Source organism: Apium graveolens, chromosome 4, assembly GCF_009905375.1.
Source record: "Apium graveolens cultivar Ventura chromosome 4, ASM990537v1, whole genome shotgun sequence".
Taxonomy (NCBI): domain Eukaryota; kingdom Viridiplantae; phylum Streptophyta; class Magnoliopsida; order Apiales; family Apiaceae; genus Apium; species Apium graveolens.
In genome coordinates, this window is record NC_133650.1 from 95,303,831 (window position 1) to 95,375,919 (window position 72,089).

At 35.9% G+C, this 72,089-nt stretch overlaps 2 protein-coding genes and 2 non-coding genes across 4 annotated transcripts; 1 reads left to right on the plus strand and 3 right to left on the minus strand.

Annotated features, from left to right (window-relative positions):
* The first annotated feature begins 24,833 nt into the window (after positions 1-24,833).
* On the plus strand, positions 24,834-30,266 carry LOC141716819 (cyclin-dependent kinase C-2 C-like). The gene is made up of 9 exons (XM_074518998.1): positions 24,834-25,340; positions 26,019-26,303; positions 26,387-26,704; positions 27,053-27,280; positions 27,534-27,628; positions 28,128-28,224; positions 28,407-28,763; positions 29,143-29,263; positions 29,921-30,266. Exons 1-9 carry the CDS (start codon positions 24,957-24,959, stop codon positions 29,926-29,928), a joined length of 1,893 nt encoding a protein of 630 aa, XP_074375099.1. The 5' UTR covers positions 24,834-24,956; the 3' UTR covers positions 29,929-30,266.
* Positions 30,267-30,868: 602 nt separating this feature from the next.
* LOC141718421 (uncharacterized) lies at positions 30,869-38,015 on the minus strand. Its single transcript, XM_074520800.1, has 11 exons — positions 37,882-38,015; positions 37,705-37,795; positions 35,142-35,468; positions 34,283-34,366; positions 33,555-33,761; positions 33,114-33,249; positions 32,863-33,025; positions 32,608-32,736; positions 31,987-32,181; positions 31,612-31,734; positions 30,869-31,335 (listed from the first exon to the last, which is right to left on the minus strand). The coding sequence occupies exons 3-11, from the start codon at positions 35,428-35,430 to the stop codon at positions 31,231-31,233; spliced, it is 1,431 nt and encodes a 476-aa protein (XP_074376901.1). The 5' UTR covers positions 35,431-35,468; positions 37,705-37,795; positions 37,882-38,015; the 3' UTR covers positions 30,869-31,230.
* A 26,652-nt stretch (positions 38,016-64,667) lies between these two features.
* On the minus strand, positions 64,668-64,774 carry LOC141721980 (small nucleolar RNA R71). The gene has a single exon (XR_012575019.1). It is a non-coding gene; the product is annotated as a small nucleolar RNA R71 (small nucleolar RNA).
* A 6,255-nt stretch (positions 64,775-71,029) lies between these two features.
* LOC141723055 (small nucleolar RNA R71) lies at positions 71,030-71,136 on the minus strand. The gene has a single exon (XR_012576048.1). It is a non-coding gene; the product is annotated as a small nucleolar RNA R71 (small nucleolar RNA).
* Positions 71,137-72,089: the final 953 nt, after the last annotated feature.

Sequence of the window (72,089 nt, forward strand, 5' to 3'; positions counted from 1 at the left end):
CATTTTTAAGAATGTTTGGAGTAATGCTAATTTAATAAAATAAATCAGTCCCAATATATTTAGAAAATATCTGAATATTATTATTTAAATAATATTCCCATAAAGAATAATCTTTAAAAAAAATAATTGAAATAGAAGTTTTAAAACTCATACTTGGAACGGATATTAATAACCAAAGATATACTTATACGAAAGTAATATCTTTATTTGAATAATCGAAAATAAATTTGATTATCGAAACATTATTCTTTAATAAAATAAAGAATATTAATTAGTAAATAATCGGAGTAATAAGTCCTCAAATGAATATTCAAATAATATTCAATAAGTAGAATAAACAGAGTCATAAGTCCTCGAATGAATATTCAAATAATATTCATTAAATAGAATGAACAGAGTCATAAGTCCTCGAATGAATATTCAAATAATATTCATTATTTAAAATAAAGTTATCGAATAAACCTTATTCGATTTATAGTTTTGAAAACTATATCAATCTATATATATAAATATATATATATATAATATACTCGGGAACATCGACTCCCAATTTTAAAAAATGTTCACCTTTGGGTCCCCTATACTAAGGGTATACGCAACTACTGCTTATCTCTGGCATAGGTATTATGCAACTAATAAGCATTTGAATCAACAGATATATATCAAGATTACGAAACAGACATGCATATATATACCATATCAGCATGCTTCAATATATCACAAAATTTTCTAATTAACCAACATGCATCTATCACAAGATAATGCATATACATATATTTACATCACAACAACAGTGTAACGGATAGAAAACTTGCCTGAGTGCTCCGGGGGTAGACTTAAGCTTAGAGTGGGTCCGGTAACCTATGAACAACAACATAAGCTGGAATTAAACCACGGTCGCTTAAGAAACTAGACTTTAACTAATTGAACCCTAATGTTTGATTATGGTCATTTCTACGCTTAACAAATCACATAAGTCGTTCGAGTACCCTCGGCTCCACCATTTTTAATAAATTAACCGTTATGAATTTTAAGGCGACGCTTTCGCGAATACCCTACCAACTTCTTAGTCCACTTTACATAATTGTTTCATACTCCAATTAGTCATTTAAGGGCCTTAACCAAGGTTTCAAAGTAAGGCGAGGGGTAATGGTTCGTTCGCGAAACGCCGTTACTTAAAACGGTCGTTTCTCCTAAACCGTACATCGGATTCAAGCGAACCACATATCAAAACGAAGCTTGAATCATAAACTATCTAATAATGGTAATGGTCAGTTCATGCTAGTTAGTGTTAGGGTGCAAAAGTCATGCACAAAACAGTCTAAGGAAAATTCGGCATTACGACGGCTATACCTTAGCCATTCCCAAATTTTACGAAATCAATTCAATATCAAATCACCACCAATCAACACCAAACCAAACATCAACCACAAACAAACAAACATACTACTCCACCATTTTCTAAGTCAAAACATCCATGGATCATAATTTTAATACCAAGTATAATAACGGCTCAATAATTAACTATAATAACTTACATACATAACTAAACATGCTTAATCTCTCATTCACTAATTCAACCATTAAAACCTCCATTTACAATCCAACCTCATACAAACTTATAACTTAAATCAAAGGGGAAAGCTTGGTTATACCTTCTTGGAGCTTCTTAATACCATCAAAGAGCCTTGAAATTCCTAAGAGAGCCCTGATCTAAGCTTAAACAACCTTGAACTTCCAAAAGAAATCAAGAAATCAAAGTTAGTTCTTGAAAGTTACTATTCATTACTATTCATCATCATCTTTGATGAATTAATTAGCTAAGAAAGACATGATTTTTCAAGCTCAAACTTCTAGGATAACTAAGTTATAATATCAAGAAGCCATGGGAATCACCTTGAGAATTATGAATGAGCCAAGCTTGGACTTTGAATTTCTAAACCTCCATTTTTCATGAAAAAGTCGAAGCTACAAGGTGGGGAGAGAAGAAAGGAGTTGCTTGGTTGATTACTTGGTTAAAAATGTGATTAGAATACTTGGTGGAGGTTTAATCCTGGATAAATATCTTGATTAATGCTTGCATCACCATGCTTACCTCACCATCTAGCCACTTGTCTAATTCTTATGGGGTGATGATGTCATCTATTTTCTACTCCACTTGATTAATCTCCCTTGCTTCTTTTACAAGCTTGTTTCTTGACCGTTTATTTGTTTTACGGTTCGCTTAACTTTCGTTCTCGTTTATCGTTTGAGGGATCATACCCGGGATCTTATTACTTGGGTTCCCTTAACCTTTCTCAATACATTATATTCCTTTTATGATCCTCTCTTATAATCCTTGAATTTAAATCCTTTTAATCATGTTACCTTATACTCAATTCTTTCGGTATCTAGTGGATTTTCGGGAAAAATCAAAGTGTTCGGATTTGGATTCTGACGAACTTTACATACACTTATATACCACAAAGAGTACTAATAATATCTCAGAAGATCAATAAAAGAACCCCTACATAGTGTGGTATGAAAAGTTTTTTTATTCAGCATAATCAGCAAAAGCACTATTCATAAGGGTTTCAAAAATTCCAAAAATTGGGGTTATTACAGTTTTAAGATATCTTCTCAACTCATTAATATCATCAGTATGAAAGGCATAAGTAGTTTGAGGTACCTTTAACTCAGCAGCATCAGAACTGCTATCAGCATTTGCCATATCAGCATTTGCCATCAAGGCATAGTTCTCCTCACTTTCAGAATCTGAAGTTTCTGTCCAGCTTTTCTTCTGTGTGACAAGTGTAATATCCGGGATATATCGTGTAATTATTTTTGCTAATAAATAATTAGTATGTATGTTCAGTATCTATTTTGTGAATTATTTGTTAAGTGTTAAATATGTTTGGATGTTTAAAAATATTATTAATTGAGTATTTCAATTTTTTATGTCCAAAATAAAATATAGATAATTGTCATATCTTCCTAATTATTTTTATGTTAATTTATGAATTTATAGGAATCATATGGATTTTTTTTTAAACTCTTGTTCCGGGTATTTAAAACCTATTTTATGAAAACGGAAACCAACCACCGTTAACCGTTTTTACGTTTTTATAACCTGAAACTCTTCCGAGAACTCCTTCCTAACCTAATTGCAATATTCCGAGCATTTTCCGTGTTTCGACTTTTTCGATCCGGCGTACGGTTTGTCCTGCGCGGGTCCCGGCGCAACATTTTCGATACAATATTCGTTTCGGTAAATCAATAAAACCCGTATTTTCCATAAACGGGAGCTTTTTATTAAACTATCCCAATTATCACCTCGTAGTACGTGTAACCAGGCGCTGAGACCAAGACCGCAGTACAAATTGTACTGATTTGGATAATTATCCCGAAAACCGATACCGTTTGGATCAGTTTTTATAAATAAATGTACCGTTTTATATCCGGAATGATCCAACGGGATACTAATTCTCCGTAATTATAAATAGCCTTTTACCGTATTTTATTTCGTATCAAAATCATTTGCAGACAGATAATTATATAATTTTTACAGAGAAAAATCATATATTCATAAACCTTTCTGAGAATCAAACCACAAATTCAAGGTGTTAGTGAAATCCGTTTGGAAAGTTGGAGTAACCAATTTGAAGGTCTCAAGGAGTACTATCAGATTCCAGGACCTGTTTTACTGCAGAATCAAAGGTTGATTTTTTATAAATTTAATTATTTTCGAATTATTTTCATGAAAAATATGAATTTTTGTTCGGATGATTGTTTGTATGATTTGATGATTTCATGTTGTAGAGCTTGTTTTCCTGATGATTTTGGTATATTATACGTCTGATTTGGAGTCCAATAACATGTTCAAATTTGAGTTTGATTTTCGAATTTCAAAATTAGGGTTTATAACCCGTATGAATGTTCTTAATTGAAATTTGGGGGTTTCTTATTCTGGAATAGATTGATGTTGTGATATAGTGGATTGTGTTCTCTGTAAAATTTGCAATCCAGTCGTATAAGTTTCATGAATCAACGAGGTCTGTAGAGAAGGGAGTTGTGTTTTGAATATTTCCGAAGTTCGCCGGAAACTGGCAAACTTCACGGCCAAATTCCGGCCAACTCAAGGATTGTTAGATCGATTTGATTGCATGATTATGTTCCTGGTAATCCGTAGATGTGATCTGGAGCTTGTGGCAAGGTGAGGAGGCCGGAATCGTGTTCTCCGGCCACCCCTGTGTTTTCCGGCGACTGGACTGCAAAATTGCAGTTTAGTCCCTGTAGTTTTGTAGATGATGAAGTTTAGTCCCTGAAGTTTCCAGACTTTGCAAAAATTGGATTCCTGTTTTAAAAATATTTAAAAATCATATTTCCTATTTATTTTTATTATAAAAATCCGTTTTTAATTTCTGAAAATTCTAAAAATTATTATTTTAATTCCGAAAATTATTTTTAATTCACAAATAAATCTGAATTAATTAGTTAATTAATTTCAGTTAATTTTTAATTGATTAATTAGTCAATTAATTCGAAAATTAATTGATTATTTGATTTAATTAATTATTAATTGATTTTTAATTAATTATTTAATTAGATTTAATTATTTATAAATGATTTAAAAATTTCAAAAAATAGTTTCGAGCTTTAAAATATTATTCTAAATTATTTTCAAGGCTCGATAATTATTCTAAAATTGTTTCGGAGCCAGAATTGGCCAACCGAACCCTGTTTATTATTCCGAAATTGATCCAACGACCCGTTTTAATTCCGAAAAATGTTTTAAAAATCATTTTAAATACCAGAAAGCCTATTTATGACCCGAAATGTCTTTATAAATGATATGTCATTGATTACGTGATGTATTATGTGTGACTTGTTGATTGACTGTCGGTTTATATATTCGATGATTACTGTTTATGGCATAACTTTCAATCCGTTAATCGGATTTGGGTGAAACGAAGGGTAGATAGAAGTATGTATTGAACAGAATCGTATGAGTGGAATATTGATAGATACTTATGATGCCTAGTAGAGTAAGCAAGGCGTAAAAAAGAGAAGCAGGTGATCAGAAAATAGAATTGACATGTAGAAAATACAGCAAGTAATCAGAAGATAGAAGCGAGGTATAGAAGAAGCAAATGAGTAATTGTTGAATGGAGTCATTAGACAAGTGGAAGTGAAGTTGAAATCAATTATGATAAGGCAAGTACTTCTCAACCTTTCCCGAGATATAATGCAAATATTTCTAAATTCTCATGTGACATACTGTTAATACCCAAAATAGCTCTGTTTTATACTGTAAATACTTTGAATCCTTCAGCCTTGAACCTGAGCCACGTCATTTGATCTTTGAGCCGCAAGCCTTATTCTTTGTGAACTATTTCTTGTTGATTTACCAGATATAAACCACACAAATACGATACCACCCCACAAATATATAACCATCATATACCAAACACTGGAACAAAATTATATAAACATACAGAAACTTTTATACTCAACCATACCTTGTGATATCAAAGTACTAAAACCTTGTAAAAACACCATTCATCTAATACCCGATTATCCTACCGGCTGGAGGCCACTTCTTTTATGTATTTTGACATACCCTTTTTGGTAACTATGAACTTTTACCATGCTCTTTTACAAATGTTTTATGGTTATTGATTATGATCTGGTTTTATTGAACTCTATTGTTTATCATATTGAAATGCTTTAGAATTGGATAGTTTTCTTTGTATAGACCAGATTCGTGGTCAGACCATATCGATGGTCAAGTTAGGCCAATGTGTGCCTTGGATCCAGTAGTTAGAGCAGTGTTGTGTGCTTTTCTCGGGGTTAGTGCGTGACTGATCAGCAGCCGAACCTTGGTTTTAAAAAACTTAGAATGAATATCCAATTCTATTGGTTGTTTAACAAGAAACTTGATTCCTTCGAATCATCTCGTTTGATCATTGTTTAACCTCAGTTATTGATAATATGACTTGCTGAGCTAGTTAGCTCACTCTTGCGAATCTTTTTATATATTCTACAGTTAAGAAGGATACGGTTGATATCAAGGTTTCTCAGTTCAATGTTCGAGCTAGGATTCCAGATTATGATTGATCGAGCTAGCAGGAGCTTATGGCAGTAGTGAGATAGCAAGGTTGTAAGAATGATTTTATTATCAATTGTAAGTTAAATTAGTTGGGATTTGGTATGATGTAATAATTAAGGTTGTGGCTTGTGTTCATACTTTAACCTGTTGCGATCCGTGGTTTTGTGAAGCAGGGTCATTATAAATAAAATTTCTTATTCAGGTTGATATATTGTGTTTGTGTTGTGGACCCCAAACTTCTGATCCGGGTTTGGAGGGCGCCACAGGTTGGTATCAGAGCCACAGGTTATAAGTCACTGAAACAAGCCTAGATTGTCGGGATCGGGTAGAGGGTTAGGATTAGGAATAGGAAATAGAAAGATAAGCCATCGTGAGGTTGAGTACGACTGTATAGTAGGTCTCCGGCACGGTTCGTGTTGCGATTCGGGATTCTTAACTCGCGACGTGATATCCAGGCAACGGCAATGGCAGATCCTTATTTCCCTGTATCAACTGATCATTTGGAGCCTTCCGTTTAAGGATCGTCATCTTCTCCCAGATTCGATTTGCGCCTTGTTCTCCATCAGTATTAATGGTATTACTTTCTGTTATGACAGTTGCGCCTCTCCAAGTTATTCAACGCTATTCTATCATCTCTCGATATGAGATTACCTATTCAAGAACCTTCATTTGCTTATTCTTGTTCTTTTGAACATTCAACTATGAATGTATCTTTTCTGTCTATTATACACCATATTCTACATCCTTAGTTTAAAAACCTTTCTACCGAAACAACAGCGTTTGCGAGAAGGGACGCGATAGCGGCAGTAAACGGTGAGTATTGAGATATAAATTAAGGTGAGAAGGAGTTTAGAAAGAAGATTCAAGTGTTCTGGAGGATGGCTGTATCCGGCTAAAAGAAGCTATTAGTAATTAGGCCACTCATGACTAGCTTGTGGAATGGAGTAGATAAGTGTTGAAGAAAGAGGGTTAGAGGAGATTAGGGATCTGAAGATTTCTTGAAATTAATAATGTTGTAATGATATGATATTAGCTGACTTGTTGACTATGGGATAGTCTGTTCCACTTAATGATTGTAAAGTGGTTAACGGGGGTACTACCAGTATGGGAGCCTTAATGTGAAGCTACAAATAAGATAACGTGCAACGACAGCGAAAGTTTTAATTAATTACGGAAAGTAATAGACCCCAATGAAGGAGAGGAGATAAATGGAAGTGAATGGACCTTTGAGTGATCGTTCTTTAACTTGGTATTTGGTCATAAGAAGGACAACAACCAACTCATATAGTGAGGACAACCAGAGGTGTGATTTTCAAAATTTTCAAAATTTTTAACAAGTTTTCAAAAAAGATTTTTCCTCACAACATTTCTAAAAGCCTTTTCGAATAAAATAAGTTTTAAACATTGATTGTCAAGTTACTACTTGAGTTTCTTGTTTGTCAAAAGGCTCGGATTAGCTGGAAGGATATTATTTTAGATTTAGTATTGTTAATTCAGAGGATGAAGTAATCTGCGATTATGAGGAAGTTGGTTATTCCTAACAAGAAGGTACAAATATTGTTTGATAAGATTAACAACAAAACCTGCGTATGGAATAACTATTCATCCAATTACTGGGATTATCAGAGTTCGAAGAATTCATTGATTAAACGAAAGCCTGAGCATGACCGAAGAAGATTGGGAAAATTTCCAGACTCTTCTGAAGGAAGAATATTATTAATAAAATGATCGTTATGTTGAATGATTTACGGTTATTCCAAATTAGAAAGAGGAAACTCAAGGTTATCTGATAAGAACGCCATTATGGTCAAATTGTTAAAGTATTATATGTGTAGGTACGACGTTACAGACGCGAGACTTAACAAGTAAGAATCTACCATAATGCTTAGTTGCGAAGGCATTTTAGCATACTTCTAAAGTTGTTATATGATACAATTGGGATATGATCGATCAAACTCGAAAGATAAATACAAGTGAAATATGGATGGTGACCAATGGTATCATTCATGTCCTCAACATTACAGTGTATATTCCTTTTTAATACCTAAAAATGTATGAACTCCTTTTCTTAATAAATTCTTTCTGGTGATATCAAAACGAAGGATTTTGCATTCCTTTCAAATTTAATTGTTCCCCTCGGATTTTGCTTTCTGATTGGGACAAACAGTGTTATGATGAGTCGCTTTGTCAGAATGACGAAGAGTCAGGTGGGACACCACCTAATCATGTGTTGTATGCCATACGGTATGAAAGACTGGCCATCTTAAGTACCAATGTGGTTGTCTCATTCATATTCAAATCATTACTTTTTCTTTCTTTTCAACTCTAAGTTTATTAAAATTATGAATCCTTCTAGTTCTTTCATTGTACCGTTGTTCCTTGCGAGAGCTTTTCAAACAAAAGTTAATGTATTATACACTCAGCGGGCAAAGTCGCATCTACCTCGCATGCATGGGAAGGAAACAAGGGCATATGGTAAAAATTACAAATCACTGTCCCTAGCCCGGGATGCATTAACAGTTAAGGGAATCTACTTCAATAAGGGATACGTCTCCGAGAACGAGAATTTGCGATATGTTATTTAGAATATGGATGTGATGACGTGGAAGATTATTGCGGATACCTTATGCGTTAAAGTATTAAAAGATATGGGAGCAACTTGATCATATATTTCTCAAGGTTTTATTGATAAGATGAATTATCATGTCGAATCAATAAGTTTAGGACTAAAGGACTAGCAAATTAAGAACGTGCAGTCATTAAATATGTAAGTACCAATGACGGAATCGATATTTCTGGCATTAAGATGTGAAGAATTGATATCATTTGAGATAAGAAGATTTGATATTATTATAAGGAGTGGATTAACTATTCAAGTGTGATGCCCAGGTAAACCGTCGTGACGGAAGATAGTTCTGGAGACGCCAAAGGAGAACATGAAGAAGTTTAAAGGACAAAGGAAAGTAAATAATTTGTTAAAAATAATTTAAGATTACAGTGACCAAAATATAAGTGCTATGGCGATTATAAATAAGAGTTAGGAGCAGACCGAACTTGAAGATTTTACAGTATCAAGACATATTTCCAGACGAGTTACCAATATTTCCTTTAGATAAAAAAAATGCGTATATGATTGATTTAGCACCTGAAATGAAGCCAGTGTCCAAAGCCCCGCACAGAATGGCACCAGATAAAATAAAGAAATTACCAGAGCAAACGCAGAAGATAATTAGAAGAAAAAGCAACTGGACCTAGCGTACCCCCTTAAAGTGCACTGGCATGATGTGTTAATAAGAAAGATGGAAGGGTGAGATTATGTGTTAGCGAAAGCTCAACAAGTTTACTCTCAAGAGCATATATCTGTTACCTCGAAACCAATGATTTGTTTAACTAAATGAACGAAGCAAGGTATTTTTATAAGATTGATTTAAGACTGGGTATATTACCAAGTGAAAATTGAACTTATGGACATATCAAAGATAATTTTCAGAACTCAGTACTGTTGTTATAAAATTCTAGAAATGTTAGTGGGATGAACTGATATACCAGTGATATTTAAATTTGATGAGTAGAATTTTGAAGGAAGAATTTGGATAAGATATACTTGCGTTAATTAAGAAGAACCATGCAACCTATACAATGATAGCTGAGGAGTCAAAGAAGAAAGAAGCAGTATAAAAAGAGTTTACCAGGTGAAAACTTTAATGGCAGGAGGTATAATTCTTAGTATAGACAGTCAGTAAGGAGGAGACAAAAGGGGATTCAGCAGAAAAGTTTAAAGATAGTATGAATGAAGAAAGACCAGAAGCACCAACAAAAGTAAGAAGTTTTATCATGGGCCAGTTATTATTGGAAATTTGTGCAAGATTTCTTGAAAGTTGTAATATTAGAGATGAAGTTAACCAGGAAAAGAAAGAAGGTTATATGAAATGGAGAAGGGTGAAGAAAGCTTTGCGGAGTTAAATGAAAGAATGGTTACAACACCTATTTTATCATTTTGAAAGTATCAGGGAGATTTGGTAGTTTATAGTGATACTTCTTGTAACGGAATAAGATGTGTGTTGACGCAAAGCAATAAAGTTATTGCATATGCATCTAGATAACCGAAACCTTATGAGCAGAAGTACCCTACTCATAACTGGGAATTAAAAGCAACAATAATATCCGTTTTGAAAGATTGGGAAATATTATAAGTATAGAAAAAGATGTGCGATATATACGGACCATAAGAGTTTGAAGTATGAACTCCCGAGGAAAAGCAAATGTAGTGGCAAGAAATAAGTAAGATAGAGAGAGGATGAACATAGAGACTGTACCAGAAGAATTATCTATGGACTTCTAGAAGTTGGAATTTGAAGTCAGGATTCATGATCCCAAAAAGGAGTAAGAATGTATAAGTATGACTTTTCAGTCAGAATTGTTACAGAAGATAAAGAAGCGTCAGGAAGAGGTAATGGATCAGGATATAAATCGTTTGGTAGGTGAAAAATTGTGCACGCAAAAAAAAAAAGGACAATCAAGGTATTCTTACATTTTCTTCTAGAATTTGGATTCCACCAGTGACGGAATTGAAGAATGAAATTTTACAGAAAGCTCATAATTCAAGGTATTCAATCCATTCAGGGAGTACCAAGATGTATAGAGATTTAAAGGAAAATTATTGGTGGCCGGATATGAAGAGGGAAATTGCGGAATGGATTAGCAGATGTTACGTCAAAGAGTTAAAGTAGAACATTAGAGATCAAGTGGATTGCTACAGCCATTGGAGATTCCAGAGTAGAAGTGGGAGCATATCGCCATGGATTTCATAGTTAGGTTACCAAGCACAAAAGCTAATCATGATACCATTTGGATTATAATGGATAGATTTACCAAGTCAGCTCATTTTCTGTCTATAAATGGAAGATTTTCACTGGACAAGTCAGTTCATATGTACTTAAAAGAAATTGTAGTTCGTCATGGAATTCCTGTGTCCATCGTATCCGATCGAGATCCAAGATTTAATTCAAGATTTTGGAAGAGTTTTCAAGAATGTTTGGGAACGAGACTGAATATGAGTACGGCTTACCACCCGCAGACGGACGACCAGAGTGAAGGAACGACCCAGACAATCGAGGACATGTTACACGTGTGTATATTGATTTTAAAGAAAATTGGGACGAGCATTTACCTCTGATAGAATTTGCTTACAGCAACAGTTATCACGCCAGTATTGGGATGCCACCCTATGAAGCCCTTTAGGGACGCAAATGCAGATCTCCAATGTATTGGGACGAAGTAGGAGAACGCAAATTACTTGGACCTAAATTAGGGCAGCAGACAAAGGAAGTTATTAAAGTTACCCAGAAAAGACTAATAGCAGCACAAGATCGTCAAAGGAAATATGCAGATTAGTCAAGAAAAGACATGGAATTTGAAGAAGGAAGCTTGGTATTATTGAAAGTATCACCGTGGAAAGGACTAACGAGGTTTGGGAAGAAAGGGAAGCTAAGCTCAAGATATGTCAGACCTTTTGAAATCCTAAAGCGCATGGTAAAGTAGCTGATGAGTTGGCGTTACCCCCGCACATGGAGCACATTCACAATGTTTTTCACGTATCGATGCTCAAGAAATATAATCCAGACTCCAGGCATGTAATAGAATATGAGCCAATAGAGCTTCAGGCAGATTTATCATATGTAGAGAGTCCGATAGAGATTCTAGAGGAAAGAGAGAAAGTATTGAGAAATAAAGTGGTAAAGTTAGTAAGAGTATTGTAGAGAAACCCAAAGGTTAAAGAGTCAACCTGGGAGTTAGAAAGTGATATGAGAGAAAAGTACCCTTATTTGTTTTCTTAGGAGATTCTAAGGACAGAATCCTTTTAAGGGGGAAGGATGTAATATCCGGGATATATCGTGTAATTATTTTTGCTAATAAATAATTAGTATGTATGTTCAGTATCTATTTTGTGAATTATTTGTTAAGTGTTAAATATATTTGGATGTTTAAAAATATTATTAATTGAGTATTTCAATTTTTTTTATGTCCAAAATAAAATATAGATAATTGTCATATCTTCCTAATTATTTTTGTGTTAATTTATGAATTTATAGGAATCATATAGATTTTTTTTTAAACTCTTGTTCCGGGTATTTAAAACCTATTTTATGAAAACGGGAACCAACCACCATTAACCGTTTTTACGTTTTTAGAACCCGAAACTCTTCCGAGAACTCCTTCCTAACCTAATTGCAATATTCCGAGCATTTTCCGTGTTTCGACTTTTTCGATCCGGCGTACGGTTTGTCCTGCGCGGGTCCCGGCGCAACATTTTCGACACAATATTCGTTTCGGTAAATCAATAAAACCTGTATTTTCGATAAACGGGAGCTTTTTATTAAACTATCCCAATTATCACATCGTAGTACGTGTAACCAGGCGCTGAGACCAAGACCGCAGTACAAATTGTACTGATTTGGATAATTATCCCGAAAACCGATACCGTTTGGATCAGTTTTTATAAATAAACGTACCGTTTTATATCTGGAATGATCCAACGGGATACTAATTCTCCGTAATTATAAATAGCCTTTTACCGTATTTTATTTCATATTAAAAACATTTGCAGACAGATAATTATATAATTTTTACAGAGAAAAATCATATATTCATAAACCTTTCTGAGAATCAAACTACAAATTCAAGGTGTTAGTGAAATCCGTTTGGAAAGTTGGAGTAACCAATTTGAAGGTATCAAGGAGTACTATCAGATTCCAGGACCTGTTTTACTGCAGAATCAAAGGTTGATTTTTTATAAATTTAATTATTTTCGAATTATTTTCATGAAAAATATAAATTTTTGTTCAGATGATTGTTTGTATGATTTGATGATTTCATGTTGTAGAGCTTGTTTTCCTGATGATTTTGGTATATTATACGTCTGATTTGGAGTCCAATAACATGTTCAAATTTGAGTTTGATTTTCGAATTTCAAAATTAGGGTTTATAACCCGTATGAATGTTCTTAATTGAAATTTGGGGGTTTCTTATTCTGGAATAGATTGATGTTGTGATATAGTGGATTGTGTTCTCTGTAAAATTTGCAATCCAGTCGTATAAGTTTCATGAATCAACGAGGTCTGTAGAGAAGGGAGTTGTGTTTTGAATATTTCTGAAGTTCGCCGGAAACTGGCAAACTTCACCGCCAAATTCCGGCCAACTCAGGGAATGTTAGATCGATTTGATTGCATGGTTATGTTCCTGGTAATCCGTAGATGTGATCTGGAGCTTGTGGTAAGGTGAGGAGGCCGGAATCGTGTTCTCCGGCCACCCCTGTGTTTTCCGGCGACTGGACTGCAAAATTGCAGTTTAGTCCCTGTAGTTTTGTAGATGATGAAGTTTAGTCCCTCAAGTTTCCAGACTTTGCAAAAATTGGATTCTTGTTTTAAAAATGTTTAAAAATCATATTTCCTATTTATTTTTATTATAAAAATCCGTTTTTAATTCCTGAAAATTCTAAAAATTATTATTTTAATTCCGAAAATTATTTTTAATTCACAAATAAATCTGAATTAATTAGTTAATTAATTTCAGTTAATTTTTAATTGATTAATTAGTCAATTAATTCAAAAATTAATTGATTAATTGATTTAATTAATTATTAATTGATTTTTAATTAATTATTTAATTAGATTTAATTATTTAAAAATGATTTAAAAATTTTGAAAAATAGTTTCGAACTTTAAAATATTATTCTAAATTATTTTCAAGGCTCGATAATTATTCTAAAATTGTTTCGGAGCCAGAATTGGCCAACCGAACCCTGTTTATTATTCCGAAATTGATCCAACGACCCGTTTTAATTCCGAAAAATGTTTTAAAAATCATTTTAAATACCAGAAAGCCTATTTACGACCCGAAATGTCTTTATAAATGATATGTCATTGATTACGTGATGTATTATGTGTGACTTGTTGATTGACTGTCGGTTTATATATTCGATGATTACTGTTTATGGCATAACTTTCAATCCGTTAATCGGATTTGGGTGAAATGAAGGGTAGATAGAAGTATGTGTTGAACAAAATCGTATGAGTGGAATATTGATAGATACTTATGATGCCTAGTAGAGTAAGCAAGGCGTAAGAAAGAGAAGCAGGTGATCAGAAAATAGAATTGACATATAGAAAATACAGCAAGTAATCAGAAGATAGAAGCGAGGCATAGAAGAAGCAAATGAGTAATTGTTGAATGGAGTCATTAGACAAGTGCAAGTGAAGTTGAAATCAATTATGATAAGGCAAGTACTTCTCAACCTTTCCCGAGATATAATGCAAATATTTCTAAATTCTCATGTGACATACTGTTAATACCTAAAATAGCTCTGTTTTATACTGTAAATACTTTGAATCCTTCAGCCTTGAACCTGAGCCACGTCATTTGATCTTTGAGCCGCAAGCCTTATTCTTTGTGAACTATTTCTTGTTGATTTACCAGATATAAACCACACAAATACGATACCACCCCACAAATATATAACCATCATATACCAAACACTGGAACAAAATTATATAAACATACAGAAACTTTTATACTCAACCATACCTTATGATATCAAAGTACTAAAACCTTGTAAAAACACCATTCATCTAATACCCGATTATCCTACCGGCTGGAGGCCACTTCTTTTATGTATTTTGACATACCCTTTTTGGTAACTATGAACTTTTACCATGCTCTTTTACAAATGTTTTATGGTTATTGATTATGATCTGGTTTTATTGAACTCTATTGTTTATCATATTGAAATGCTTTAGAATTGGATAGTTTTCTTTGTATAGACCAGATTCGTGGTCAGACCATATCGATGGTCAAGTTAGGCCAATGTGTGCCTTGGATCCAGTAGTTAGAGCAGTGCTGTGTGCTTTTCTCGGGGTTAGTGCGTGACTGATCAGCAGCCTAACCTTGGTTTTAAAAAACTTAGAATGAATATCCAATTCTATTGGTTGTTTAACAAGAAACTTGATTCCTTCGAATCATCTCGTTTGATCATTGTTTAACCTCAGTTATTGATAATATGACTTGCTGAGCTAGTTAGCTCACTCTTGCGAATCTTTTTATATATTCTACAGTTAAGAAGGATACGGTTGATAGCAAAGTTTCCCAGTTCAATGTTCGAGCTAGGATTCCAGATTATGATTGATCGAGCTAGCAGGAGCTTATGGTAGTAATGAGATAGCAAGGTTGTAAGAATGATTTTATTATCAATTGTAAGTTAAATTAGTTGGGATTTGGTACGATGTAATAATTAAGGTTGTGGCTTGTTTTCATACTTTAACCTGTTGCGATCCGTGGTTTTGTGAAGCAGGGTCATTATAAATAATATTTCTTATACAGGTTGATATATTGTGTTTGTGTTGTGGACCCCAAACTTCTGACCCGGGTTTGGAGGGCGCCACAACAAGAGCCTTGCCTTTGTCACTCTTCACTTTCTTGCAATCAGGAGATATGTGGCCTTTCTCACCACAGTTGTAGCATTTGACATTTGTGTAATCTCCTCTGTCAGACTTTCCTCCTTTGCCTTCAGACTTTCTGAAATTCCTCTTATCAGAACTTGTACCTTTCCTGGAAAGCTTCTTTCCCTTCCTGAACTTCCTGTATGCAATCCTTGTGATTCCTTTCACCATAAGAGCGCACAGCTTCATCATCTCTTCATCAGCATCCATCTCAGGTTGGCTTTCAGTTTCTGAGTCATCATTACTATCAGAACTTGATGACTCAGTATCATATTTTGTGATGAGCGCTTTTCCCTTGCCTTCCCTTGAGGTAGCTTCCTTGGGGGATTCTTCTTCAGCCTTAAGAGCAACTGTCCTTGACTTTCCTCCTTTCCTCTTGCTTCTTTGTTCCATCTCAAGTTCATGAGTCTTGAGCATCCCATAAATTTCATCAAGAGTTGTTTCATCAAGATTATAGTTGTCTCTTATAATTGTTGCCTTCAAATCCCAACTTTCAGGAAGAGCTAACAAAAATTTAAGGTTTGAATCTTCAAGATCATACTCCTTATCAACCAGTGACAAATCATTCAAGAGTTTGACAAATCTTTCATATAGATCAGTCAATGACTCATTAGACTTTGAGTCAAAGTGTTCATACTCTTAAGTGAGTATTATCTTCCTGTTCTTCTTAATCGAATCAGTTCCCTGGCACCTTGTCTCTAACGCATCCCATATCTCTTTTGCAGTCTTGCAGTTAATTACTCTATTTGACATTACATTATCAATGGCACTATGCAACAAGTGTCGTACCTTAACATCCTTAGCAATTGATGCGATATCTTCAGCAGTGTAATCACTCTTCTCCTTTGGTACAGACTTTGCTGCTTCACCTGCAACTGCAACAGCTAGTTTGGTTGGCTTGTGAGGTCCTTCATTGATTCTATCAAGATATTCTGGATCAGTAGCTTCCAGAAACATATTCATCCTCACCTTCCATATGGGATATTCAGATGGCCTCAGTATGGGAACTCTAATGGTCTCATATCGACTGTGGATTTGAGTCTTTGGAGGTTCTTCAGTTTTGGTGGGCTTGGTTGGAGTTTCTGCTTTAGACATGATTGTTTTTGTATCTTAAACTGTGTGTGTTAACAGATAAGTTCTGATACTACTTGTTAGGTCACACACACCGTAGAAGGGGGTTGAATACAGTGTATAGCACAATCAAATCGAATTCAAATAACACAAGTAACAGAAAACAGACTTTATTCAATGCAATAAACTCTGTTACAATATGGAACTGTCCTCTCTCAGTGATGAACAAATATCACGAGAGCTGCTAGGGTTACAATGAATAATATTCTCGATAATGATAACACTTATAGTATAAACCCTATGTCTGTGTTTATATACTATATAGTTACAAGATAATCGCTAATTGATATGGAATATAATTCTGCTTCCTAAAATATATCAATCAGATATCTTTTCTTCCAAGTATTCCATTCTTCATAGAATTCCTTCTTCATGCATATCTCTTCTTACATTTGTCTCGATCTTCTTTGCTTTCAATCAGCCGCCTTCCTTATCTGAAAGTTTCCTTTACGTCCTGATATTATCTCCTGATAAATATCTCCTGAACCTTAGGTACTGATAACTTAAGTTCTGACTTCAGTATAAGTGCTGATTTCAGTTAAGTACTGATTTATCCTGTTTAAGTAAGATCTGAAAACTAAACATAAATCATATTAGTCATGATATTATCAAATATATCTAACAGATCTTCATCAAGCTAATGACAAAGATCTAGGTCAATCTAAGGTGAAAAATAAATACAAGCCTACTATGACATGTCTTTTTTCTTGTATTGCTTCCTTGGATGGCCTCCGTGTGGGATTACCCTTGATCTTCAAATCTTCATGTATTCATGTACATTACAAGAATGAAATACAAAAACTAATCTAATGAACTTATAAGAACAACTCGAGTTACATTCGAGATTTAAAAATTACAAGATTAAACGACATGCAAGCCGTATTTAAAAATACAAAATCATTAACCTAAGGTCATAAGCCATAACCATTCACCATGCTCAATTAACACATAAGAACATGTTAAAATACATAATATGATCTTAACATATCATACCCATCATTATTTAATAAGAAAAACCAAATATGGAAAAAATCAGAAAATTCGAAATTAAATATGATAACAGTAAATCGCAGATTACATGGAGTAAACCACGTCAAACGCCTTACAAATCAGTCGCTGATAGCTTTATCTATCAGTTTCGTTCAGAAGCTCGATTCCATATGAAATAGCGTATTCATTTGCCAAAATCGGACATCAGACCCAGATTTCAGCAAATCCGCTGCATCCGATTAAGAATCGTATCAAATACGATTCTTATAATAAGAACAAACATATAACATTTATATATCAGTATATATACAAATTATATAATCATCATATGATTATACAACTCTCATGAATATCATATATTCAAAACATATATATACATACGCATATATAAATATAACAACATGTAAAACATACAAAATCGCATACATAACAGTCATTGTATATTGTATACATGTTATCATCATAAAACCAGTAAACACATAAACGAATTAAACACTTTTCGCAAGTAGCTGTGATGCCATTGTTGGGTTTCAATCACATAAATGTAACGGAAACAATAATTAAAAATGTGAAAAATCAGAATTTTCGAAACTCACCGCAGGATCCATGTGAAAAATAGATATTTAATTCATAAATCAGATTGTTTACCTTAAGAAGCTTTACAAATTGGTTGACTAATGGAGATCCAAAGCTTGTTCAATCACCACACATCCCGCTCTCGCGATCTACGCTCTATCGGTATCCACACTAATGCTTGAACTCAAGAATTGGATGTGTACTAACACAAACTTGTTTCTTCTTGATCTCTCCATCTTCTCTCTTGGTGGCTAGGGTTTTTTGTAAAAGTCTTGCTCATAAAATCAGCCAGACAAGAGATATTATATAGAGAGTAGAAAAATAATTATAACTCTTAACTAATTAGGAGTTATTATTAATTCAAAATTCCTATTTGTATAATAATTAAGTCATGCTTAATTATTTAACAAATTAATTTCATAATTAATATTAGTAAATTCGAATATCAATATTTATCTAATTAATTAAGTCATACTTAATTAATATTATAAATAATTCGAATTACTTTAATATAATTTAAATCCAATTTAAATTAAATCCTCCAAGCATTCTTTGTGTGTGACCCTATAAGTTATTATTACGTTGATAACGAATATTAAATCTAATTTAAAATTGTAAACAATGAGCGGCATCTAGTAATACATCATTGCTACCCAAGTAATAATAATTGAATCGGTGATCGATTAAACCTTTCGTGAATAATGTACAATGTAATATAATCCCTTTAACCAAATATTATAGATTAAACTAGAGGCATGTAATGTGTCATCCTCATCAATGTTTAATCCAGTTTTCCTTTAACAATGAGTAGACTATCATATCAAATCAACATTTGAGCGTGGCCACGCATTTCATAGTCTAGCTCATACAAGAAGCCAATAATATCACTCCTAAAATAGGAGGGTTAAATCCCATCAAGATCATTCATATTTCTCATACGATTCATAATATACCCAATGTCCACTTTTATCATTACCCGGTCAAGGATAACTTTTAAAGGAATCAATGTATATTAATTCTCGTATAGAATTATAATGACTTTAGGTTTAAGGACCATTACATCATTATCACTGTGAGAATTACTTATGACACAACTGACATGTAGATGCTCACATTGGGTCTGTCCAGCACCATATACATATACATCTACCTGTGTTTTTTACTTTAGTATTTATACCTATGATCAATGAGATGTGATCATCAGTCAACAAACACACCAATCTTAATGCATTATTATTGTCCCTTAATAATAATACTCGACTAGGGACCTTTAGGAATATTGATACTATTCTCATAATCTCATTTCTTAGTCATGTACTTAGAGATATAGAATTGCATATCATATTCCAAGGACATTTATTAATATAACATTTATATTGCAGTAAATTAAGAATTAATAAATTATAAAGGGAATAATCGATAGAATATAAACATTAATGATCCTAATGTCTTAAACTAAAACATCTTAGTGTTGTCTATAGGGTACAAACACTAACAACAACAAGGTTCAAAAGCACCATGCAGCTTTGCTTGCTTAGGATTTTGTATTTCAATTCAATAGGATCTCTATTTTTGGTTTAGCTCACAAAAAATTATGTAAGGGATGGATCCCAAGGATTTATGAAATTTATGAAATTTTCAATATCTGATATTGAGTTTCTACGAAACATAGAGTGAAAATATGCAAACCAAATACGGATAAATATAAGGATAATAAAATTTGAAAATAGGGAGACTACATGACCTGAGCATAAGTAAACATAAATAACTAAGCCACACAGGGCCAACAAAAACTCTAAGGAGCGGAAGTGTCCTCTGTGTCGATATCATCATCTCCTCCGCTCTCACTCGATGTCTCTGCGGTACCGGTCTCGCTGGAAAAAGAGTTGAGATCCTCTGTGGAAGGCCTAGAAGATGACTCTGGAGGGGGAAGAAGTTGGGTATGAGGGACATCCTCAGAGGCAACTACACAGGTAGGAAACCTTTGTAGTAAAGCCTCATCATCTGGACAAGGTTATTTCGCCAGGTTAATCTCCCTACATGCATCGTTCACGGTCCCAAGAGCCGTGTCCCAACCAGTCCCGAAAAACCCGGGAAATACTGTGTCATCCCTAACCTGCATGGTCTAAGCAAACTCGTCTGTGTCCAAGTAAGCGTCGATGGTTCTGTCTCGTTCAGCCTTGAGCTTCACCAACTCCGCATTGGCTTCAGAAAGTTCCTCCTCCTTTTGTTTCATCTTCATCTCCAAGGCTGTATGCTTGACCTTCTACTTCCTTAAAGCCCTGTCGGACTTTTCCGAGGCCTTCTTCCAAGACTCAGCATGACGCACGGCCGCTTGGAAATGAGTGTTGGTCTGAAATAAGAAAAAGTGTGAGGTAAGGCAAGGCAATGTTCATGCTTTAAAAAGGAAAAGGGAGATGGTTAACATTAGAAAATGAAAAAGCATACCGAAGCAATGGACTGAGCTCCCATAAGCTTCACACGCTCCAGGTCCTGGCCAGTCACGATGTATGTGAAGTCCTTAGGAGTAATGGAATGATGAGACCAATCCCAAGCATGATTCGTGGAACCAACCACGGTATCTCCTCGGCGAAAACCCCAGAAAGGCTGAAATGAGCTCCTGGGAGGAGGGGCAGGAGTGGTTGTAGCTTCAGTACCCGTTGAGGAGGCCTCCACCATCGGCTCTTTATGCTTCTTCAGGAAGCTAGGCTCAGTAGCCTTACCACGAGGATCCAACCCTGCAAGCCGGGCCTTCTTCATTCTAGTTGTTTCCTCAACGACCGGCACAATGGTGTTGTTTATCTCCTAGGTCGCTGAAAAGGAAACAGAAATAAATAATATATTATGTTAATAGCGTATAAAAAAAGAAAATAAGTAGAGAATGAGAAATACCCTGCTGAGTGACTGTAGAAAGTCCCACATGGATCAGGGAAAACTCCTCCAACAAAGTCCACTGGGGAGTCTGGCCCTTATCTTTAATAAGCTCCCTATATATAAGATTTTCCTCATCTGATAGGCAAAGGGTCTTAGGGCTGCCATCACTAACTTTACCAAAGGAAGATCTAAAAAGGGTGCCCCAATCACCGTTCTCCCATCTTAAACCAACAAAACTATCCCTCCAATGTTGGTTGTTATTAGGAATTGAGGCACTGTTGAAAATTTGAGGGCATTTGGGCCTCTGCCTAATGTAAACCCAACCACAAGAGATCTGAGTACTGTTATAACATTGAAAGATTTTCCTAAAGATATCTACAGAAAGGGGAAAACCCTGCCTAAGGCATAGGACCATAATACATATGACATTTCATCAAGCATTGGATGGAAGTTAACAAGGGTTAACTTGTAAGTCAGCTAATAACCTAGGAATAAACTCATGAAAGGGAAACCTAAACCCCGCAGAAAGGGCATCTGCATAAATGAAAAGAGTGTCGGGTTTTCAGTGGCATGTATGATCACTACCGTCAATGGAAATTATCATAAGGGGGGACGGACATTATAAGTTGTGTTAAGCTTATTAATATGAGCTACGTTATACCATTTGTTACAATAATCAAAAGAATCTAAGTGGGCAGTGGATGAGTATTCGTCTCCCCCGAAGTTGATCATTTCTATAAAAGACATATAAGAAGAACGAATATGAATTTCGTTACCTCTCTTTAAAGCTGAGGCGATCTTAGTAGCTCTCTCAACGCTTTTGTCATCCATTGATGGAGGAAGAAGAATGCTTGAGTCTAGAATCTGGAGGAAGAAGATGAAGATTCAATTAATCTTCAAACACACCCAGAAAAGAGGCCGAAAAGTAGCTGATCATCGTAAAAATGTGAAGGTATTTGGGGAGTTGAAAGGGGGAGATGAGAGGTAAGGAGATGAGGAAATGAGGAACTGAGAAGTGAAGTGTGAAATAATCACACTCCCCCCCCCACACACACACATATATAGTGCCCCTAGCCGGTCATTGGGCCGGTGCAAGAGAATTTCAACCGGTTATAAACGGTCAAAAAGCCCAGCACAATAGCTTGGGCCCAATTCTGAAAACTTCCAGGATCTTCTAAAAGAATAATATATATATATAATCAGAATATAAATAAATATATATACATATATATATATATTGACTCTATAACATTCTATAGAGATTGAGAAGTGAGAAAGGCTAGAAATATGGGCCCAAGCTCCAAGGCCCATGTTCTAGGAGATTGCAGAAAAATCTCAACTTAACGGGCCCACTCGAGAAAATCTGGGTCATACGAGGCCCACAGGGTTGAGTTAATTTTGAATAAATCCTGACCTAATTTCGGTCAAGATTCCTGATCGGAAGACTTTCTGGTCAAAAAACTCACGACCTAACAAACGGGAACGTAATTCGGTCAAAACCTCCAATCAAACTAAAATCCTGACGGAATTTCATCAAAATTCTGGCCGGAAGTACTTTTTCTCAAAAACAGCACGACCAGAATTAAAGGAAGCATAATTCGGTCAAAACCCTAAAAGTCCTGACTGAATTTCGGTCAAGATTCTGGTCGAATATCCTGCCCAAAAGGCACCACGACCCGGATAAATAGAGGCTTAATTCGGTCAGAAAGTGATAGGAAAAATCCTGACCGAAATTCGGTCAGGATCCTGGCCGAAAATTCCTGACCTACAGCTCCATGACCAGAACTTATGGGGGCATAATTCGACCAGGATCCTGGTCGAATAAGGAGTCCTGGTCAAAATTGATATATATATATATATCAAGGAAAAATCCATAAAATCAAGAAAAATTCTTGAAAATTAAGGGAAATTCCTGAAAATAAAAGAGAAAATCCTGAAAAATATCAGAAAATTCCTAAAAATAAGAATAAGGTAAGAAAATAAATATGGAAATTCCAGACGATATCTCGAAGCCTCGGATAAGGCTAATCGTTGTAAATGTGTAGGTCGCTCCACGCTTTACGTTAAAAACGATAACCTGTCAAGGAGTTAAATGAACTTAACTTCTGCGAAATCTTGTACGATTTCCCATAAGTTGGGGGCAAATAATAGGAAATTAAATAAACCATGATTGCGTAATTAATATCGCATTAATTATACCCGGTTTGGGCTACTAATAAAACTCATTTTAAAAGGAGTCCAAAACTCTAAATAGTAATTAATTTCAATATTAATTAATATAGGTAAAATCAGCTGATAAGTAAAGTCCAAATAATGATACAATTCCTTAGAGATTGACCTCCAAGACACCTCATGGGATAATGAGTCAATTTCCTACATTCTAGGATTCCAAAGTCCACTCTAAATCTGAGACTTGTCCACCAAGTCTCCTAACCCTAATCCAATTCAAAGGCATCCCATGCCTATATAATGAGTCTCACCCACAAATCAGAACTGCATTTTTGACTTGATCCTTAGCACACAAGTTACGTAGCCATCTTGTGAAGGCAGATTGAGTCACGAAACACGAGAGTAGTTAAATAGAGTTTTGAAACCCACGAACCCAAGTATTAAATACACCCTAATTTTTTACCCATAACAGAAAGTCATTTCAATTAGTTTTTGAAATCTCTCAAATCCTATTCACCAGCCCCGTTAGATATTTGGATTCTTTTTTCTTTCTTTTGTTTTCTCATTTCAATTATTATTCAAATCTTAGATCACAAAAAATATATTAATATGTAAATTATTTTTAAAAATTATAAAAAAATTATTTTTTTTATATTTTTTCATAAGTTACAAATAATTTTAATATCATTGATTTGTTAATTTTTTTTAAAAAAATTAATGATATTAATAAAAAAATTAAAAAAAAATAAATTTATTTTATTTGTTATTTTGACAATCAACCACCGATTTCAACAGTACTTGTAACTAGTGTTTAGTCTCATATTAATGTTTCAATTTTTTAAAAATATTTATGAATGATCTAACCGTAAAGATGTTAAGATCTATATATTTTAGTGATATGACAAAAAAAAATTAAAAATAAATTTATTTGGTTTGTTATTTTAACAGTCAACCGCTGTTTTGACCAGAATTTTTGCTTCGGCTAGGCTCGGCTTGTTTTAATGGAGAAAGCTCGTGTTCGGCTCGTGTTCGGCTCGTGTTCGGCTCGGCTCGACTCGGCTCGATTTTGTTCGATAAAAACTCGTGTTCGGCTCATTCGTTAACGAGTTCGAACACAGTTTTCTGTTCGTAAGAAAGCTCGGCTCGGTTCGTCAGAAAAAAATTAAAACTCGGTTCGATTCCATCAAAACACGGCTTGGAGCCGTTCGATTCGTGAACAGATCTAATTCGGGTACTTAATCGAGGCCCACGACCAACCATCTTGCACCTTTTTTTCCCTTGCAATTCGAACAAACAACACAAAATCAAAACTAAGACAAGGTAATAATATTATTTTTCTAGTACTATGAAGATTAACAACGACCCTGGATGGTTGTGCCCTGTTTCATCTTCACTAAAACAAACAAAGAATCCTCATCCATTGGCACCCGATCTTGTCGCGTATCAAAATTCCCTGCCTGGACTGCATGAAAATGGAACTTTTTCTTCCCAGTCTCAAGAAAATCTTTCTTTCTTTCTTACTCCTTTTTCTTCTTCTTGCGCCACCCTCAATCCCCGATTACACGTCGGGATCGATCTGGGTTGTTGTTGTTTTTATACAATCCAGGTCGTATCTTTGATATGTATCGGGCCTAATGGGTTGCGTTAGCTCCAAGAATCTCAAATCACCTTTCCCCTCACCTACATTGTGTAGACCTGATTCCCCCATCAGGACTAGTAGTAAACATGGAGGTACAAACCTGGACAAGATAAAAGAGGATCATGCACAGAATGACAAGGTGGATTTTCGGAAATCATCATCTTTGAAAAAATACCGTGCCAGCAGCATCAGGAAAAGTTGTGGATTTCCTATTAGACTTGGAAGCTTCAAGTCGACACAAGGTAGTGATGATGATGATGATGATAATGGTGAACAACATGTTGCTGCTGCTTGGCCTGCTTGGCTTACTGCTGCTGCTCCTCAGGCTGTTGAGGATTGGCAGCCTCTTCGCTCTGATACGTTTCGCAAATTAGAAAAGGTCATTCTTTTCATTTTCTGATGATTATTTTATAAAATTGAATTTTGTTACATAATGGAAAGTTGCACTGCAAGTTGCAACTTGCAAGACCTCTCTTGAATCATATAACATATTAAGCCTGGTCTGCATGCATCACATTGTTCCTGTTCATAAGCTCATGCACTCTCTTCAGAAACTTACTTTTTATATTCCTTTATTCTTGTAATTAAGACATGATGAGGCGCTGCTTGTTCTGCAGTATCTTTGAGTAATTATGTACTTCCCCCGTAAAGATTAAGTTAAACTACTAGTCCATTAATCGACTGTATGTGCAAATTAATTGTGAGGTTGTACGCTGAGGATACTATTGTTTTGAGTTTTTGCAGGTTCTGTCTAATTGTGATTTTCACTATTGTTACACCAAATTATTGCTTCGTAACTGATTCATTATTCAATAGTATGAGGCTTTTACAAATTTTGTTTGTATGTTTAGATTTCTCCCGAAGTGTCTCTTTTGGGGAGAAAGGTGTCGGCATGTCCATAATGATGATCTAGCTAATTTTTGTTTTTACTCTTTTGGTCTTAAATTTGTAATACAAAGTTTAAATTGGACTGATCCTAACAATTAATTGTCCTGCTGAGTGGTTTTATCTCCTGTATATGTCTTTATCATACATTTATAAGTATCTTGATATGCAGATTGGGCAAGGTACATATAGCAGTGTTTACCGTGCACGCTATGTTGAAAGTGGTAGACTGGTTGCCCTGAAGAAGGTGCGTTTTAATAATATGAAACCAGAGAGTGTCAAGTTTATGGCACGAGAAATAGCAATTCTACGTAGGCTTGACCATCCCAACGTCATGAAGCTGGAGGGAATCATTGCTTCTCCGTCATCAACCAACATATACCTTGTATTTGAGTACATGGAACATGATCTTTCAGGACTAATCTCAAATCCTGACATCAGATTCTCTAGTGCACAGGTTTGTTTCATTTGAAGTTTTTTTGACATTCTGCTTTTAACTTGTGGAGAAATACATGACTTTATACATCTCTGTGGAAGCAGATCAAGTGCTATATGTGGCAGCTATTATGTGGACTTGAACATTGTCATTCACATGGACTGATACATAGAGATATCAAAACATCAAATATACTGGTGAACAATGAAGGAGTATTGAAGATAGCAGATTTTGGTCTAGCAAATTTCGTTACTCCTACAAACCAGCAACAATTGACAAATCGTGTTGTCACTCTATGGTATAGGCCTCCTGAAATATTTCTGGGTTCAACCAGTTATAAGGAAACTGTGGATCTGTGGAGTGTAGGATGCGTATTTGCTGAGATGTTCGTGGGAAGGCCTTTTCTCAAAGGCAGAAATGAGGTTAGATATACCTTATTACATTCCAGGCACACATATTTAATACTCTATTTGACAGCATAAAAAATTTTGTAAAAAAATAAGCTTTCGTTTCATGTACACTGTGCATTTTTATTTACTACATTTTCTAGTTAAATAATATTTTATAGACTTAAAAAGGTGGATGTCTGGACATGAAATACTATAAGAAAGACTAGCACTAGAAATGTGTAATTAGTTGAAAACTTACATTCTTTTCATAATGATATCTTCACTTGAATTAGTATAAACTGCACAACAGTTGATTTGGTTTGCACATTAGCCTCATTATAATATGAAGATTTTTTAATTTAATTTATTAAACAACTTCAGGTTGAACAATTACATAAAATATTCAAGCTTTGTGGTACTCCATCTGATGAATACTGGCAAATATCCAAGCTTCCTCTAGCAACAATGTTCAAACCTCAGCATCATTATGAGAGTACTCTTAGAGAAAGCTGTAATGAATTCCCACCAACTGCCATCAACCTTTTAGAAACTTTGCTTTCTATAGAAGCGCACAAGCGTGGGACTGCTTCTTCTGCACTCGATTCAGAGGTAACTCCAAGTTGCGTGATTATAAGAATAAACTTCACCAAACATATATTCGCAAACTGTTGATTTCTGTTAAAATTTATGCAACAGCTTTGGTTTAATTTTATCCAACATTTGTTACTGCTGGTATCTAATCCTCTGATTAACATTTTTATATTGTTACATGATCATGAGTTTCATATATTAGCTGACATATATTTTAAGAATAATATACTCACTGGAGACCCTTTCCGTACCCTGTTGCACCTTCCATCAGTATTTCAGAACCGGACCTTACGCGTGTGATCCATCAAGCTTGCCGAAATACTCACCTAGCAAAGAGATTGATGCGAAGGCCCACGATAACACAAGGTATCCCCTTCCATAGTCTTCTAGTAAGATTCTAGTGATTATTTCAGTTCTTAGTGCTGAACCACTGCAAGACTAATTGACATTTAATTAAGAAAAACAACAAATCAAAAATTGTATTGTTGTTAAGTGATGTTTTCATATCCACATAGTTTAAATATTTTCTTTTGTCTGTGAATTTCACATAAAGAACGATTCAAGCCCAGGAGTAGGACAAATACTCAATATGCAAAGCCGTCTAAAAAACCAAACGATTGTTGAAGCCCGAATAACTTAGGAATCTAGTTCTATTGCAAATTTAAGTCATCTTTTTGTACAGATGCTGTACATTCTATTTATGATTTAGCCTGTAAATATGATTAGCTAAAAGAGACTTGAGAGTTGGTGAATGATTATTTGAGGTCCACTGAACCTTTGGAATATGAAATCAATACCAACACAATTTATTCATATAATTCTCTTGGGCAATCAAATTAGTTGAACAATTGTATAATGGTTTCAGAAGAAATGCTGGTTCCAGAAAGCCAGCCCCTGGACCCTCAAGAGACCTGAGGAAATCTCAGAAGCCCTTGCAAGAATCAAGCACTTCGGTTAACTTGGTTATCTCTCTCCCTCCCTCACTCTCTCTCTCTCTCTCTCTCTCTCTCTCTCTCTCTCTCCCTCCCTCCCCCCAACACAAATATATATCTTCTTTTCTTTCACATTTCCCAAAACTCATTTAAATCATAATTTTTCAACTATAGTCTGCAACTACTAACTCACACACTCATAATTTATGAAGGAGGTTGATGAAAATCATTATGTTGGTCGAAGAATTAGTGCCAACTCTTCAAAATTAAGGGTACTAAGAGCCACAGGGTCTCTCAGATCAAGTAGGCCAATATACGACGATGCCTTGTCAGATATGTCTAAAGTGAGTGAGATATCTCAAGCAGAGAGCACTAAGATAGTCCCAGGAAATGCATCATTAAGCATCTTTCCGCATGCCAACAGGAGAAATCAGGATGCACCATCTAGATTGCCTATGAAGAGATACTCGAGAAGTAAAACCATGATTTTTATAGATCCAACGGCTGAATTGCATGAAAATCAATCTAGTGAGCATGATGTTCTCAAATTTTCTGAAGAGTTTACTGCTGTAAGTGTTCTGTTTGCCTGAATTTAGTTAAACTTTTATCAATTGTTTCCTCAACAATAATAATTATTGTCAGTGTCACTTCGGTTATTTGCTGTGAGATACATTATTCATCCTTCTTTTCTCCAACCTATCCCATCAGACATGCCTGACTGCCAAAAATGTATAACCACTTACTTCAGTGCAGGCTGTAGCATATCCTGTTTTAACACACAGACACACATGCACCCACTTTGTATATTAAATAAATTATGTTTACAATCTTTTGGGGCAAACGTTGGACAAGAAGAGCTTAGGAGTCAATTAGTATATTCTGATTCCTGCAACATAGAAATTCTCCCTGAATTGTGATGAATGTCATCTCTATCTGAAAATGTACCAGGATTGTATTGATCGATATCCAAGGCGTCCATTCTCACTGGACTTGACCAAGACAGCCGATCCGGCTGGAAGCCAAGATAGCCATACTCATCAGGCTTTTCAGAAATCCCGTTTCAGTAGAGGTACATATTATTGACTTCAGTGTACTTTACCTGGTCATCCTTGATTCCTCTTGATTCAAGATTCTTTTTAGAGCAAGTCCATTGTATAGCTGCACTTGGTTAAATAGGTAAAACATAGAAACACACTCTACAAAAACACCATTCCACTGCATAGCTATTAATTGAATGCATTAATTAGTAATTGGCTCTAAAAGTTATACCAATTATCCATTAACGTATTCTACTATTCAAGTGTAGGTACACATTGAAATGAATTTTTTATAAATTTAGCTCTATATATTAAGGGTCATGGTCTCTGACACACGCGTGTCAAGGACAATTACAGCGAAAACGAAAAAAGCTTTTCCGCCAAAAATTTTGGCGGAAAGGCAAAGAACTATCTTTTAATCAGGCCATTGAAATATAGATCCGACACATGACCCATATATTAACTACTTAACTATTTATAGTAATAGATATTCTTGCCACATGACCAATCCAAATGATTTAATAGACCGTTTAAAGTAAGTTACTTATAGTTAATAATCAAGCAGGGGAGCACAAGTACCATGTAAGGACCAAAATCCATTATTGGTTTAAAAAATAGCCAGTGTAGCGTTAACATTCTTGGTCTTAGATATGAGAAGCCAAAAGAGCAACTTTGATCTGTTTGTGCAGATGAATGAAGTAGAAACGACGGAAATCAAAGAATTCATAAATCCTCGCAAGGACCTCAACAGAAGCTACATGCATGAAGTTGGGAGCTACTTGTTGTTGACAATATAAATCTCTCATGTGGCCAGCCAGCCAGCCAGCAAACCAGAGCAGGAAAGGAAGAGAGAGCGAACAGTATGTCCTCCTGAGAATCTTGTGTAAATACATTCTTTAACCACAAACCATTTTCCAACCTCAATAGTTTAGCTTGTATTTACGGTTTTGCATTTTCTGGCTCTTTTGGTGTCTTGTTCACCTTGTACATCAGAGCTGTAAATTAGTATCAATATATTTGCTTTCTCTGTGTCCACCTGCTTGTTTATTTTTTTACTGTTATTTAAGCTCCAATTCAGTTCTGAAACAGCACTGTGTCAACATTCTTTTTCTTTCTTTTTTTTTGACATTGTTAACATATTTCTACTTTCTGAATATGCATTAGTCTTACCTCTAAATAGATGCATCATTTGAAATAGTTTTGTTCTGGAATATTTATTTATACAATTATGGTTATGGTCTCTAAAAACAATGTACAGCAAGTGTAGGGAGATTTATTTATTTTTTTCCTTGGATAAGATTTATAAATTTATATATTCCCGCGTGCTTAGTTACAAAAATCGAACATTTTCACCTGGGTAAGGGATTTACTAGGGAACATAAAATTTTAGTTTGAATATAACAATTAAAATTAAAATTGAGAACCAGATAAAACATAAACAAAAATTCAACTGCACGGATGTTAACATATGATATCTCACTACATAGATTCCGTTTTGCAATTCTATTTTATGAAATAATATCGATATCTTAAGTTGCTGTGATTTTGCTACTGCCAGGTATAATTTTAGATTTTGCAGATGATAATATGCAAGAATGCCTGCGCATTAGTCAGCCTAATCAGATAACAAGAGGGGATTAAGAAGGAAGAAGGCTAGCTTGCATTGATCCAAAATTGTGTGGATACCGGCTTACATAATTTTCTACCAAGAAACCAACTGTGATTGAACAAACCACGGCTGTGAAGACTGCAACTACAATAATTTACATATACAACATGTATGATATTAATAAGAGAATTTGGTTATCAACTTCATAGTTCTTGATATAAAATGATTTTAATTTTCTCAGATCATTCTATTTCAAATTTTAAATGTTCTCTTCCTTTCATCTGTCGACAATTTGTACACACAAACCTCTGGATCCTGCCCCACACAGACTGTCGAATGTTAGTATGCCAAGCAAACCATACACAGCTCAACCTTACTTATCAGTTATCATCAACTTGTAACTATTGTGGGTATTTGGCCACGATCAATAAAGTCAATCTTGTTAAGTCTAAGGCAGCAAAGCACTTTTTCTGGCAGTTCTTCTGGTTTCTGAGCCTGTATTTTTCAATAAGCAATGCGTTAGTAACAACAATAAATTTCCGGTGTGAATTTTTTTAGTGGAATGATGCAATAGATTTGATCAAAGATAAAATCCTAAACATCCGATGAGATTAAGTTATAGCATGATATCAAGACTTCTCTCAGAAGAGTTATGTGACTGCAACGTTCCCCTTGCTGAAGTAGTAATGGCTTCAGTAGATTGAGAAGTTACTCATGCATAACTCCAACTTGCCCAACTACAAATTGGTCACCAAAGAATTGTGGTCATACCTGAATTGTTAAGCCAAGATCAAGTATACCGCTTGCCAAGCGTTCTCGAAATGCTTCTAGTCCCTTCCTAGCTATATAGCTGAACCGATGAATATCCAGGTCAATCTCAAAGTAGTTGGATCCCTGCATAAGATAACATAGAATTGGTATTAATTGAATAAAGCAAGATGGCAACTTGATAATTTACTACATTTGTGCTTTGGATATTGCATCTAGAATTTCAAGCCAGCAGAAAATATCTTGAAAGACCGCTGATAAAATCGAGGAATAATTTACATTAATAGAAATGAAAATATTCATCGGGCTTTAGATGTTACACCCCACTTCTTTAATTCTCTCAAAAGAAAACACACAACATACAGGAAGATACTAAACCTGATAAAAGTCGTGTTGCGGACGTGAGAGGACTGGCTTTTCATTGTAAGCATTTAGAAGCTTCCTTTCAGTTGAGCTGGATACAATAGCATCTGGATTAACCACACCAACCATGATCTTGAGTCTTTCTCTGAAAGGAACAGTGCTCTCCTTTGTAAACCCTTTAACCGTTTCCATATCATCTTCAATTAATCTCTGCGGAACAAAATCAACATATTCAATCACCAAAGCATAGTACGAACTGAAAAGAAAGTGGATGAAACGACTATAAAGGACAAAAAAATCAATATTGTAATTTAAAAAATGGCTCATAGTTTAAGCAATATATGTATCGTTTCATTCCCAGTTAACTATGAACCGAGGGAGTACAATTTAGCACAACAGTCGTTAAATGCACTATGTAAAAGCCACCTACGCCATTGTACTAGATGCTGATACTTTGGACTTACAGCTAAGACATCAGATATTTCAAAAGTGTAACAATAATACTTTAGTGGAAGCATGACAGCAAACCGACAAATGATTAAGCAGTCTCTAAGAAACATCTATCAATTAGTTTACTAGTTGTGTTCACAAAGAATCTAGGCTTTGGGGATGGCAACAGTCAGTTTTATATGGTACCTTGATGGTCTCCTGAAACTGAGCGGAGGTATCTTTCTCAAAAGTCTCTGACAGTTTGAAGTATAATACAAGGCTTAGTCCTTCACCGTTGCTATCTCCATTGAACATTGCAGTGGGATAAGTAGGCAACTGTAACAAGAGGAATGACAAGATATATAATTTATGTAATATATAAATGGGACGGCTTAAAAATAACAAGATATAAGGGCACCCATATTCCAGCAACTCGATAAAGCATAACAATGATACAAAGACCTGAATATTGACAATGAGAAGTGGAGGCAGCTCTCCGTCCTTTTTAAAAGAAGGAAGCTCAAGGTGTTGGGCAATGTGATTGACTTTCTTTGGGCAAAGAAATAGATCGACCCCAATTGGTGTATAAGGACAACAATTTGGTGCAGGGAATTTCTTCTTATCCCTGCATATTAATTTGTCAACAAAATGTTGTACTGCAAGCATATGAAGAGAACCACATGTTCAATGCTAACTTGGAAGTAAAATCATACTTAAAATAGTTATCTCCGCGGAGTTTAAAAGTTGAAGGTTCAATCTTTGACCAACATCCTGGAGTCGACATCTCAGTTTCACAAAATGGAATTTGGAGACCAGCTCTGGGACGATATAAGAATTTTTTTGATGCACCTGCATATAATTTCCGGTTAATGCTTTTCCTATATGCACATATTTTTCTGATAATGATCATTATTATATATTTTCGTTATAAATCAAGGTCAGAATGTTTTATATCAAACTGACTCCCAGCAGGGAAACTATCCTCATGGATTTTAGGAAATAAAGTAGATAAAATTAGCATGAAGATAATCTGCAAAGTAGATTCCAACTATTATTAAGTTAACAAAAGGGAGATTTAAGAAAAGCAAATGCGGTCCACTAAAATTAATCTACAATAGTTCATTTAATGCAAATGGCCTTCATGGCATGCTTACAAATTTCACTAGTTTCATCACCATCGACAGATTTCCTCTTGAACGAAAGCCTTATAACTGCTGATGATTTCCTCTTGCCGTTCTCTTGAAATCCATTTGTCTCCTTCTGTCCATCTTTGTTGAGACACATATCTGTTTTACCACCTTCTGCCTTTAATAATCTTTCATGGTAATCTTTAAAATTGCTCAGCCGATCAGCTATAAAGTCTAAATAAGAGAAGAGCAAAAGTTTAAATATAGGTGGATAAATCAGCACAGGAAATATATGTGTGCGTCAGTGCAGAGCTGTTGTGGCCTGCCACAGAAACAGATCAGCTGAATGTAGTTTCTTGCAACGCAATCATGTGAGAAGCTCACGTATCAAAACACAACTGAAAGTGTGTCATTTCCTGACCTAAGATAGAAATTATCTCGTATATATATAAATTAGGCAAAAGTAAAATCTGTCAATTTTTCATTATATTCTAGATGGAGCCTGACTGGGATATATGTTTCACGTGTCCAATCTCTTCCAAGTTTCCGCTATTTTTTCTCAAAAGCATATTCATTAAAACGGCCTATCTACTGCTAGGACTGGGGCAAGGGTTGCATACATCTAACTCTCCCAAACCCTACTTCCGAGTGGGATTTATTGGATATCATTGGTTTTGTTTATTAGTCAAACTTTTAGACACTAACAGGGAACAAGATGAAAAATGTAACAAAAAACAGGTGTTGATGTCTATTACCTCCGTACACACTACTAAATTCATCATCTGATTCAGAATCCAGGAGGCTAAGTGTATCAAACCATGCTTCCTCTTGGAAAATCACTGCAGTAACATTAACATCACATATCATTTTCAAGTCAAAATGTTGCTTTAAATTATAAATTCTAAAAGCTCGGGAGAAATTGTTAAGTTCACAATAACAATGTGAATTAACACGTGGAGATAGAGCAAAGTTAAGAACCTAAACATTCCAGCATCATTGGAAAAAATCATCACTTTGTAGACAACAACTATTATGATACAGGGAAAAAAATCACCTTTAAGTAATCCTGTAAATGAAAAAACTGCTGTCGAAGAAGATACATACATCACTTATTTTGCTTCTTATGGTGCTAATGCTACAATATAATGTCCAAATAGCCAGTGTTTCAAATATTTTGGTGCGCAAGCATCCACAAAATCCTATTGTTGATTTTCTAGAATTGACTTGACTGCACTATCACATTTGGAAAGTGTGCACATAATAGATATAGAATAATTTTCTGCAAATGGGAATCTTAATGAATTAATCTTATTGATGATACTGACAGAGAACTGCCAGGTACTAGATTCTATTCAGGGGTCAATTTATGATTCCTAATTACTGTACTGCTATGCTGAAAATGGCACAAACCTCAACATATTTGCATATTCCTATAATTTATGTGCTACATAACTGATGGACAGGAAAGAAATATCATTAGTTAGTAAGAACCTCTCTTTTGTGGTAACCACAAGGAGGGTACCGATCTTTAATTTTTTAGTGAAGATCCCACTCTGATCTGACTTGAGCATAAATTAACAAATAATATATGTGCAAATTTAGACTAGAATATACCACTGCCATCCTCTGGATCATGATGCCATTCTAACTGCGTGAGATGAAATGTTGAATTTGAAACCTCAGATTTTCTGCGGGTGGTTGTAGTCTGAACAATCTCACTGACTGAGAAATCATCTAAACCACCTACACTGTTTGTCCTTCTCTTTGGTCCGTTAAGGACATGTTTATAGAATTTGCTCCCAACTCTTTTATATCGGCGATGGTGTCTTTTCCGTGAATTAATATCTGCCTGTGGTAATGAAGCAACCCTTGTTGAATATGGCCTGGATGAGCAAGCACCCATAATGAATCCTAAGCAGTATTAAGTTTGCAGTGGTACACCTGACAAAACATTGTCTCAAATGTCATCCCAGATGTGCATAAAACATCATTTAGAGCAAGTCCAATGCAAAATGGCTATAGTTATTGCTATAAGTTGGCATCAAAAAGTGTCTTTTGGTGTTAAAACAAAACTCTAATGCTAGATACATTTTGAAACCAAATATTTCCTTATTTACCTCATTCTGCCCTAAGTTTCATTTAAAGTACAACAACCATGATAATGTGTCTAGATAAATGCATCATTGGTTTCAAATTTAGAACCAACGATGCATATATGCATACTTGCATCCAAGTATATAAAACTCCTTTAGAGTTGAAATCTTTTACATTTAATTTTAAATAATAAAAATGACATCACTTATAGCATTGCATTGCTCTTAGTACATTACAACTAGTGGAGTTCAAATTATAAACTTTATATATAATAAGCTTAGGGACCTCTAATTCAAAACGTTTTTGGTCATGTACAACCAAATCAATTTTGACAATTTATCTAATATTTATAAAAATAGGATCAAGATTATTTCTTAATACAATCGTATATAGGAAATAATTATATTGTTTACTATTATTTAAACACTAAATTGCCACAAGAATGTTCTAATACAATCCAATCCTAGATATGATATGATTGGATGTTTAATTAATCAAATTACCAAAATATTTAAAACACCAAAATATAATATAATGCAATGATACAACTGTAAATTATTAATATGATTAGATATTCTTGACAACGTCCTAATACATACCTAAATAGAATATGATTAGAGATTGAAATAATCATAAATATAAAAATATTACATTGTTATAGCTATATAATATACATTGTCAAAAAAGTAATTCAATTTATAAATATGATTAGATATTTTACTATATATAGCTATATAATATACATTGTCAAAAAAGTAATTCAATTTAACATTCTATATTTATCAATATATGCATTTTTTTGTAAAAATATTCCAACAAACCATCAAAAATTAAAATTATATTACAATAAAATAAAAATAACAACATATGTGTATTAAAATTTATAAAAAAAATAAATTAAATAAGTAAATTTTAGAAAATCGTCGGAAGGACTCTTATCCAAAACTTTGATCTTGTACCATCAAAACAATCTCAATCGTTTGATCAAATTTAATTAAAAATAAACGGTTAAGATTATATCTTATTAGAATAAGTATATTATTAATACAATCATAAATAGAAAATTATTACATTGTTCTAATACTATTCAAACATCAATTGCTATATAATGTCCTAATACAATCATAGAATATAGAATATGATCAAAGATTTAAACAATCATATATATAAAAAGATTACATTAATCTACTACAATTTAAACATCAAAATATGATACTATGATACTACGGTAGATTATATGATTAGATATCGTATATATAGTTGTAATTCAATTTCTTGTCCGTATACTTTTCGGTATATACATATTTGTTGCAACAATATTATAACAAATCAAATAAAAATAATAATGTAACAATATCAGAAATAACGATATATATGTATATTAAATTTTTATAATTTTTTTTTTAAAAAAAAAGATAAATATGATAAGCTAGTTTATATTAAAAAGATGCTACACACTTAACAACAGCACCATATAAATATGACATTTTTAGTCCCTTGATGTCAATTTTCCAGTGCAGTATCAGTAGCACTCATGTTCTGTTCGACCAAGAACCACAAAACAACTGATGCAACCTCCTACCATATCTAAAGAACTCAACACATCTAGTAGTTTACAACTCAATGTTATATTAACAGTTTTATCCATACTTAGGAACCCTGAAAACAGGATTCAGATTGTAAAAAAAAAGTCACTTTTTTAGAAAGATATGGAAGGGGAAAAAATTCCTTAATATGCACAAAAGTATAAAATAGAACTTGACTTGGAATACATGAATTTGTAAATTAATAAAAAATTAATTTAATAGCTTGTAATGTGTAAAATGTGTTAGCACAACATAGAATTAGAACCGATAGAACTGAACTGAGGTCCCACCGATGAAGATGCAAGAAGGGTGTAAAATTAAACAAAATTATGGACATCCAATTAAAATGTAAGATATTTGGTCAATCAGAGAAACAAATACAACATATTACACAATTAGAAACAAAAAAAAAGGAATTGTAAACAAAGAAAGACACATATGTAGAAGCTGCATTTGAATGAAGAAATCTTGTTAAAATAAATAGGTACATCAAATACCTTGCAATACGTATATTAATATACAGGGAAACAAGTCATAGACCGTAAAGGCTTAGCCTAAGGAATATGCAACCGTCCAGGGTTCGAGTTTCTGTGGAGGCAAATGACATATAATTATGGAACTGATGATCATGAAAACAAGACATGCAAAAAAACAGAGGAGAGAGAGAGGGGTACCTGGAGAGATGAATGTGGATCTCTCCCACCTCTCTGCAACTAATAAAGTTTATAGAGAGGGTGGGAGGGGACGGTGTTAAATCCAGCAAATCGATGCAAGATTTTTTATTAATAAATCCTTCCCCTTTTTTTCTTTATAAATGTGTGGGTGCATGTATAAATAGAAAATGTGTGTTAAAATATGGATGTACAGATTGTGGGTTGGATGATGAAAAGATAACTAAAAAGTTTGGAGTTACTATTTGTTTTTTTATTAGGAGGGGAGTTATTCCCCGGGGGCCACACACAGCAAACAGAAAATAAATTCTGAAACATCGACTATGATTGAATTTAATTTGAATTAATCAAATAAAGCATAGATGAATTGTAGTGTTTCGGATGCATAGTCGCATATATAGGTAATGTCAAAAGGAGAGTGACACATGAATTTCCCTGGGGGAAATCGTCACGGGGATTCCACCAATTTATGCAAAAATAAAACACACATTTGTTGCTTCGCTCAGATTAACCACTATATTCAAACAAACATATATTCAATATCTTGGCATGGGATGTGGAGTTTTTTAGGTATGTACACTCACTTTGTTGTTGCCAACATATATAGAATCTATTCATTTTCATAATTTTTCCCTTTTTTATTTCTTTCTTTGTAATCTGTTATATTTTTACTTTTACCAACACTCGTATTTTATTATGAAATCGTGTTATAACACAATAACAAAAATTATAAAAAAGCGTAAAGAACAAAAAATGTAAAAAAAAAATAGATAATTCTAACATAAAACATAAGATACCGTAAAATTTGGGGACAAACTCATCAAAAACCCATTGGGGACCGTATTGTGTCCCAAACCCCTAAATCAGGCTGTTTCGTTTCTGGACACTGACTCGTTGATCGGAGAGCAAGACCCCGAAGTCCCATTATTTAGGACATATGTCGATTAAAGGCATTTTTAACAAATAGATATGTGTATAAATTATATATGTAGGCAAAGTATGTAGTGTCCCCAGTTTTCACTCTCTCACCTGTAAAAGGTCTAGAATAGCACACTTTGCATCTTTCCAGAAGAAACAGGAGGCTCGTCTAAGTGTGGCCTGTGGAGAACATGACAAAGCCATTTAAATTATTTGTCTACCAAAGATGAGCTATATAATGATTCCTCAAGGCTCCAGTTGTGGAATGATTTTGGGTCTCTCAAAGTCCCGTCGTTTTGTAGGTGCTATGCTGGATGCCTAAATCATCATTACTATATGATTGAGTTGATCCACTTGAAACATACATTTATTATTCACACAACAATAATATCTTAACGGTGTATCTATAAACAAACAAACCATTATTTTACAAATCTCTCTATCTCTATCTCTCTCACCCCTTGATTGCAGCTAAATTAGATACGTGCATGGCAACATGAACATACGCAGTTAGATATTATATGTTCTTTGATATTAAAAACTATATACGAGATTTGTTATTTGTTAATTCACAAAGATTCATAATTAATTTTCATGTTAAAAGTAAAGTGCAAGTTGGTAGGTCAATGGGGTGCACACTATACTACATATATACAAGCCACAGTATCAATAACTCCAAACCAGATCCTAAACATATTGTAATTATTTGATTAAAGCGGTTCCTTTTAAATAAAAAATAAATTGAAGTGCTCAATTTGGATACTCCATTGTGTATTTTATCAGCTAGGTAGTGGGTGGATGTTGTATTTTATGAGCTACCAGAGACTGAGAGACCCAGGTTACATAGTACTCTTATTGTGGGATATAAAGTAATCTGTATTTTTATTAAGTTATTGGTGACACACATGTATCACATATATAACTGTGTCAACTGCACATGTTATTGGTTTTGTTAAGGATATGGTTCAGCTGTTAGAAAACCTGCATATTTTGATGATGCTGCTTGCAGGTTGAACGTGACTGTTTGGATATAAAAAGCTGCAGTAGTACAGTTAAGGATATGCAAAAGGTATCACCTTTTTATTCATTTCAAACAAATGGATAACACCTTATAAACTCAGTATAAATATAATGTGTAGGAGCAGAGGTTACTCATATGCACGAGACTTCTTCGGGAGATTATTCCTAGTTCCAGAATAATGTTGTAAAAATCGATGGATCTTGATGAATACCATGAAATTAAATTTAAACAATATAATATAAAGATATAGTTGAAGTTTTTCAAAATAAATTGAAGTCTTAGAGTAATTAATTATTTAAAATGATATAGATTTTAGACTGATATGAGAAATCAGGTTATAATATTTTCATAATTATTATGGATACGAGGACAACTTATATGTATAAATATTCTCTAACAACTTATATTGCTGAAAATGAGTATTTGTAAGTTAAAAGTAGTATGTTTTGAAAAGGTAATCAAATAGAAGTGATTCCCAGTTTTGTAAACTTGCTTCAAAGTCAGATATGAGAACAAGTTAATGGGCTTAAGAATATACTTAACTGAATCAATCTTGATCCAAAAGGTTGAGGGACATGGGCTGAAAATTCTTACATCTGGTCTTGCTTTGTGACATCCTTTGATTTAGGTTATTAGTCTGTGTTTGTAGTAACATAAAAATTTAGACGTCAATCTATTGTGTTGCAGTACATGTCCTTTTAATAATGTTATTAGCACGGTATCATGTCCATATATAATTGTAGTGGGAGTTTGGCTATGGGTTTTATTGACCTGCTATCTATATCTCAGTTAATAATTGAGTGTAGTTGGAATCTTAATTTGACCCCATGTTGTAATGATCCTCCTTTTGATTGTTCTCCAAAAGTATTAGATGTGATCCCGTGGAGGTCCATTGCACTTGCGCTGTTTTTACTCCTTCTGGGGTCTATACCTCGATATTCATATTCACAGCAAACAGGGAGAAGAACAGTCCCAGGCATATTGCCTGTTGGCCTGCTTGGACTTGGTATTGTATCCATTCCTTCCTTTTAGGTAAATCAGAATAACATCATCTGCTAAAAGCAATGGAAAATAGAGGCACCGTTGTGATATACTGGTTGTCCTCTTCCTGGTCATCAACCAGGATGATAGTAAGTAGTCCAATCTACATGTCATGTTTCTTGGTTTTCTTGTGGAATGTTTCCAGTCCGCAATGTTAATATTTATTTCAATATATTTTTTGCATTGTGTATCCTAGTTGCTTATTCACAATTACAACTAGATTTACCTACGTAATCTTGTGTATTCAAGAATTTTAATATTGCTAAAGCTTTCCATCTTAGTTTCTGATATGAAGAACAACTGTAGAACTAATTGGGCAGCTTCTTCCCATTTATGATCAATTTTTCTTCACCCTAATCTTCGGTTTACCATAGAATCAGGTACATTTCTATTCCAACAAACCATAATATATAATTTTTATATTTCATAATAATATTATTTTTATTTTTAAAATATATTTACTATAATTATATTATTATTTCAAGTTTTTATTTTATATTTTAAAATTACTTAATTAACTAAATTTATTAAATTTAATGATTATAAAAACAATATTAATAATTTCATTTTGAATTTATAATTAAAGATTTTTAAATTATTATTATTATATTCATTTCTAGTGAATTGTCAAATCCGACTTTTGATTGAGTAGCTTTTCAGTGGGTAGTCAATTTCAATCTTTTTTAAAAGAAAATCACCAGCTTTTCAGTGTGTTGTCACTTCAAAAATTTTCAGTCTGCTATCCCTTTAAATTATTATTGATTGTATGAAAATATTCTATAAATAACATCCACCGGAGTTTATAATCAAACAAACTCATCATCGAGATTTTTAAATTTCTATCATCATGAATACTTTCCTACTAAAAAAATCGCAAGAGCAACTGCAATAAGTGTTTATGATGATGATCAAGACTATCAACATGAGCCAGAAATAAATGGAGATGTGGACGATGAGATAGATAATGACGAGTAAGATGATTTAGATGACTAGCAAGATGATTTAGAAGACGAGTAAGATGATTCAGAAGACGAGCAAGAGCATATCCCAGCTGCTCCCTGGTTTACAACTGGAGAAATTAATGTCGCATCAGGTAAATGTTCAAACATTAATCCACTCAATAATGATTTATTTGAAAATTAAAATTTTGCGGATAAGCAAACTGCAAATAGTGCTATAAAAGCAAATCACATAAAAAATTCTAGAAATTACCATGTTACAAAAAGTGATACAACACGATATGAGGCAAAATATGTTGTGGAAGATTGTCCATGGAGAGTCCGGGTTATGAAATCAAAGCGATCTGCAATCTTTGTAATCACTAAACTACCTTGTGAACATAACTGCTTTTTGAGGACTCTTCAACGAGATCACAAACAACTTACGTCAAGAATGATTGCTGACGTAATTAAACAACAAGTATAACTTTCTTATACTTATAATTGTGTTAACTTTATAAAACTATTAATTTTATTTATTATGTTTCGCATAATTAAGTTACAGAGAGTCCATATCTGAAAGTAAGCAACATCATGAGTCAAATCACATCCATGTACAACTACAATGTTACATATAAGAAGGCATGGAATATATATATGTCAAAATAGAAAGGGTGTATGACAGGCATCCCGGAATCATCGAAGCCATGAAAAGGGTCGAAAATGGATTTGCCGGTGAATAGGGCATACATCGATTTTGTCTGTTGCATGTACGTAGCAATGTTAGTTTTGCTTTTCCAAGTTCACATTTGAAGATGTTGTGTTGGGTGGCTAGTAATACATCTCAGTTATGAAAATTTGAGATAGCCATGACGCAAATTAGAGCTTAATCCTGAAACAGAAAGATGGTTGCGAAAGATTTCATTAGAAATGTGGACTATGTCTCATGATGGAGGTTATCATTATGGTCAAGCAACAACAAACATGATTGAAAGTTTCAATGGACTTTTACGTTTCGCTCGATTTCTACCAATCACAGCAATGGTGGAGTACATATATTATCGATCTGTGAAGTTAATTGCAAAGAAGGACTCAAACTCTGGATGACCTTCAAAACGGTCAATTTTTTTGTAAAAAATCAAGAGAGTTATTTGAAATCGTTGAGCAGAAAGCATCTGCACATAGGGTTATTCCTTACAATGAATAAAGGGGTATCTTCGAAATCATTACTGCACAATACAGAACCAAGAATGGATCTTGGAAAGGTGGCAACAAACACGATGTTGATCTGTGTAGAGATTTTTGCTCTTGTGGAAAATGGAGCCGATATCATTTTTCATGTTCACATATTGTGGCAGGCTGCTTGACTTGCAACCTAGATTGGAAGCACTACATTGAATCATATCATTATCTATCAACGCTTTCTGAAATGTGGAAGTATGAATTTAACACTATCCATAATCAAGCATATTGGATCTTTCCGCTAGCAAATAATTGGGAGATGTACGGAATTCTGATTGCTGATGAAGCCATAAATAGGAAAAAATAAATAAGGACAGAAGGGTCAAAGCTCACGTATTCGTACAAAAATGGACAACAATGCTCGAAAAATGATAGTTTGTGGGCGATGCGGACAAGAAGGGCACACAAGACGTAGTTCACGATGCCCGGTATATGGTGATTAGTTGATGTATTCTAATTATCTGTGTTTTTCTCGGGATGTATTTTGTTTCCTATGTAATGAATTTTATTTTAATGTTTAGGTGATGTACTTTTTTATGTAATATATTTTATTTTAATGTCTATATGATGCGTTTATTTAATAATTTTTTATTTTAATATAATGTTTATTTTATTTTAATAAATTTTAAATTATTTAAATTATAAATAAAAATATAAGGTGGAAGTTAAAATGAGATGTAAGTTGATTTAATTAAAAAGGAAAAAGAATTGATAAAACATGTGGAGAGAGAGAAAATAATGTGAGAGAGAATGAAAAAGGTGGGCATACTGGGAAGTTAAACAAAAACATGGGCAATTTGGGAAAGGGAACGGTGAACATGGGTAGTACATGAATAGATTCATAAATGGGTAATTAGAGTGACTTTTTGGTGTTAGTTTATAGAGTTATGTGCAAAATGTATCCCCTACTTTGACACAAATGCACTTCTTTACCTATACTTTATTTACCTGCACTTTGCATCCCCTTACTATTTTCAGCGTGACAAATTACATCTTTTTCATTGAATTTATTAAAATTCTTAGGGGTATTTTAAGAAATTAAAATATTTAATTATAATTAGATCATTATTTAAGTTTATTGACCCTCTAAATGATATTTTTCAAAAAAATTAAACAACGGAAATTGTAAAGAACGAAAAAATCTTTTCAAAATAACAACATTCAAAATTATCAAAAAATTTAAGAAGCCAAAATTAAATAAAATCTATACTTAATGAATTTATAAAAAAAAATTATAAAAGAAATATTTCAATTTTGAACTTTTTTATTTCGAGAAAATCTTTTCATTCTCTACAACTTTCGTTCTTTAAATTTTTTCAGGATGTATCGTTTAGAGGGTCAAAAACTTTAAATAATCTAAAATAACTAAACATTTTAATTTCCTAAAATACCCCTGAGAATTTTAACAAAATTATTGAAAAGGGTGCAATTTGTCGCGCCGAAAATAGTAAGGGGATGCAAAGTAAAGATATATAAAGTATATGTAAAAGATGTATTTGGGCCAAATTACATGGATGCATTTTGCAAATAACTCTATTTTGTAATACAGAAGAAAAGGTAGATATAAGTCCTGTCAAAAAGAAGGACCTTCATTGCTTGTCAGAATATTGTGACATGTATCTTTCAAATTACCTCAAGTCATCTTATAATGTGATGTCGAAAATCTGCTAGTAGTTTGACTGTTTAGGTCTGGTTGTGTAATACTGACTTTGGAGAATGGTGTTTATATTTTTTTCTACTTGGACACTTTGGTATGTAGATTTTGTCTTTGAGAGATTAACATGGACAATTGACAGTAACACTAATGTTAGAAGCCCATTTTTTTACGCCCATTTAAGTCAGTTTTGGGCCGATAAAGATTAGAATTGTTTATTGGCCGAAGTATGCGTGTCCCATTGAAGCGAAGATGGACCGGCCCAATCTAGATAAAGATGTGGTCTTCCAGCCGCAAAGTCCACGTTCCTCCTTCGGTGGAACTGACCAATAACTCTGAGGGTGTAACGTTAACATCCAGGTTATATACACGATAAAGATAATTCATCAACACACGCTCAAATCATATTAATATCTTGTATTCCGAGTTACCCATACCTAAATAAGTTAACTTATTCCCACACCGGAGATGAATCGGGGGACCATCCCTCGCATTCTTCTCTTTCCCCCGATTCATCTCTTTGCAGGCCGAAGTATACCAATCTGTGATGAAGAAAGGGTCGGCAGAAGAAAGGTTATTACATTTGGCTCCGCTGTCGGGAAAATACGAGATTAAGTACTGAGATCTGATACGATGACTAATAAAACTATGAACAGTGCCCTCCGGGTTTCACCGATCCGAAAACTAACCCTACGATACAATATGTGATTACCCCTCGGAATCTGGGGGTTGATTTCGATGAGGAAACTGAAATAGTCCTGACCCCTGAAGAACAGGTGATGCTGAGGAAGCTAAGAGCTGAAAAGATGGCCATGGAAAAGCGGAAATCTAAAGAGGCCGACGAGGACGAACAAGCAAGGGTCAAAAAAGGGAAACTGATGCGCTTAAGCTCTAGGCCATAAAACTACGAAGGGAGGAATTGAAACTAGAGGAGAGAGCGCTTAGAGCGTCACTTGAAGAGACTGAAGGGGCTAAGAGTTCTCGAAAAAAGAAACGAGTCCACATTGAGGAAGATGAGTCAACAAACTCTGACTCACACCATAGGAGGAGGAGGACTAAAGTTTTTATGACTTCGAATTCCGACCAGGAGGAAGAAAGGGATGTGTCTAGTATCAGGATGTCCAGGATAGAGAAGGTTATGTTTGGGGATAGAAAATATAACCGTGAGCCGGTTGTGACCGAAGAGATAGAGGTATACTAGCCTCTCCCGGGACAAGAGAAATAGTTCCCGAAGATAACTGAGTTCAATAGGAGGGGGGATCCTGAAGATAATTATGACAAATACGAATTGTTGATGACTGACATGGGTCATAGCCAGATGATGTTGTGTAAGATGTTTAAGACATACCTACAAGGAGGGGCGTCGATGTGGTACAAGTCGCTTCAGCCACGATCGATCCACTCCTATGAGCAGTTGAAGGGGAAATTCATAAGGCACTACTCACATCTGTGCTGAAGAGAGAAAGATACTGAGACCATCATCCATTGTAGGCAGAGCGAATGAATCCCTGGGTGATTACCTAGCCAGGTTTAAGGAGGAGGCAGACATGGTCACCAACCTGAACAAAACAAAAGCTATGGGATATCTAACCACCGGACTAGATCCAATCAAAGGTAAAAAACTCATATCCTCTCTTTATGATTCCCCCCCCTCAAATCCCTTAATAACATATATGTGAGGGGTGGGAACATCCGGAAAAAAATGGAAATTCTAGAAGGGTATAGGGAACCCCGAAGAGATGACCGCAGCATGCAGCTCGGTCGTTACGAATATTTCTGAGGGTCCAATCATGACTGAAGGGACGATCATAGAAATGATGGTAAAAACAGACTGATCGGGGCTTGGAAAGGCGACGAGATAGAGATTCGACTGCGTTTACACCCCTTAACGCACCGATCTCCAAGATTCTCCACGAGATTAAAGGCAAGCCAGTCTTCGTCCGCCCTTCCAAAATGAAAATGGCCGATCATAAGAAGAATGTTGACAAGTACCGTGACTACCATCAGGATAAGGGGCATAATGCCGATGACTGCTTCCACTTGAAGAATTTGATAAAAAAGATGATTAAAGCTGGGGAATTGAATGAGTTTGTAAGGGACCTAAGGGACAAGCTGGAACAGAACGATGCAAGGAACACGAGAATCGAAGAGAGATATTGGGGAGAGGTGAAGACCATCTCAGGAAGCAGCGACCTCGGCCTTGATAGCAAAAATTCCAGGAAGAGGTATTCCCTCAAAGTTTGCAAACTGTATCAGTTCAGCCCCGGCAGACAGGCCATGCCCCTCTCCTTCACCGAAGAGGATTATGAAGATGTCATATGCCCTCACGAAGATCCGTTGGTAATCAATCCCATAATTAGAGAAAATAAGATATGAAAAATGATGGTGGATGGAGGAAGCTCGACCAACATATTGTTCCATCGGACATACACTAAGATAAACTTAGCGGGATAGCAAATGGAACCATGCCACGAAGCACCTTTAGAGGTCTTCGGCGGATATCATATCCCTTGTGAAGGTACAATCACTTTACCTGCTCTTATTAGTAAAATACCTTATACTATTGAAAAACAGGTCAAGTTCTATATTTTGAGGGTTAAAAGCCAGTATAATGCACTCCTCGGCCAACCTTAAGTCTATCACCACGAAAAAAGGGGTTGGGGAGAAGAGAGGGGACCAGAAAATGGAAAGGATTATCATGCTCGAGGACCTCGATAAAGAAAAAGAATATAAGGAGAATGACTTAAATGGGAAGAGAAAGCGTTCGGAAGCCAAACCTAGTAGGAACAAATAATTGTTAAATATTGAACTAAAAAAGTTTGGGGCCGAATTGTTTTTCCCAATTGTCGAACAGGCGACAGAGGTGGAAGAGGTCGAGATCTATGCTGGATGTTCGGGAAAGATGGTCCGCATAGGGAAAAATATGAAACCTGACCTGAAAGAGAAAGTTGTCGCAGTGGTGAGACAATACCATGATGTCTTCGCATGGAGTTCTGAAGATATGCTCGGGCTAGATCCGAAGGCGGCTAAGCATTGCCTTAATGGGAAGCCCGAGGCCAAGCCTGTGAGGCAGAAGAAGAGAACCTTCACCTTTGAGCGACAAAAAGTTATTGAAGCTGAAGTCGAGAAACTCTTGGAAGCCAAGTTTATTGAAGAGATTGAATACCCGAATTGGATTGCTAACGTAGTTGTGGTAAAAAAATAAATATATGAAGGATGTGGGTAGACTACACCGACCTTAATAAAGCCTGCCTGAAAGATCATTACCCCCTGTTGAGCATTAACCAGCTCATAGACCCTACGGTTGGCTTCCATGTCCTCAGCTTTCTTGACGCCTTTCCGGGTTACCACCAAATTTCCATAAATATGACGGATATCCCGAAAATAGCCTTCATCACGCTAAAGAGTACGTATGTGTACATCAAAATGCTCTTCGGCCTAAAGAACGCAGGGACAACCTTTCAGCATATTGTCAATAAGGTCTTCAAGGAACAAATCGGATGCAACATGGAATGTTACATGGACGACATGATTATTAAATCACTTTTTCGTGACCATGCTGAGGATCTCAGAGAATTTTTTGAAACTTTAAGGAAAAATAACATGAAGATTAATCTGAGCAAGTGCACGTTTGGAGTGGCTAGCGGGAAGTTCCTGGGATACATGGTAAGTGAGGGGGGAATCGAGGCTAGGGGTGTAAATGAACCAAACTGTTCGTGAGCTACTCGAGCTCGGCTCGTAAGAAATTTGAATTCGGCTCGAAAATAATCGAGCCGAGCTCGAGCTCGAACTTTTCGAATTTTTAACCGAGCCGAGCTCGAGCTTCAAATTATTCGGCTCATAAGATTCGCGAGCCTTATCGAGCCTCTAATATTTTTAATTTTTTTATTATAAATATATTTTTATGTAAATATTTAATATTTATTATATATTATTTATTTTTATCGAGTCGAATTCGAGCCAAACTCGAGTCGAACCGATCATATTTCAAATTTTTTGTTAATATTTAGCGAATTAATTCGAGCTTTCGAGCCGAACTCGAGCCTACCGAACCTTTTACGAACCGAGCTTCGAACTTGAAATTAAAGGCTCGATCGAGCTCGAGCTCGGGCTCAAACTATTTTAATCGAGCTCGAGCCGAGCCTGGCAGTATTCGGCTCGGCTCGGCTCGATTATAGCCCTAATCGAGGCTAACCTAGAGAAAATAAAAGCAGTAATAGACATGGAGCCCCCGAAGTGCATCAAGGATATTTAGAAGTTAACGTGCCTATTGGAAGTACTTCGGCGCTTCATATCAAGATCGGCCACAATAGCCCTTCATTTGTTGTGTTGAAAGGTTCAAAAAATTTTAAATGGGGACTCGAATGTCAGACGGCCTTCGAGCAAGTAAATGAATACCTAATTAAAGCCCCTATACTGATGAGACCAGACCCGGAGGAGACACTTCAGCTCTATCTTATCATCTTAGATCGAACCCTGGGGGCAGTACTAGTAAAAGAACATAAAGGTAATCAGCATCCTGTTTTATACATATCTCACATGCTTAAAGTTGTTGAGATGAGGTATCCCAATGCCGAGAAGTTTGCATATGGGTTGGTCATGGCTACCCGAAAACTGCGGTATTATTTTCAAGAGAGAACAGTGCAAATTGTGATGGAACAACCACTCAAGAAATTTTGGCAAGACCGGAGGCTTCAGGACGGGTGGTCTTCTGGTCGATAGAGTTGGGCGAGTACGACTTGGAGTACATCCTGAGAATTTCTATTAAAGCACAAGACCTAGATGATTTTATGGTAGAATGCACCTTTACTGGGCAAAAAGACTTGACACCCGAAGAATAGTTGATTCGGCATCCAGGAAAATGAAAATTCTTCGTTGATGGGTCAGTAGCAGGATCAAAGTGTGGGGCAGGCCTCACCCTGTCTTCCCTAATGGATTTGAAATATTCCAAGATATTCAGTTCACCTCCCCCCTCACCAATAATGATCCTGAATACGAAGCATTGCTAGTCGGGATGAACTTGGCGAAGAATCTGGAAGCAAAACATCTGAGGGTGTTTAGTGATTCCCTGCTGGTAGTAAAATACTTTTCAGGAGAATATGAACATTAAGATCCTAGGACCTGGGCCTATGCTACCAAAGTACCAGAGTTATCATTATCTTTTCAGTCATTTGAGCTGAGTCAAATTGCCAGAGAAAATAACAGCAGGGCTGATGCACTATCTCGTCTGGCATTGGCCGAGACTCAGAGCCTCACCAGTTCGATCTACCTTTCTGAAATGAAGATTCCTTCGATTGACAAAAAGTAGTGTATGGAAATTCCCCAAGTAATAACTTGGATGACCCCAATCCTGGCCTTTATGGAGAAGGGAACGTTGCCCCTGAGCAAGAAAGAGGCGCCGAAAGTCTGGTGCAGAGCGGCTAGCTACATAATAATAAATAGAAAACTTTATAGAAGGTCGGCTTCTATTGAGTGGCATTTGTAACACTTTATTACGCTCTGTAAAGCTTTGAATTGATGTGTTTGTACTCAAGTTGTTAAGTGTTTTAACGTGTTTTCGAGTATTTTTGCATTTCAGGCATTATCTAGGTAATCAGGTGAATTAGCATTGTTTTGGTGCTAATATGGTGTTAGGTTGGTGTCTAAGGAATAAAGCTCGCGAAGGCCGGCTCAAATCTGCAAGAAAAAGAAAGAAGTCAATGTTTTGACAAAATCTCAGCGCGCTCGTGCTGATCAAGCACGCGGCCGCGCCCGAACTTCAGAGAGCTAGCGCGGCCGCGCACTTGATCAGCGCGGGGCCGCGCCAGGTCGGGGTGCAGAATTCTGATTCTATTCTAATTTGAATTGGAAGACTTCTCTGCTGATTAGGGCTGCTATATAAACAACTCTAGGTCATTTTTAATAATATATCAAGCTAGAGACATATCAAGGAGAGCTGTAAGAAGACCGTATTAGCACGATTCAACGAAGACGAATAAGATCTTATTTTTACTTGTGAATCTTTGTTTTAAGTTGTAACTTGGATGCTAGTTTTCTTATTTGTGAACTTTAATCTTGTTTTGTACTTGGTTTTATTTATTCGTTATAAAGACTACGTTTGTTATACCATGCTTTCATCAGAACACACGTTGATGATGAGTCTGATTATGGGCTAATCTTTATCGTGGGGTTCTAACGGATTTATTTATGGATTTCTTTAGTTAAATTGTTTCGATGCCTTAGTGTGTGGTGATTGTATGATAACCTAGTATTGGTTCTGCGTATTCGTTTTATGAGCGTCGTGAACTTATAAGATAGTGTGTTAATTTTTAATGAAGTGAAAGTGAACTTAAGGATTTAGAACTTGCCATGCTAGCATAGGTTCATGTATTCGTTATGCATGATTAGTAGGTAATTTTAACCATCTTATTTGCCCTATGTAATCAAGATAGATAACTTGTGCTTAAACCGTTATGTTGTCAAATTCTATAGACATATAGGGTCTCAATATAATTGGTATCTATTCAGCTTCTGTCTCTTTTGTGGATGTCTGGTAGTATGGTATGTTAGGTCACACAACACTGTAGAAGGGGGTTGAATACATTATAGAATACAATCAAATCGATTTAAAGCATAAGTAACAGAAAACAGATGTATTCGATATAACAAACTCTGTTACAATGGAACTGTTCTCTCTCAGCGAAGAACAAATATCACGAGAGCTGTTAGGTTACAATATATAATCTTCTCGATGATCGTAACTCTTATAGAGTAAACCTATGTCTGTGTTTATATAGACACACAGTTACAAGATAACTTCTAGTTGATATGGAATATAATTCTGTCTCCTAAAATATATCAACTATATATCTTATATAATTCTTCTAGTCCTCTAACTCTTTTCATGCATATCTTCTTCTTGTATTAGTCTCGATCTTCTTTCCTGTGAATCAGCTTCCTTCCTTAACTGTTAGTCCTCCAGTACTTAAGTTCTGATATCCATATTCTGATATTATCTTCTGATAATCTAAGTCCTGATATCCTTAAGTCCTGACTTCCGGTAAGTCCTGATTCCAGTAAGTACTGATATTTCCTGTTAGTTAAGATCTGAAAACTAAACATGAAACATATTAGACATGACATCTCAAATATATCCAACAATCTCCCCCAACTTGTAATTAAGCAAGAATGTACAAGTTAATAGATTTGATGATGTCAAAAACATTTAAGTTCAAATGCAATAAGAGTTTAATAAGACTATTAATTACAACTTACAAAACATCCAACTTTACCAACATCACTGAATAAATCTGAATCCATAATGATTCTTAACAAAATCATTTATCAGATTATCTTCAGCTTTCTTCAGAACTTCAGCTAACTGTGCTTTGACCTGCATCAGTTCTTCTTCATTACTATCACCAATTTGATAAATGGTTGTTCTGAGAGCTTGAATGGATGTTCTTTCAAGTCCATCACCAAGTCTGATAACCTTAGGATGTGAAGAGTTTTCATTATAACATAAGCATCTTCCTTTCAGAATAACTTCCACCTTAGCAGAATTCTTCAGCATAAGAATTTCTCTTCCATTGCCTTCAGTAATCATTGGACTGTAATGAGAAGTCTTTGTACCAGAGATTCTGAATAAATCTCTTATAGCCTTCAAAATATATTCTGACCATCTTCTTGTAACATCAGATTTTACTTCCAGAAGATAATGAATATGTTGAAGTTCTCTGATAGACTTCTTTAATACATCAGTATCAGCTAATCTATAAGTCCTTACATCATTGAGAAATAAGATCAATTTCTCTTTTAGATTCTCCTTATCATGAGAATCTATCACAACTTGAGCAGACAACACCTTGTCAAGGTACCTTTGTTTGATTTGTTCATATGGTTTGTCTGTCAATATGAAAGGATCTCTTAGAGTAACCTCTACTCCTGTTTGAATCTTCTCTTCGTCAGAACCTAATCCAGCTCTATCTCTAGGTTTCTTGGCTTTCAACCCAAATGTAGCAAGTTGATTAATCATGAGATTGGATTTTGGTTCAACTGGAGTAGCTTTCTTCCATAACAGCTTCTTCTTATCAACAATTGTCAATTTATTCAAATCAACTTGAGCATTGTCAGCAGTTGATGTCTTGATAGCTTGATCAGAATTTGTTGTTTCTTCTGTACCTTCTTGTCCTATATTCTGAATAACAACTTGAGCAGTGTCAGGGGTTGTTTTAGAATCTTCACTTATCTTTCTTCTTTTCAGAATTTGAACAGTTTCATCTTCAACAAGATTATCATCAGATATTTGAACCATTTTACACACTAGTTTCGTCAGATCTTGAGAAGTTTTCAAGTCCAGTGACTTGGTTGGTTCATCAAATTTTCCTTTCCCTTTGTCTTTGGGATTACTTTCAGTTTGTGATCTAGTCTTGAACTTTGAAGTTTCAGAATTTGACTTTTCCTTGATCACAATGCCCTTTTCTTTTGGCCTTGGAGGTTTCTTTGCATCAGAAGCTTTAGACTTAGAATTTGTCTTCTCAGCAGCAAATCTAGCTTCTTCCTCCATGAGAGTTTATAAATCCATTCCTGGATTATGTTTCAGAAATAATCTTCTTGATATCTCCTCATCAAGTGTCTAGATTTTAGGATCTTTGTAATAAACAGTAGTCTGCTTCCCCTTTAACTTCAGAGTTTGCAAAAACTTCTGAGAGTCTACAGATCCTAACTGAATCAGAATATCAGAACTTGATATCAGACTTTGCTTATCACCACTTGACTTCAGTCTTTAAGCATTCACAGCATTAGAACTTGACTTGTTCTGAATAGAAGATTTTCCTTGAACTTTTCTTTGACCTCTGCTCTTTTCAGAGTTTCCCTGGTCATCACCTTTATCATCCTTTTTCTTCAGTTCTTGAGTAGGTGAGCATTTGGACTTAACTACCTTCTCCCCCTTTTTGGCATCATCAGGAAGTAAGAGATAAAGAAGAAGTTCAACTGAAGATTGGATTTCATCCAATTGAGCTTTCTGAGAAGCTTGATTAACCAGAACCTCAATAATTTGGGCATGTTGCTTCTCTTGAGTTTTCTCAATGGCTGCAACTTTTTCAGAAATAGGTCTGATATAACTATTTTGGTCAAGCTTGAGCACCTGATCGAGCTTATCAGCTTGTTCTCTGAGTGTATCAACCTTTTCATGAGTAGCAGTATGTAGACCTTGAAGATGTTTTGTAGACATAGCTGTGATCTTGAGTTGTGTCTTGAAATCAGCATTTGTGAGCAACTCATCAGCTTTTGCAATATGATCTATCAAAATTTTAGAACATGGAATAAAATCTGATTCATTCCACTTCTTGGTCCACTCAACACCTCTGTGAGTTTCCTCCCAAGGAATAGGTGCTTCCCTTTCAACAAATTTCTTCACCAATTCTTCCGTGCCCAGAGTAGGTACTGGAGTCTCAACAGAAATACTATCATCAGAACTTGAGGAAGACTCATTCTGTTCTGAGAGCTCAACAGTGTGTGAAGCAACTGGAGATTCAGGAATTACGTCATCTAAATTCTGATCAGCAGAATTTATCTCCAGAGCTGGTGTCTTTGATGTAGATGGAGCTTCCAGATAAAGAACTTCAGGTATATTCAAATTATGAATATCTATTTCAGAATTATCAGTTTGTTCTTTAGCTTCATCTGTAGTTTTAATAGGAGAGACATGAGTGGTAAGAAATGTGTCATTAGGAGTGTCATTGGCTTGAGCTGAAAGGGCTTCAATGATAATTGGTTCTTGTGAGATCAGAGATTCCTGATCCCCTTCCTCAGCTTCTTCAGTATCTTCTGATATAGCCTTAGCCAAATACCTCCTTGCCTTCATTTTCTTCAATCTCCTTGCCAATGAAGGAGTTGCTTCAGCAGCATCAGAATTTACAAATTTCCTTTTCAAAGTATCAAAACTTTGAGCTGCTGTTTCTTTCTGAGAAGTAACATTCTCAGCTTCAACTATCACAGGTTTAGATGCATGAACTCATGCTTCAATTGTTTCCTCTTCACTCTCAGACTCATCTCTGAGAATCATCTTCCTTCTCTTTTGTGGAGGTTGAGGAACAGACTTTGTTCTCTTAGAAGGTTTGGAAGATGAAGGTCTGGTTGTTTGTGCAGATGGTTGAGAAGTCTGAGGTGTTTGTGTAGAGGTGGTAGGTGCTGATGGTTGAGGTTCTGATGGTTGGACATCAGGATATAATACAGTGTATTTTACTGGATCATAGATTATTAAGGCTTGTTTGACAGATAAAGGTATTTGGAGGGGTCTCAACACAGCCTTCTTATTATCAGTAGATAATAAGTCATTAAAAGCTCTTTTGGGTAGTTTGAATGATGGAAATAATTCATGAGCTACTTGGGGCTTATTATCACAATAAAAGCTATAAATAAGCTGACAGAATCTAACAAAATAGACAATATTTCTATCTTCTGTCATCCTATCCCCAATGAAACCTAAAACAGCACGTGCATAATCAAAATTAGTTTGATTAATGAGAGCATACCCGATATGTTGACTCAGGATAGGGATGGCATCAAAATTAGAACATTTGTTTGTAAAAGCCTTGGTGATGCAGTCAAAGAAGAAACTCCATTCCCTCCTTATGTAAGGTCTCTTCAATTGACCCAGCTTGGCCAATGTCCTTTCATACCCCAGACTGGCCATCATATTTTGCAGAACTGGCTCCTCAACAATAGAGTAAACGCAGTTCTCAGGCAACTGCAGTGCTTGTCGAACCGTAGCCAAAGTGACGACATGCTCGTCCTCCCCTGATGAAAAGGTTATACTTGGGGATCCTTGAGCACCACCATCATCATATACTCCACTTCTCCAGAACTCCAGCACTTGAGTTCCAGAGACTGCATCAGGTTGGGTTAGAGCATACCCAATATCAGAATTAGTGAGAAAATCTTGAATGAAGTGAAGTTCCGATGGAGCTTCAGCCTTGCTAAGAATGGCGGAGTAGTTGTTAGGAACAAACTTAGCTCCATTGAAAATTACGTCTTTTGGTGCCATCTCTGTAAGAAATTAAGTGAGACAGAGAGTGTTTACAAAGTGTTTGATAAAAGTCCTGAAAGAAGACGCTTCATAAAATATTAGAGAGAGAGAGAATAAGAGATATGAAAAATAGAAAAGTAAGTAAAAGATTATAAAATATGTTAACTCCCATATATATACTCTCTCCACTCAACAGTTATATTTTTGAAGTATGGGATACACTTTACACCTGGCAACGCATAAATAGTTAGTAAAAAAGTTAAAACAGGAGTTAATGGGCACGTAAAATAGGCAATAATTATCGTGCACATGCAGTTATTCAAAACCAACACATTAACCACTAACCCATAATGATTAAGACTGTTTTTCACTCACCCAAATTATTATGATTTAAATACGACTGTTTCAAATTTTACCACAAATAAGTCAAGTAAATAAAAATGCCACGTAAGCATCAAAGATTCCATCAGGATTTAATATCAGAACTTAACTTATATCAGATTTTAACAGTCATCAGAACATGGCTTCTGTACTCAAATAGTGAATATCTTTTTCTGTGATTTTTCATACAAATACTGACTTGTTTTCTTCAGAGTTTAATCATAAGAACTTCCATCAGAACTTGTCCTCAGAATTTATGCAAATGACAGTTAACTGTTTGTCAAAAACAACTTAATCACCACGGTAATTTTCATCATTCATATGGAGTGAAAGTGTGTGCATTCAACAAAATATCAGATAGAGATTAAAGTCTGATCAACTTTAGTACATCTTAGAAATAAGGCATAACTCAGAAAAATGCTTAAAATCTGTCATCAATCATGATGTCTACTATAGAACAAATTTATACATGAGTCCACCTCAACTGTTTGTGCTCATTTTATGCATCTTTTGAAATTCCTTTTTACAGTGGCTTCTCAGTGTAAGTGAGTCACGGCTGCTTATCATAATTTATGTGGTTATTAGAGTATTTCTCCAGTAATCATAGAGTGTGAAAAGTCACCAAGAAAAATATTTGTTTTTCTAATGCATATTACTTAATACCGGCAATGCACTTGGGTCTTCCCTTCCACATTTTTACTCTAGATATCAAAGGAGTACCTGACTTTTATTCTTTTCTTTTCTTTTCTATTCTTTTGATAAGTGAGGCTTATCAGCACTTAGTTCATTCTTAAGATTTACTAACATCAGAATTTGACAGATAAGAAACAAGAATCTAATTTGTGACTTAGTAATAAGATACACAAAGTAAACTTGACTAAGCTCAATATCAGAATCTGCTTGTGTTAATGAGTTTTCACATAAACAACTAATTCAAACATGGGATTTCTAGTATGTTAAAGACTACTAGGTCAGCATCTAGCACAGTTATCCTCATTGGATTGAATAGCCACAAAACATTCAAAACACTTATCAAAGTATATAAATCCACATCAGATAACAATCAGTATTTAATGAATTTTCAAATTAAGCATAAATTACATATAGATAATACAATCTGTAAACACTGATCATAAAGTATGATGCATGAGAATAAAAACTAAGCAGATTTAGAGAAAGAACCTGAAACCATTCCAAGTTCATTTACCAATCTTATAAAAGTAGCTTCACATAGTGGTTTTGTGAAGATATCTGCTAGCTGTTGATCTGTTGGAACAAAATGCAATTCCACTGTACCTTCATCCATATGTTCCCTTATGAAATGGTACCTAATGCTGATGTGCTTTTTCATTGAGTGTTGAACTGGATTACCTGTCATAGCAATAGCACTTTGATTATCACAGTAAATAGGGATTTTAGAAAATTCTAACCCATAATCCAGTAACTAATTCTTCATCCAAAGAATCTGTGCACAACAGCTTCCTGCAGCAATATATTCTGCTTTTGCAGTTGATGTAGAAATTGACTTTTGTTTCTTGCTAAACCAAGAAACCAATCTGCCTCCAAGAAATTGACAGTTTCCACTAGTGCTTTTCCTGTCAATTTTGCATCCTGCAAAATCTGCATCTGAGTAACCAATTAGCTTAAAATCTGATTCCCTAGGATACCACAATCCTAGATCAGCTGTACCCTTAAGGTACTTGAAAATTCTTTTCACAGCTAATAAGTGAGGTTCTCTTGGATCAGCCTGAAATCTTGCACAAAGACAGGTAGCATACATGATATCAGGTCTACTTGCAGTTAGATAGAGTAATGAGCCAATCATACCTCTGTAGTTAGTAATATCTATTGATTTGCTAGTATTCTTATCTAACTTGGTTACAGTGGCCATGGGAGTGGATGCAGTTGAACAATCTTGTATTCCAAATTTCTTCAGTAAATTTCTGGTATACTTGGATTGACAGATAAAAGTGCCTTCTTTAGTTTGCTTGACTTAAAGGCCCAGAAAATAGCTGAGTTCTCCCATCATACTCATTTGATATCTTGACTGCATTAGTTTTTCAAACTTCTCACACAGTTTGGAATTAGTAGAACCAAATATGATATCATCAACATATATCTATACCAAAAGTAAGTCCTTTCCATGGTTTAGGTAGAATAAAGTCTTGTCAATTGTGCCTCTGTGAAATCCACTTTCCAGAAGGAATTGAGCTAAAGTCTCATACCATGCTCTTGGAGCTTGCTTAAGGCCATAAAGTGCTTTGTCAAGCCTGTAGACATGATTGGGAAATTTAGGATCTACAAAGCCTGGAGGTTGTTCAACATATACCTCTTCTTCCAATTCTCCATTGAGAAATGCACTTTTCACATCCATTTGAAAGACTTTAAACTTCTTGTGAGCAGCATAAGCCAAAAAGATCCGTATGGCTTCTAATCTAGCAACTGGTGCAAATGTTTCATCATAATCAATACCCTCCTGCTGAGAGTAACCTTTAGCAACCAATCTTGCTTTATTCCTTGTTATTATGCCATCATTGTTAGTTTTGGTTCTGAGCACCCATTTTGTACCCACAACTGATCTGTTCTTTGGTCTTGGCACTAGGGTCCAGACTTTATTTCTTTCAAATTCATTTAACTCTTCCTGCATTGCTTGCACTCAATCAGCATCTTGAAGAGCTTCTTCCACTTTCTTAGGTTCAGTCTGAGATAGAAAAGAATGATGGAGACAATCATTTGAAGTTGCAGTTCTAGTTCTGACACCTGCTTCGGGATCTCCAATGATTAAATCAGGTGTATGTGCTTTAGTCCACTTCCTTGCAGATGGAAGTTGATCTCTAGAACTGGATCCTCCCCCATGAACCATGTTGTCTCCATCAGCATTTTCTGATGCTCCCCCTGTAGTTATGCTCTCTGAGACTTTAGAATTTGAATTTGATTTTTCAGGAGTTGAAGAATCAGAGCTTCCAGAATTATCAGAGTTTGGCTCATCAGAACTTGAAGAGCCAGTGACAGGTTTTGATGCTTCTCGAGAGTCTTGAGATGTGGTAGGTTCTTTAGCTTGCTCCCCCTGGACAGGTGCATTTTCCTTTGGAGTTGTTACCACAGATTCAATGACATCAGAACTTAATCCATCAGAACTTGCAGAATCAGTATTTGCGTCATTAGAATTTCCAGAATCAGAATTTAAATCTTCATTCTCAAATCTCAGCTGATCATGATCATCAAAATCTTCAAGACCAGTAATCTTCTTATCATCAAAAGAGACATTGATAGATTCCATGACAACTCTTGTTCTCAAATTGTAGACTCTGAAGGCTTTTGTGGAAAGTGGATATCCAACAAAAATTCCTTGATCAGCTTTTAGATCAAATTTTGACAGCTGTTCAGGATGAGTCTTAAGAACAAAACACTTGTAACCAAATACATAAAAGTATTTCAGATTTGGCTTCTTCTTCTTCACCATCTCATATGGTGTTTTTCCATGCTTGTTTATCAGTGTAGCATTTTGTGTAAAATGAGCAGTCTGCACAGCTTCAGCCCAAAAATAGATTGGTAGCTTTGCTTCATCAAGCATTGTTCATGCAGCTTCAATGAGAGTCCTGTTCTTTCTTTCTACAACTCCATTTTGCTGTGGAGTTCCAGGTGCAGAAAATTCCTGTTTGATTCCATGATCTTTGCAGAACTCTTCCATGATTGAATTCTTGAACTCGATGTCATTATCACTCCTTATGATTTTAACAGAATCTTTGATCAATTTATCCAGCTGTCTGACATGATCAGTTAGGGTAGATGCAGTTTCAGTCTTCTTGTGCAAGAAATACACCCAAGTGTACCTTGTGAACTCATCCACTATAACCATAGCATATTTCTTCTTTGCAATAGATATGACATTGACTGGACCAAATAGATCAACATGCAGTAGGTGATAAGGCTCAAGAATTGATAACTCAGTTTTGCTCTTGAAAGAAGATTTTCTTTGTTTTGCCTTCTGACATGAATCACAAAGGCCATCAGGAGCAAATATTGTTTTTGGCAGTCCTCTCACAAGATCTTTCTTTACAAGCTTATTTATATTGTTGAAATTTAAATGAGAGAGTTTCTTGTGCCAATTCCAGCTTTCTTCAATTGATGCTCTACTCAACAGACAGATTGCAGAACCATTAGTACTTATTGAAAGTCTGGCTTCATAAATGTTACCATGCCTGTATCCTTTCAGAACAACTTTGCCTGTTGAATTACTTATTACTTCACAGTGTTCTTCAAAGAAATCCACATGATAACCTCGGTCACAGATTTGACTTATACTCAACAGATTGTGTTTAAGTCCTGAGACAAGAGCTACTGATTCAATGATGACATTCCCAAGATTGATATTGCCATATCCCAGAGTTTTCCCAATGTTGCCATCTCCATAAGAAACTTCTGGGCCAGCTTTCTCCACAAAATCTGATAGCAGGGCTTTATTTCCAGTCATATGTCCTGAACATCCACTGTCTAGAACTAGGATGTTCTTCCTGTTGCCCTGCAATCACAAAGACCACTAAAGGTAAGTTTTAAGGACCCAGACTTGCTTGGATCCTTGGCCTTTTTAAGTTTGTTAACATTTACAGCGGATTTAACATCAAAGTTTTTGCTAACAATTTTATTATCACTATTAACAGTATCAGACTTTGCATCATACTTTACACTAGAAGGAATTAAAGTAACTTTCTTCAATGAAGGTTTTATCTGATAATAATCATAGTACAAACTATGATATTCCTTACAAGTATAAATGGAATGACACACACTACCACAATAAAAAAAGGATTTTGTGGCTTAAACCTAACAGACTGACTCTTAACTCCTGACTTAGAAGGTAAGGAGTTTATATTCTTATTCTTCCTGCAAAAAGAAGCCAGATTGTTAGAGTTTCCACAACTATAGCATTTCTTTCTAAGAGCATTAGGAACAGGCATATAATTGTTGTTTTTATTCACACCTTCCTTTCCATTCCTATTTTTCCTAGCTTCCTTTACCTTGTTTACACTGGTAATCTCTTTCAGCTTATGTTTAAGTTATTTCTTAGTCATTAAGCCTATGTTAACTTCAGTTGGTTTATCCTGTTTAATTTGTCAGAAGTTGACTCTGCTATCACTTCTGTCTCAACATCTTTCATCTTTTCAAAATCAGACTTTACAGTTTCAGTTACAAATTTAACAGGATTTACATTTGTCTTAGTAGTCTGTTTAACAATAATTAGCTTAACTTGTTCAATTCCTTTTTCACTTTTCTCATCTCCATAACCTAAGCCCTCTTTCCAGTTTCTACTACTTAGTATATCCTGAGTTGCTCTGCCAGAGTTAGTCCAAGTCCTGATAATCTCTCTCTCCTTTTCTAACTCAGTTTTTAGAGATTTATTCATTTTTAGCACTTCATCTCTCACATAAAAAGCATCATCTCTATCCTTTTGAGTTTGATGGAACATAACTAACTCTTTTTCTAAATAATTATTCCTCTTTTCAAAAGCAAGATTTTCAGAAGTTAATCTTTCACATGTTAAAGTTTGATCTCTATAGCAAATAAACATGGTTTTAAGATATAATCTCAACTCAGTAATATCATCAGTATGAAAGGCATAAGTTGTTTGAGGTAGCTTTAACTCAGCAGCATCAGAACTGCTATCAGCATTTGCCATCAAGGCATAGTTCTCCTCATCTTCAGAATCTGAGGCGTATGTCCAACTTTTCTTCTTTGTGACAAGTGTCTTGCCTTTGTCACTCTTTACTTTCTTGCAGTCAGGAGATATGTGGCCTTTCTCACCACAGTTGTAGCATTTCACATTTGAGTAATCTCCTCTGTCAGACTTTCCTCCTTTGTCTTCAGATTTTCTGAAACCCATCCTATCAACTTCTTCCTTTCCTGGAAAACTTCTTTCCTCTTCTGAATTTCCTGTAGGCTATCTTTGTGATACCCTTCACCATAAGAGCACACAGCTTCATCATCTCTTCATCAGCATCTACTTCAAGTAGACTTTCAGTTTCTAAATCATCATCATCGGAACTTGATGATTCTGAATCAAACTTTATGATGAAAGCCTTTCCTTTTCCTTTCTTTGAGACAACCACTTTGGTGGATTCCTTCTCAGCATTAAGAGCAACTGATCTTGACTTTCTCTCATGTCTCTTGCTTCTTTGATCCATCTCAAGTTCATAAGTCTTGAGCATTCTATAAATTTAATCAAGAGTAGTTTCATCAAGAGCATAGTTATCTTTTATAATAGTAGATTTCAAATCCCAACTTTCAGGAAGAGCTAAAAGGAATTTTAGATTTGAATCTTCAATGTCATATTCCTTGTCCATCAGTGACAGATCATTCAAGAGTTTGACAAACCTGTCATATAAGTCAGTTAATAACTCATCACTTTTTGAGCCAAAGTGCTCGTACTCTTGAGTGAGTATAGTCCTCCTATTTTTCTTGATTGCATCAGTTCCCTGACACCTTGTCTCCAAAGCATCCCATATCTCCTTTGCAGTCTTGCATTGAATTACCCTATTTGACATGGCATTATCAATGGCACTATGCAACAAATGCCTTACCTTTGCATCCTTGGTAATAGATGAGATATCTTCAGCTGTGTATTGACTTTTCTCCTTTGGTATGGTCTTTGCTGGATGATCTGCAACTACAACAGAGAGCTTGGTTGGCTTATGCGGTCCTTCATTAATTCTGTCAAGGTATTCTGGATCTGTAGCTTCCAAAAACATAGCCATCTTCACTTTCCATATGGGATACTCAGACGGTCTCAGTATGGGAACCCTGATAGTCTCATATCGACTATGGGTTTGAGTTTTTGGAGTTTTTTCAGTTTTAGCGGGCTTGATTGGATTTTCTGCTTCTTCAGACATGATTATTTTGGATCTTTACTGTATGTGTATTAACAGATAGGCTCTGATACCATTTGTTAGGTCACACAACACTGTAGAAGGGGGTTGAATACAGTGTAGAATACAATCAAATCGATTTAAAGCACAAGTAACAGAACACAGATGTATTCGATATAACAAACTTTGTTACAATGGAACTGTTCTCTCTCAGTGATGAACAAATATCACGAGAGCTGCTAGGTTACAGTATATGATCTTCTCGATGATCGTAACTCTTATAGAGTAAACCTATGTCTGTGTTTATATAGACACACAGTTACAAGATAACTTCTAGTTGATATGGAATATAATTCTGTCTCCTAAAATATATCAACCAGATATCTTATATAATTCTTCTAGTCCTCTAACTCTTTCCATGCATATCTTCTTCTTGTATTAGTCTCGATCTTTTTTCCTGTGAATCAGCTTTCTTCCTTAACTGTTCATCCTCCAGTACTTAAGTTATGATATCCATCTTATGATATTATCTTCTGATAATCTAAGTTCTGATATCCTTAAGTCCTGACTTCCAATAAGTCATGATTCCAGTAAGTACTGATATTTCCTGTTAGTTAAGATCTGAAAACTAAACATGAAACATATTAGACATGACATCTCAAATATATCCAACATGGTACTCGTGCAATGAAAGTTGGCGTTTATCAGTTTCGTGTTGTCTGATTAGTGTCATCACCATTGCATGCTAAGGTTAAGAACAATAAGGCTATTGAATGAAGTATTTAATGAAGTTAGAATCCCATGTTTGTCATGTATATTAATTCAACCAATCTTGTTCTCTTAGTTATAATTGTTAGTTTAATTCTTAGTTATAAACAACCTCAATTTATTATCATCTTAGAATTGAATAATAACTATACATTGTTGCTTAAGTGCATAAATTAAATAGTTAACCAAAGCCAATCTCTATGAGAACGAACTAGAAAATATTATATACTACTTGCGAACTCGTATACTTGCGTTTATTATTAGCGCGTGTTTAGCGACTAACAAGTTTTTGGCACCGTTGTCGGGGACTGCAGTGTTAATTTATAATTTATGTGCTTTCCATCAGTGGTCGTTAAAGTTTATTGACTCGGACATTATTACTTATTTGTTTCCCTGTCTTATTTCAGGTACTCTAGCGAGGGTGTATGCATACGCGTTCGCGTACTCATAAGAGAACTCTGGATAAAGCTGAGGAAGAACTTGTGGTAGTTCGAAGGGAAGTTTTTGAGGAAGAAAAGAAGGTAGAAGAAGAAGAGAAAGTCGATGAACTAGCTTTAGTAGAGATGGGTGATCAAGCAGAAAACCCTAAGGCTTTGATGGACTATTCTCAGCCTAAGATTAATGACATTCAGTCAAGCATCATCAGGACAGCCATCAGGCTAACACTTTTGAGATCAAGTCAAGCACGATTCAGATGATACAGAACTCAGTTCCGTTTGGGGGTTCTCCTACTGAAGACCCCAACATGCACATCAGGGATTTCATCGAGATCTACGACACTTTCAAGCTCAATGATGTGACTGAAGATACTATCAAGCTGCGACTCATCCCGTTCTCTCTGAGGGACAAAGCTAAGTGATGGTTACATTCTCTACCAGTAGGGTCTATCACCACTTGGGAAGATCTTGCTCAAAAGTTTCTCACTAAATTCTTCCCTATGGCAAAAACTGCTGCAATCAGGAATACTCTTACTCAGTTTGCTCAGCAAACTGGAAAATCTTTAAGTGAGGCTTGGGATCGATATAGGGAGATGCTAAGGAAGTGCCCACACCATGGCATGCCTGATTGGATGATTATTAACTATTTTTATAATGGATTGGGTGCTACTTCTAGACCCATGCTTGATGCAGCATCAGGAGGAGCCTTGTGGGCTAAAAGATAAGATGAAGCTTATGAACTTATTAAACTGATGGCTGCTAATGAGTACCAGAATCCTTCCCAGAGACTGACTCAGGGAAAGGTAGAAGGAATTCTGGAGTTGGATGCAACAACTGCTATAGCTGCCCAACTTAAGGCTTTGACGATGAAGGTGGACACTTTGGCTAATTATGGAGTAAATCAAATCACTAGCATCTGTGAGCTTTGTTCTAGTGCCCATGAGACTGATCAGTGCACAATTTCTAGTGAATCAGCTCAGTTCGTGAGCAACTTTCAGCGTTCACAGCAACCTCTACCAGCCACTTATCATCCCAACATCCGCAATCATCCTAATTTCAATTAGAGCAACGCTCAGAATGCGGTTCAACGGCCTTATCAGCAGTATCCAGCTAAGCAGTACAACCCCCTGGTTTTTAACAACCACAATATGCACCAAGACAACAACTCCAGCTGCAGCAAGCTAATGAAAAATCTGAATTAGAGGAGTTGAAGCTTATGTGCAAAAGTCAAGCCGTTTCTATCAAGACCTGGGAAAATCAAATTGGGCAAATTTCCAATACCTTGCTAAATTATCAGCCTGGTACACTACCTAGTGACACTGAAGTGCCAGGAAAGAGGGAAGCTAAGGAGCAGGTAAAGGCAATCACTTTGAGGTCTGAAAAGGTTGTGAATTCCAAATAAACTCAAGCGTTGACTGGAGAAGTTGGGGCTAAGAAATAAGTAGAGCAGTAGAAAGTAGAAGTGGAACCAAGGAAGACTACTATTGAGCACACTCCTCATGAGGGTAATACATGGGGGAAACAGATCTATCCTCCACCGCCTTTTCCTAAGCGGATGCAGAAGAAAAAGTTGGATAATCAATTTAAGAAGTTTCTTGAGGTGTTCAAGAAACTTCATATCAACATACCTTTCGCTGAGGATCTTGAGCAGATTCCTAGTTATGCAAAATTTATGAAAGGTATTCTCTCTCGGAAAGTGAAGCTAGATGATTTGGAGACAGTCGCTCTTACGGAGTAATGCAGTGCTGTGCTGCAACAGAAGTTGCCTCCGAAGCTTAAAGATCCAGGAAGCTTCACTATTCCGTATACTATTGGAAAAGTGTCTTTTGACATATGCTTATGTGACTTGGGAGCTAGCATTAATCTAATGCCCTTGTCAACCTTCAAGCAATTGGACTTACCTGATCCAAAACCGACTTATATGACCTTGCAGTTGGCCGACCGTTCTATTACATATCCGCGAGGTATTGTGGAGGATGTATTGGTCAAGGTTGATAAACTCATCTTCCCTGCTGATTTAATAATTCTTAATTTCGAGGAGGATAAGAAGATTCCCATAATCTTGGGAAGACCTTTCTTGGCGACTGGCCGAACCTTGATAGATGTGTAGAAGGGTAAGCTCACAATGCGAGTGCTGGATCAGGATGTAACTTTTAATGTGTTCAATGCTATGAAATTTCCTACAAAAAATTAGGAGTGCTTAAAGGTGGAATTGGTTGATTTTGTGGTTACTTCAGAACTTGATCAATTGCTAAGGTCCGATGCTTTAGAAAAAGCCTAATTGGGAAATTCAGATAGTGAAGATGACGAAGATGAAGAGCAATTCAATATTTGAATGCTTCTCCTTCGAAGAGGAAGATTGATATGCCTTTTGAATCTCTTGGAATGGAAGAATTGAACAAAACTCCTAAACGCCTCAAGCCATCTATTGAGGAAGCTCCCACTCTTGAGCTTAAGCCTTTACCTGAGCATTTGAGGTATGCGTTTTTAGGTGATGCATCTACTTTGCCTGTTATTATTGCATTTGGCCTTTCAGGTAGTGATGAGGAAAAACTTCTGAGGATTATGAGAGAGTTCAAATCGGCAATTGGTTGGACTATAGTAGATATCAAGGGAATCAACCCTTCTTACTGTATGCATAAAATTCTTCTAGAGGAAGGTAGCAAGCCTACGGTCGAGCAGCAAAGACGACTTAATCCAATCATGAAGGAAGTAGTGATTAAGGAAATTCTTAAGTGGCTAGATGCAGGGATCATCTATCCTATTTCTGACAGTTCATGGGTAAGCCCGGTTCAATGTGTGCCAAAGAAAGGTGGAATTACTGTGATAGCAAATGAGAAGAATGAGCTTATTCCTACACGAACAGTCACGGGGTGGAGAGTTTGCATGGACTATAAGAAGCTGAATAAAGCCACTAGGAAGGATCACTTCCCTTTGCCCTTCATTGACCAGATACTTGACAGATTGGCTGGTCATGAGTACTACTGTCTGCTGGACGGCTATTCGAGTTACAATCAGATTTGTATCGCTCCAGAAGATCAGGAAAAGACTACCTTCACTTATCCATTTGATACTTTTGCCTTCAGAAGAGTTTCTTTTGGTCTGTGTGGTGCACCAGCCACATTTCAGAGATGTATGATGGCCATCTTATCTAATATGATTGGCCAGAATGTGGAGGTATTCATGGACGACTTCTCTGTATTTGGCGATTCTTTTGATGAATGCTTGCAAAATCTTGGAAACGTTCTCAAGAGGTGTGTTGAGACCAACCTGGTTCTCAATTGGGAGAAATGTCACTTTATGGTACGACAGGGCATTATTCTCGGGCACAAGGTTTTTAGTAAGGGTCTTGAGGTGGACAAAGCCAAGGTGGGGGTCATTGAGAATCTTCCTCCACCTATTTCTGTTCAGGGAATTCACAGTTTTCTTGGTTATGCGGGGTTCCATAGGCATTTCATCAAAGACTTCTCTAAAATTTCAAAGCCATTGTGCAGTTTGCTAGAGAAAGATGTTCATTTCAAGTTTGATGACGAGTGCCTTGCAGCTTTTGAGACTTTGAAAAAAAGTTTAATCACGGCACCGGTCATAACTGCACCTGATTGGAATGAACCTTTTGAGATGATGTGCGATGCAAGTGACTATGCAGTTGGAGCAGTTCTTGGGCAGAGGAAGAACAACATATTTCATGTGGTCTACTATACTAATAAGACCCTAAATGATGCTCAACTAAATTATACTACTATGGAGAAAGAACTTTTGGCTATTATCTATGGTTTTGAGAAATTTTGATCTTATCTACTTGGGACTAAGGTGACAGTTTTCACTGATCACGCTGCAATTCGATATCTCGTCTCAAAGAAGGAATCGAAGCCTAGATTGATTAGATGGGTTCTTTTGCTTCAAGAATTTGAGCTAGAGATCAAGGACAGAAAAGGAACTGAAAATCAAGTCGTTGATCATCTCTCATGTTTAGAGAATTCTAATGCTACTTCATTGGATAGGACATTGATAAATGAGTTTTTTCCCGACGAGCAGCTGTTTGGAGTGCAAGAAGAAGAACCGTGGTTTGCAGAAATTGTGAACTACCTTGTGAGTAATATCATGCCTCCCGACTTATCTTATGCTCAAAGGAAGAAGTTTCTACATGAACTGAAGTGGTATATGTGGGATGAGCCGTTTCTTTTTTGACAAGGAGCTGACCAAATCATCAGGTGATGTATTTCTTACAGCGAAACAGAGGGGATCTTGCGAGATTGCCACTCAACGGCTTATGGAGGACATTATGGTGGAGAGAAGATGGCAGCTCGTGTTCTTCAAGCAGGTTTCTTTTGGCCAAACTTGTTTAAAGATGCTCAACAATTCGTTTTGAAATACGATCGATGTCAACGTGTGGGTAATATGCCCAAAAGGGATGAGATGCCTCTTAATGTGCTTCTAGAGGTTGAGGTCTTCGATGTTTGGGGAATTGACTTCATGGGGCCATTTGTCTCATCTTGTAACAATTAGTATATCTTGTTGGCGGTTGATTACGTGTCGAAATGGGTTGAAGTTAAGGCGTTGCCAACGAACGATGCGAAAGGGGTGCTTAATTTTCTTCACAAGCAGATATTCACAAGGTTTGGAACTCCAAGAGTCATAATCAGTGATGAGGGGTCGCACTTTTGCAATCGCAAGTTCACTGCTATGATAAGAAGGTATAATGTGAATCATCGCATTGCCACGGCTTATCATCCTCAGACAAATGGTCAAGCTGAGGTGTCTAACAGAGAGATTAAGCACATTTAAGAGAAAGTGGTGTGTCCATCGAGGAAAGATTGGTCTTTGAAGCTTGATGAAGCAGTTTGGGCTTATAGAACAGCATATAAGACTCCATTGGGAATGTTACCGTTTCAGTTGGTATATGGTAAGGGGTGTCATTTTCTTGTGGAGCTCGAGCATAAGGCTTATTGGGCTTTAAAGAAATTGAATCTTGACTTAGATGCGGCTGAAAAGAAGAGGATGCTTTAATTGAATGAACTCGACGAGTTTCGACTTCAAGCTTAGGAGAACAATAAGATGTATAAGGAGAAAGTCAAGAGGTGGCACGATCAGGGTCTAGTGCTCAAATCATTTGTGTCGGGGCAACAAGTTCTTTTGTTCAACTCTCGTCTCCGTCTTTTTCCTGGAAAGTTGAAGTCAAGGTGGTCAGGGCCCTTCATAATCAAAACTGTGTTTCCACATGGAGCGGTGGAAATTTTTGAGAATGATCCGGGCCAAGAATTCAAGGTAAACGGTCAAAGGTTGAAGCATTATTATGGTGACACGGTAAACCGCGAGGTGGTTAGTGCCGTTCTATTGTCCATTTGAGCTCAAGGTTCTACGTCGAGCTAGCGAAGTAAAAGAAGTGCTTCTTGGGAGGCAACCCAAGTTTGTTGTACATTAGTAGGTAGAGGAAGCGAGAAGGAAGGAGAAAAACATAAAAAAAGAAAAAAATTCAGGGCCAACTCCAGTGACCAAGCGCGCCTGTGCTGATCCAGCGTGCGGCCGCGCTGTTTTCCCAGAAGGTAAGCGCGCATGCGCTGTCCAAGTGTGCGCCCGTGCCGGTTTTCTAGAGAATGAGCGCGCCCGCGCTGTCCAAGCGCGCGCCCGCGCTGTCCAAGCGCGCGCCCGCGTCGGGTCCCTGTTCGGAAAAAAAATAAAAACAGAAGAATGAAGAGAAAATCGGGATTTTTACTCAAAAATCAATTCTAACCTGATTTTTACTCTTCCACATCCCATAATTCCCTCTCCAAATCAAACCCATTATTTCCACGATTCCCATAATTAATTCCCACTTATATTCCTTATCGAATTCTCACTTCTCCACATATAAATGCATACACTTATACACAAAATTTTCCACCACATCACAAATTCTCAAACACAAATCTCTCTCAAACACTTAACTTTTATTCTCTCTTATTCAATCCTAATGGCATCGAAGAAGCAAAGAACGCAAGTTAGCAACAGCACCATCGATTCTTCATATGTGGGTGGTCTGAGGCCAAGGTTTTCTACTCCTGTGGCTGAAGAGGAGTACACGAGGCTTCTCTTGAAGCTTGGTGCCGTGAAGTTAGAATCCCATGTTTGTCTCATATAGTTAATTCAATCACTTTTATTCTTAGTTAATTGCATGTTAGTTTGATCTTAGTTATAAACATCTCAACTTATTATTGTCTTAGCATTGAGCGATAGCCATGCCATTGTTGCATAGGTGCATAATCTTAATTTAACTGAAAAGAGTCTTTGTGGGTACGAATCTGATTTATATCTTATACTACTTGCAAACGCGTATACTTGCGTGTAATTTTAGCACTTGTTTTCGCCCTACCAAGTTTTTGGCGCCGCTGTCGGGTACTCGGTGTTAAATTTTAGTTTATGTGCTTGACATCAGTGGCCGCTAAAGTTCACTGACTCAGATTCTTTTACTTTTACGGTTTACTTGTTTGTGTTTCAGGTACTCATTACAATGGGAGATCCAGCAGCACCAACAAAAGCGTTGATGGATTTTTCACAACCCAAGATCAATGACATTCAATCTAGCATTGTAAGGCCAGCAATCGCAGCTAATACCTTTGAAAGCAAGCATGGCATGATTCAGATGGTACAGAATTCGATCCAGTTTGGGGGTTCTCCAACGGTAGATCCTAATATGCATATTAGGGATTTCATCGAGATCTGTGACATCTTCAAGTTCAACAATATTTCAAAAGATGCTGTGAAGCTGAGACTTTTCCCATTCTCTCTGAGGGACAAGACTAAGAGCTGGTTACACTCTCTACCAGCTGGTTCAATTACTACTTGGGAGGATCGTGCTCAGAAGTTTCTTACTTAATTCTTCCCTATAACGAAGACAGTTGCAATCAGGAACCCTCTTACTCAATTTGCACAGCAATTGGGAGAATCATTATATAAAGTTTGGGAGCGCTACAAGGAGATGCTTAGGAAGTGTCCTCATCATGACATGCCTGATTGGATGATTATCAATTACTTTTACAATGGTTTGGGAGCACAATCCAGACCCATGCTCGATGCAGCATCAGGTGGAGCCTTATAGGCTAAGAGCTATGATAAAGCTAATGAGTTAATTGAATTGATGGCTTCCAATGAATATCAGAACCCAACTCAGAGACTACCTCATGGAAAGGTAGCAGGAATTCTGGAGGTGGATACAGCTACGACTATAGCTGCTCAACTAAAGGCATTGTCTATGAAGATCGATTCTCTGGTTAACTATGGTGTTAATCAGATAACCAGTGTTTGTGAGTTGTGTGCAGGTTCGCATGTGACGGAGCAATAAGCTATATCTAGTGAATCAGCTCATCTTGTGAGCAACTTTCAGAGATCGGAGCAACCAATTCCAGAAACTTATTATCTTGGAAACTAGAATTGTCCTAACTTCAGCTAAAACAACGATCAGAATGTGATGCAATAGCCGTTCCAGCAATTTGGAAACAAACAATTCAATCCTCCTGGTTTTCAGCAACAATTTGCACCAAGATAACAATTCCAACTTCAATAACAAACTCATGGAGGTGCAGGTCAATTTTCGAATGAAAAATCTGAATCGGGGGAGTTAAAGCTCATGTGCAAAAACCAGGCTCTTATATGCCAAAGTCAGGTTATTTCTATCAAGACTATGGAGAACCAAATAGGGCAAATTGCTAACGTCTTATTAAATTGACTACCAGGAACGCTTCCTAGTGATACTGAAGCCAATCCAGGCAAGAGGGAAGTTAAAGAACAGGTGAACACCATCACCTTGAGGTTTGGAAAGGTCGCAAGCCCCCAATTTCAGCAAGATGAATAGTCTGAAAATTCTATCCAGAATACAGGTGCGTCTGCACCCTTCCAATTCCAAAAAATGAGATTGTAGCTTAAAAAGTTATACAGAAGGATGCTGAGGTGGAACCGAAGAA

Bases quoted from the DNA above. Each gene is read 5' to 3' on its own strand.
- LOC141716819 (XM_074518998.1), top strand. From the start codon at position 24,957: ATGGGTTGCGTTAGCTCCAAGAATCTCAAATCACCTTTCCCCTCACCT. The intron at 27,629-28,127 runs GTATCCCCTTCC...TAATGGTTTCAG, and splicing joins AAGGCCCACGATAACACAAG to AAGAAATGCTGGTTCCAGAA. The intron at 28,764-29,142 runs GTAAGTGTTCTG...AAAATGTACCAG, and splicing joins TTTCTGAAGAGTTTACTGCT to GATTGTATTGATCGATATCC.
- LOC141718421 (XM_074520800.1), bottom strand. From the start codon at position 35,430: ATGGGTGCTTGCTCATCCAGGCCATATTCAACAAGGGTTGCTTCATTA. The intron at 33,762-34,282 runs GTAATAGACATC...TCTCTTATTTAG, and splicing joins ATTTAGTAGTGTGTACGGAG to ACTTTATAGCTGATCGGCTG. The intron at 32,737-32,862 runs GTCTTTGTATCA...CTCTTGTTACAG, and splicing joins TTCTCATTGTCAATATTCAG to TTGCCTACTTATCCCACTGC.